We start from the raw sequence: 65,366 nt of genomic DNA on the forward strand, positions 1-65,366 counted from the left end.
GCAACATAGCACAGGGAGATCAGCTCGGTGCTTTGCAACAACCTAGAGGGGTGGGATAGGAAAGGTGGGAGGGAGATGCAAGAGGGAGGGGATATGGGGATATATGTATGCATATGGCTGATTCACTTTGTTGTACAACAGAAACTAACACCATTGTGAGGCAATTATACTCCAATAAAGATGTATAAAAATAAGAGATTCTAATTTAGAACCTAGAGGTGGTTCCATATTTCTGCTCTGTCCTTCCCATTCGTGTACATATCTGGCTTGCCTACTGGACAGTAATTTTGTAGTATAGGCATTGGGTCTTAGTAACCATTATATTCCCCACTGTGCTGTGCATTCCAAGTAATAACTGCTAACACTTTAAAAAGAATGCTACCAATGGGTCTCTGCTTATGCAAAAGACTGAAATGAGATTTACAATCTAGGACTTTTAAGGATATTTCATCACAGTTGCTGGGGATGGAAATGTTAGGATTCTGGAGGTGAGGACTAGACAAATCAAGATTAGAAGAGTGGCCTTGGTGTGGAATGAAAAGGGATGAATTAGAACCCCTTTCTGCCTTTTTGTAAGGAACTGGCAGTAGGAGTGGAGATTTCCTTTGCTCCGCTGCAATGCCAGTAACAGCTATGGTAAAGTCTCAATTGAAGAAAAGAATGGGAACTATAATGCTAGAGCCTCTTGTCAGTTTATTAGAAGCAGTGAAAGTGGCAGGTGGCTACATACCAAGGGACTGAGGCACTCTTCAGCAGCACAAGGTACAGAGAAGTTGCTAATATAATAAGAGCACTTCCCTGGTGGTTCAGTGGTTAAGAATCTATGCTTCCACTGCAGGGGGCATGGGTTCAATCCCTGGTCAGGGAACTAAGATCCCACATGCTGCCCGGCATGGCCAAAAAAAAAAAAAAAAATGAAGCAAGTTACTATTCTTTGTGAGACACCCAAGATGCATGTTATCTTATAGATTTAACAGTTATATCAGAAAGCAATAAACTTGAGTACAGGGGTCTACTTCTTCCAAAGTATTAAAGTAGAAAATGAGAAAATTATACAAATATACTGTATTTTCAGTGACTGAACTAAATTAGCCATTCTTAAACTGAAGTACACGCTCCAAGAGTCTGTGAACTACCTGAAATTTTAAGTAAAACACTTTGTGTACATGCTCTTTGCTGGAGAGAGTCCATAACTTTCATACTCTCAAAGGAGCCTCTCAGTCACCAAAAGCTTAAGCCAACTGAACTAGGTAGTATTTAAGTTTCCTTTTACATATTCTTTATTATTACTCAATTGAGGCCTAAAACAGCTTTTAACAAAACGTGTTGCTTTGTCTACAGAATACTCTGATTTGTTCTGTAGAAAATTCAGGCAACTTTATATCATTATTTTAATACTAAACATTATGCCATGTGTTTTTTGGTAATTTGATATTTTTCAGATTTTGCAGTTGCACAAGACAGATTTACTTTATTTCCTAATAAAATTCTGAAGCCATTGGCAGGTATCATTAGAATACTAGGTTAATTTGGAAATGCTTAGAACAACTACTAATGCTCTATAACTTAGAGTTTGTTTAGGTCAGCAGGTTAACCTAAGCCTCTTATGCTTCCTGTTATTTTAAAAAGAGCTAAAATTTTCAATTAATTAAGTTAAAATTACTATAGTATTAAAAATAACCACCAAGTATATATTTCACATTTTTACAGATTAACATGAAAAGTATTATACAGGTTTACCAGTTGAGAAACATTAAAATACTGGATTTGTAGCCAAATCCTTTGTTGCCTTTACCTTAAATTTATTTCTGTTTGAAAGAAATATGCAATTTCAAAGTCTTGAAATACATGTTAATGTAGAGTTACTTGTCAAATATCTAAACTTTATGCACTGGTGAAGCTTCTTTGCCTAAATATAATCTTTATTCAAGGGTTACATAGATTAATTTTTAATTCTTATTAAAATTTTAAAATAATTTTTACACTGGAAACTAAAAAGAAAAGAGAACGCTGACCATGGTCTTAGATTTTTCAAAGACAAAGCTTGGGAAAAAGTAAAAATGTTTAGCCTTAGGTCAAAAGTTTTATTCAGATACAGAGGCCCACGTCAATTGTGTACTGGCCAGTATTTACTGCAAGAATAACAACTGCATTTCAAGGTTATTTATTCTAACTACTGTAAGTAATAACATCAATTGGTGTACTTGTGAAACGAAGTACAGTTTTTCCTCTGATGTTTAAAACTAACAGATGTAATTAAGTGCCATTGTAAAATTTTTCTAATGTGTAAGATCAACAATTACTACATGGCCAGTATTCAATGTAATATTTTATTTCTATTGTATTAAACTAAAGTCAAGAAAATATCAAGTTAACTTTAAAGGCAAATCTTTACTCCTTAAAGAAAAAATACAAACTGTAGTACTTTTATAATAGAGGATGATATTTTACATAATATAAACAAAATCACTAATATACCTAAATGTTTAGTTTCCTTAAACTACGACAAACCACAGAATGGGTGGAAAATGGGTTTACTTATTGGCAGCACATAAACAACTTGGGAAAATGGGCAGCATGCATTATTTTACCTGTCTGTACACAGGCACTGACACTCGCAAGCTTTAATAGCCACCGCCTCCTCTTCCTTGTCCAAAGTAGCCGCTCCCATAGCCCCCTCTGCCAGCTCCTCGCTGGGAACCCCCAGACCCTCTGTAGCCTCCCCCTGGGCCACCTCCATAGCCACCTCGGGAAGCCCCTCTATAGCCTCCCCGGTAGGAGCTGGAGCCTGCCCCATAGCCACTGCCACCGTAGCCTCCACCACCCCCATAGCCTCCACCGCCATAACTTGAACCTCCCCTTCTATATCCACTTCCATTGTCGTATCGAGCCATCTTGGGAGGACGTGGACCATCTCCATACCTAGCAAGAGCACAAAACCACCACTTTAGCAAAGCATCCTTAGTACTTCTCAACTAGTCACAAAATATAAACATTCAGTCACATTCGAAAATTTAATGCATAAAGGGAATGAAGCCAAAGGCACAAATACTGAATACATCATAGATAGGTTAAATATTAAAATGAGTTAATATCAGAAAAGCACTTAACACAGTGTGGCACACCCTAAGTACTATGTTCCATTAGTTTAAAGTAGTTAACTCAGTTACAGGCAAAATGGGAAGCCAGAATCCATAAAGCACACAGCACTTCAATACATTAAGATAACAGTTTATAACCAAATGCAGTAAGCAAATCTTGATGGGGAGATTAAAGAATATTTTTGAGTGACTAAAACCAATTTTAATGGTTGTATATTAGATAGTGTTATTGTAACACATCTTGGGGTGTGAACTAGTATTGTTTATGCTATGTTCTCAAAAGATACATGAAGAATACTGATGTAAAATGCAACTTAATCACCAACAATTAAGCAAAAGAAGTGTGTAATATTTATATGAAAGCAAGTGTCACAAAATGCTGACGATCAGTGAAACCTAGGAGACCATATAGGAGTTCACTGTACTGCTGTTCTGCCCTGCAGGCATCAAGTATTTCCAAAGAAAAAGGTGTGGGCAAAGAAACTTTCTGAAGGTGAAAAAAACTGAAGCAGATAAAACATTTTAAGAATTAAGAGAAACTTCATACTCTTTACTTTTAAGATATCCATGTTCTTGTATTTCCCTAAGGTAAACCCTGATGCTTTTCATTTGAAGAATGAATTTAACACCTCATCATTTTTTCTTTGGAGATGGCAAAGCAGTACTGTGAGAAGAGGACTGTCTGGGGTCTTTCACTGTGCTATCATGTGACCTATCCTGGGCTCCATATGTACTTTAAAGATCTCTTTCTATCTCTAGCACGCACTGGTGTAATAGATCATTAACACAAAAGTAACACCCTTTTTTCTGAGTGTGCTAACCAGAACTAGACTTCATATTCAGCATTTGTCTAGAACTGTAACTCAAATAACAAGGCCTCTATTAACTAACTGTGGGAATTTTAGGCCAGTGTAAGATTACTGTACTCTGCTTAGTTCAAAGAGAAGTTACTGTGGTACTCACCGTGTACTGCCAATCATAAGGTTGATACCAGCAGCTGAGGGCCTAGAGATTTGGCGGATTGTGTTTAGCATACGTTCATTAACGGGGTCCAACTGGCTGATGATATCAGGCTGCTTGGTTACTTCAACAACCAGAGCCTCCATGGCTGCCCGGAGAGCAGTGATACAGGCAGCAGCTTCATGAGATATTTGCAGTCTGATCCTAAAATAGAGAAAAATGATTAAAAATGAGAGAGGTGGCACACATAGAAAAAGACTATTATCTTTCAATTTCACACATGGCAAGTGATGGGATAAATTTAACTTCTTTCCAAGTACCAATACTTTCAACTAATGTAATGGCCCCAGAATTAGGCAAACACAGGTAGGAATAATCTAAGGTAACTTCTTGAAACTCGCTGCTAGCTATTGGCAGGAGTTGTGAACCACAAAGTCTATCGAGCAAAATACTCTGAACAATACACATCACTCAGCCTCCAACAAAAGAATGAAATAAGACACTAAGATTGTTAGTTTTGCAAGTTTTCAAGAATATGACTGAGCCTACTAACCATTCGTTATATTCTATCAAGTGCTTACTACCCACTCACCACTAGTCTCTAAGTACTATAAAGTATACAGAAAAAAGAGGTACCCAAGCTCCAATCAGACTCTAATTCCTTAGTGTAGTATTCATGGCAGTGGATGCGGCTCCAATGCCTAATGCATCTGCTTCTGCTGGTATAGTCAATTTAAGACTTTACTACCAACTATGAACCATACTCCTAAGATATACAACTCGCCAAGAAAAGACAGTGTTATAAAGCATCTCATTTGTGCCATCAAATTTTGCCATGTTTCACAAATTAAGTGAGATTAGCAGCTGAATCCCATTACATTTTAATTTAAGAATTCAGTTGAGTTCACATATGAAAATCCATACCAGTCATCTACAAGCACAATCTGTCCATCAGATTGGACTTTCTTGGAGGCAAAGAGAAGCAGCTGCAAGGGGGTGACTAAGGTCATGCCTTTAGCAGAGATGGCCCGGGTTCGAATCTGAAGACAGAGAAAGAGGCAAGAGGAAACAGTTGACATTCCAACTGTCAATCAACTACCATATAATGATAATGAACTATGCTTTGAAAATTAAAACTCATGTTCCCACTGCACATTAATAAGTAAAGATAATTTGGATTTTAAATGTAAACTTTTCTAAACTAATCTTTTCTTACCTTTTCACCAAAAACAAAGAAGGGAGATGGGTACTTCATGTCTTGGCTGCTAAAAGGACAATTAACAGATGATTTGTGGATAAGCGCATTACGCCCTTCAGTGGTGAGAATCTTTCTCTTTTCCTTATGATAGCACACATTGGGGTACACGCCAAAGGCCAGGAGAGAGATAACAACATCCAGATTATTGTCTGGTCCAGTGTTAGTAAACACTTGTGTCAATAAACACTCTGTTAAAAGGAGATTAAAAAAAAAATCAGGTATCTGGCTAATCCTCACATTGCATATATTTACCAGAATTAGATGACAATTAGAAGAATTAACTCATCCTCCACCCTCCTTTTTCAAATAACCTGTCTAACTTCCTCTCTTCTCAGAACTCTTGCACTCAGATTAAGTGCAAGGAGAAATTCTGCTGAGTAGCCACAATAAGAAAATTAAAATGTCTGTATTCTCTTATAGACTCAATAAAATGTAAGCTTGGAGTAAGTATTTTTTAAAAATCCCCCAATAACCATCTACTCTCAGAATAAGAGCTAGACTGATATGACCAGTGTTCCATATGCTCTTTTTAAAAAGCTGTTCCTTCTACAGAAGATGGAATAACAACTTAAGAGGAACCCACGAGAAGGTGGTGGATGTCTTCACCCAAACTATGCTTTAGGCACATGGAAAGTACAATGGTAACAAAGTGGATACACTTTGTTCTAAAAACCTGAATCCTAGTCTTATAAACTTCCTGAGTCTGGACACGTAACTTAAGCTTCTGTGTCAGTTTCCTCATCTATAAAATGGGGTAGTAATATATGCATCTCAGGACTGTTGTGAAGAGTCTATCACACAAAAATGTTTTTCTCTTTTCCTTTGATTTTGATTAAAAAGCTACGAATTGGGAAATCCCTGGTGGCACAGTGGTTAAGAATCCGCCTGCCTAGGCTTCCCTGGTGGCGCAGTGGTTGAGAATCTGCCTGCCAATGCAGGGGAAACAGGTTCGAGCCCTGGTCTGGGAAGATCCCACATGCCGTGGAGCAACTAGGCCCGTGAGCCACAACTACTAGGCCTGCGTATCTGGAGCTTGTGCTCTGCAACACGAGAGGCCCATGCACTGTGATGAAGAGTGGCCCCTGCCACTCACCGCAACTAGAGAAAGCCCTCGCACAGAAACAAAGACCCAACAGAGCCATACATACATACATACGTAAATTAAATTAAAAAAAAAAAAAAAAAAGAATCCGCCTGCCAATGCAGGGGATACGGGTTTGATCCTGATCCGGGAAGATCGCACATGCCACGGAGCACCTAAGCCCGTGCGCCACAACTACTGAGCCTGTGCTCTAGAGCCCGCGAGCCACAACTACTGAAGCCCGCGTGCCTAGAGCCCGTGCTCCGCAACAAGAGAAGCCACTGCAATGAGAAGCCCACGCACCACAAGGAAGAGTAGCCCCCACTTGCCACAACTAGAGAAAGCCTGCGTGCAGCAACGAAGACGCAAAACAGCTAAAATAAAAATTTTTTTTTAAAAAATTAAAAATTTAGTCAGTTTACAACAGAAGAGAATTACTTTAGTGATCTAGATACTGCCCAACTACCTTCTGTCTCTCAACTAAACAGCTGTTTCTGGTTATGTGTTCCAATTTTCAACGTTTCAGGAAATAACTCTGTCTCTTAATCTAATTGGAGAAAAGTACAATAGTTCAAATTCACACAAGAAATGAACAGCTGGATTACTATTCCTATATCACATATCAAAGTCCTCTGTAATTGTCCACTAAAACCTTATTTAAAGCCAATTAAAATTTAACACGGTAGAGTTTACTTCACATCTAAAACTGAACAGATGGGCAAATTAATAAATCACCTCACAAACCACTACTTGAGGTATTTCAACAATCTGTTCATTCAAAAAGTGCTAAAAGATAGACCTGTGTTCTTCACAAGTGGATGGATTTAAAAATCCTCCCATCTAGGGCTTCCCTAGTGGCGCAATGGTTGAGAGTCCCCCTGCCGATGCAGGGGACACGAGTTTGTGCCCTGGTCCGGGAAGATCCCACATGCCGCGGAGCGGCTGGGCCCGTGAGCCATGGCCACTGAACCTGCGCATCCGGAGCCTGTGCTCCGCAACGGGAGAGGCCACAACAGTGAAAGGCCTGTGTACCGCAAAAAAAAAAAAAAAAAAATCCTCCCATCTAAAAGAGTGGATATGTGTATAACTGATTCACTCTGCTGTACAGCAGAAACAAACACAACATTGTAAATCAACTATACTCCAATAAAAATTAGTAAAAAACAAAACCAAAAAGTCCTCCCAAAGTAGCAAAATTCTCAAAAGGTCTATTAATCATCTCTACTAAATTACAACTTGAACATTATAACCTTTTGCATCCTGTAAAAGACTGAATTAATGTGAAAACTGATTATCACCGGAGTTCAAAGAACTAAGAAATAGTCAGGAACATAGAAAAAGCAAAGAGTTTAATGTTTGAAGCTAAAATATACTACACTGTCAATGTGCATGTATTACATTAAGATTACTTCAGATATGTCTTAAGAATGTGAGAATCTTACCTTCTGGAAATCCAGAATTAATCAGAATCTCTTTGAGCTGAACTTTGGCTTCCCAGGTCATTCTAAGTGTAGCCATATTGAGTCTTTTGTGCTCACAAAAACGTATCTCTGCTTCTTCTCCACCCATTCTAAAACAAATAGGTTGTTAAGAGTCATTCCCAAAGCCTAAAGAACTAGATACAGTTCACCCAAATCTTATAACTCTCCTCTTTCAAGCCCATACCTAGCATCATCCCAAGCTTGGAATACTGATAAAAGGGCCACATGATCAGAAAATCTGTTTCCAGCAAAATTTCGATGGATATAACCCAGTCGCTTTCCTTCACTGATGAAAGGCTCCGGAAAGCAGGTGGCAGCAGAGATGGTACAAACAGCATCTCCCACACTGAAACAGACAGGAAAATTCAGTCTAGATCACATTCTTGTTCCAGCAACTTGGGCAGTATTGTCAACTGTGGGTCAGTTTTTATTGGCTATGATATTGCTTAGCACTGAAACTGGCTGAACAAAAAGAATTTTACAGCTGCTCTCCAGAGGTAAAAAGGGAAAAAAAATAATGAGTTCTGATATAATGGAAGCATATTTTCCATAAACTGACCAAGTATTATATTTTTCCTTTAACATTCTCCCTCATCTTACAAAATCTCTTAATCTTCAAAACCTTCTAATAACATATACCTGTTTTCCTAATCTTTCTCTTTCAAGGAAAACTACTTAACCTACTTAATAACTGCACTTCTCTTTTGAGAAGTCTGTGCTCTTTCCCCCCAGAAGTTGGGCCCAGGTGTCCATCCACTGGAACTGTTTGTTCTTCTCGTTTCACACTTTTCTCCGTATCTAAAGTATGCCACTTCTCTAGTGAAGAACATTTAGTTTTTTCTTCTATTCGAGCCCATCCTCTTTTTATTGGGAGGGGGATAAAATTCTAAAACTATTTCACCATTTAACTATCAGCAATAAAACAAAGCACTTACTAGAAAATACACCCCATTATCATCATTTTGCCAAAACGAGGCTCAATGGGGAGTTTAGCCAGGATTCGTCCCAGAGGAGTCAACTCATCATTGGTATCTAATGCATCAAGCTCTGTGGGGAGATATTTCTTTGTGAGCAGAAACAGTAATGAACACCCCTTTAACCTAGGCAAAGATGAAACATTTGTTTATAGATTAAGGTTCAGATACTGCACTTAAGTTTTCCTCAACTGTCAAGCCAACTGCCAGCACCATGCTCATAGCCAACAATTCTCTTCGCTCAAAAACAGAACAAAACCAAATTCTAGGGCAGCTAACACGAAGAAGGTACTAGAATTAGGCCCTGCAGCCTGTAAAGTTGAGTACAGTCCATGAGAAGTCTGTAAATACAGTAATAACTGTAATAGCTGCATAAACAGCTACATGCTCTAACAAGTCTGATAGCATCTGTTGATAATTTCTAGAAAGAAATGAAATCTGGAGAAAAGAAGTCTGAAGTTCACAGAGCAGGTGAGCGCGACATTCAAAATTCAAATTCAGATCCCCCTGGACTCCAACGCCCTTATTTTTTTCCACTATACTACACTGCCTCTGTAAGTGTGATAAGAAAATATAAACAGATGTTCTATGAAATGTACATAAAACACTGTGGGTATCATGAATAATTCACGTTCTGTTCTGATCATTAACCACTGGTTTAGAGATAACGTGTGCCTTTTCTCCATTTTTTCCCCCAAATAAGACTCACATCATCCCTTTCTTACCTTATGTTGCTCGTTTTATATACTAACCACACTAAGTACATTAAGCGACACTGGAAGCTTTGTTATCACAGCCCTGTGGGCTATATCCTCTTCTGGACTCATTGGTTAAGTGTTACTTGCCAGGACAGGACAGATGGCATAATTAGCATGTGTTCGGCAGGTCTGTATTTGCAGGTACCTCTAAGTGTGTGCTCTGCTTCAATCACAGCGTCCAAAGGCGGAGGTTCAATTGCCTTGGCCAGGAATTGGCCAATTCCTCCCAGACGCAGAAGTTTTATGCTCAAAGCAATTTCATGCAATGGTGTTCGGAACATCTCCGGGGTCATGTGGGTTTCGAGTCTAAGAGAAAATAAGCATAAAATAACCATCTTCTTTTGTGTACACACACGTTTATTTAACAAAAACTTCACAGAGAGATAATCAGGAATACATAGAGCTGCCCTTCCCTCATCCTTTTACAATTACAAGAACGTTTTGTATTTACTACAAAGACTCTCTGGACAAGACCCTCTTAAGTGGTTGAGTAGTGGCTCACGACTTTACCCTTATAGCTTGAAGGCATTTTCAACTGAGTGAAGGAGGATGAAAAATTATCCCAAATCTCTAATGTTATTACCCCCACCCATGGCTTCTTCAGGTCTGGTTGCTGACAAACATAGGTTAAAAATGGTAGCGAGACGTTCTGTGGGGGATGCAGGCTAATTCTAGTATCTCCCTGCTACCTCTTCCCCCACTTCCTGGTCTGTATAAATTTAGTGCCACTGGAAAGGATCTTACAGATTATCTAACCCTTTAAATTTTCAGTAATAAAAACTATTAATATAAATTAATATTAACAATAATAATAATAGCTAACATTTACTGAGAGTTTACTACGTGCCAAGTATTGTTCTCAGTATTTTCCATTACTGACTCACTTAATTCTGCAAACAAATCCTACGGGATTAGTATTGTGTTACCTTCCTTTTTCAACTGAGGAAAGAGACATAGAAAGGTTAAGTAACTTAATCTCATTTTGTAGAATGGGGAAACAAAGGCCTAAAGAGTGTAAATGTTTAAGATTATGTGATACCTGTTAGGCACAAACAGTATTAAAATCCAGGTCTCTACCGTTTCCAATTCAGGCTTATTCTATATAAACTATTTATAATGAAGATTCATAGGAACCATTTAGAGGTGAATTCCAACATTGCTGGTAAGACCTAGATCAGCTTTAATCAGGTTTACATAGATGCATATAGCATATCTATTCCTCATCCTACAGAGAAAAGAACAAAAATCCCTTATAGATCTATTCATGCTGTTAACTAATTAGGAGCTGGTTTTACTCTAATATTAGAGTATAGTACTTGTTTATTCAGGTCAAGGGACAAGCCAACCTTTAAAAAGAACTAAGTGTCTTCCAAATGTTGCAGCCAGTCTCCTGCATTAACTTCTGATGCTCAAATAAACCAACATTTGTAATTACTAGGGAGCCATATGTTACCAGTATAAAAGCAAATCAAAGCTTTGACCTTTCTTCAGTGTGCTATATATATCTGGTCACCTAAATTAGTCTGTCCCACAATTCTTCATTGTGGTACACACACAAACACACCTCCTAACTCTACCTTTATTATCAACTGGTTAAAGCTAATGTACACCACACTGATTTCCGGAAACATACAACTAAATACATAACTTAAGCCTATAATTCAGAGAGAGAAGTATTTTTTATTTTTTAAATTGGGGGGTGAGGTGGGAGGCAAGGAATAACGACTTTATTTGGAAAGCTAGCAAACTGAGAAGATGGTGAGCTCGCACCCCAGAGAAGTATTTTTTAAACCAATTGGTCTCATCCACAAACATTCTCCAAAAGGATCTGTGGTATAAACAGAAACGGACAAGGTATTAACCGACTTGGATTTCAGTCCTGGAGAAGTCAGCTAAGCTTCTTAAGCTTTGGCTTCCTTACCTAAATAATGCCCTCTGTTTCTCAGGCACATAAGGAGGATCATATGACAGAGGTGATGTGCTAATGGGGGGGTAGGGGAGGGTGTCTATAAATACAAAAGTATTGTTATTTTAAAGTTATTTTTCAGAAAAGTTAACCATTCCATAAATATCAGTAATCCCAAAGTGATAAAGATGTGTGGTGTGGAAAACGTATGTTATGCTTTTAAAAAGTTATTAGTAAATAGTAAATCGGTATCAAACATGCCACCACTGATAATTTCTGATTTCATCCTTACCACAATCTCACTACCTAAGCTAAGTTTCCTCCAATTAACTGGAAGCACTTATGTTCTGAATTAAGTTTATGTCAGGGCAGAGAGGTGTGGGGAGGAGTGTGTGTGTAAAAGGCTAACAAAAAAAATTCCCAAAAAACCAACTTCATTCTTTACTCAAGAATTGGTCTTACCTCTCAAAACGAGCTCGGCTACAGAGGTGAAAGCAGAATCCAGGCCGTACACGGCCAGCTCGTCCTTTCCGCTGCTCGAGGTTTGTTTTGGATGCCCAAACTGTAGCATAATTGGTCATATTGTTGTGAGCAGTGAACAGCTTCACTTTTTGCCTAAATAGGAAAGAGCAGTTAATTCTAAAACTCACGTGTACTATCAATACATAACTATTACATTTCCACTAAGTGGCAGACGCTTTCCAGTCATGCCTACTTGCGATGTCTGTCTGTGAACAATATCGATAAAAATTTGACTCTGCACTCTTTTAGGCTGCCAACCTGCTAGGAGGCAATATAATATACATGTGCCACTTACCAGCTGGATGATCTTGGCCAAGTTACTAATCTTTCTGTGCCTCATTTTCCTCATCTGAAAACGAGTATAATACTATCACCTACCTTGCAGTGTTTTTTATTTATAAACATTATGTGAATTAATGAACATATAGCACTTAAACAGGACCTGGCACGTGCAGGTAAGTGAGTGATAATTATTCAAAGCCAACTCTATTCCGAAGTTCAGTTTAACTTTTAGGCAATCTATGATCTAAAGGCTATGTGCTAAACTGGAACATGTGGCACTTCTGATGACCTCACCAAGTGGTGTTGGCATGGTCCTCTTGAACCCCTAAGCAACCTCAGAATCTGTCAATCTTACACATAGGCAGCTGGCACTAAATGACTGGGATTGGCACAAAGGAGGGGCATGCTATTCACCACTCTCTAAAGTGGGCATTGGCAAATCTTCAACTGCCAGGAAAGGCTTAGGGACTTCACAGAGAAGACATGAGGCACAAACTGGCTAGACAGAACAAAGTTTCGACGTTTCTGTCCTCTCTGTGTATCAATTAGCGTGTAATTACTTTACCTATACACAATGCCTCCCTGTGTATTTCCCAGGGTATCTCATACCAAATATGAAGTCTTAATTCTTAAGTAGTGTCCTACAAATAGGACACTGGTCATGAGCTAAATATTGGACATCTTTATACACCGAAGAGCATGCCATTGTATGGCAGTGGTCAATGGAAACACCCAATGGGAAATGAGCAAAACACCAGCAGACAAGAATAAGTGGGAAGCAGTCAGAAGTTAGTGTTAAGCTTCGTCACTTTCTACCATAACTGATATGATGATCAACACCAAGAATCATTAATTACACTATAACTCAGTATATACAGATGCAGCACACTAATTCTGACAGTAAGAGAACACAAGAGTTTTAAAAATAAGGTGTTTTTGATTCTGTTAACTGATTCTAGACATTACATGGAGTATTCTAAAGGCAATGGGTTCCTTGGGAACTTACTTGCAGGAGTCAATGACATAAACAACATCATTTATGGTAATGCTTGTCTCAGCAATATTTGTGGACAAAATAACCTGTGAAGAAATGGTATTAAGAAAAATTACACTTCAGAAAATATTCTCCTATTATGTACTTAAAAGGAATGGTCTGCTTATGTAACAAATGACAACAGAATTACAGAAATCTTCAAATAAATCACTCATTCATTGACTGGATAACTGAAAAACCTACTTAAGCTCATGAAGAAAGAACCCCTTTTTTCTTCCTCAATTTAGATGGATTACAATTTTTTTGGATAGCTCTTTGAAGGTCTGTAATAGTTGTCTAATATCTACGTTGCTTCCAACCCCGTAACTGTAATGTCTACTACTTACCTTGGTTACTCCACCTGGTACTGGATCAAATACTTTGCGCTGTTCCTCTCGAGGAATCTGAGAATGCAGAGGTAGAATCTGATACCTATGGCTTCCTATAAAAATATGGAAAAGTTAAGGTCTAAAAATAGGAGCCGAGTTTAAAACTTTTCTACATTATGCATGTTTTTAATCAAAAATTGATACGACACTAAATTTTGTTTTCACATATTGGCTAGGGTGCAAGCAAAATCATTCATTTTTCACTCAAATAGTTGAGAATTCAAAGAAGACTCATACCAAAATGTGGATTCATTTCCAAATGCTTCTGCATAGTATAAATCAAATTCCAGCCAGGCAGAAAAACCAACACAGCTCCAGGAACATTGAGGGTCTCGATGTACTTAAGTAGAGCCTCGATGAGTTCAAAAGGAGTTTCTTTCTCATTCAGTTGAGCCATGCTCATCTTTGTTTCTGGACCATATTCATCACCACAGATCAGGTTGCAATTTGCCTGCAAAAAACAGGGAGACATATTTTGGACTGTCTCCATTAGTACAGCTCATGAGTTAAGTCTCCTACATTTGTTCTTAATGTTCACATGACACCTAATATCCTTATTGATTCTAGCTGATTAGTCGTATCTGGCATATAGAAGAAATTTAATTTTCACAAACCACTGCATGGTGACATACTGAATTTTTCTACTGACCAATACTTCCCATAGGACATGATTAAAATTCAAGCACAAACACTTAAATTTGACTCTAAAATTTCTAATGGCTCCTTCTACCAAGCTTATTTCTCTCTTATGACTATAAACTCTTGGTTTTTCAAAAATATTTTCCTTACTGATTAATAAACTGCTCCTATGATCCTCTCTTTGTATCAATTAGCATATAATTATATATACACAATATCTTCCTGTGTAATTCCCAGGCTCACTCATACCGGCAGACAGGGTATTTGATGATCACCTCATCTACATCTGAAATAATGTGGTCTGTATTTTCCAAAAAGCCTGCCTGAGAACCAATGATAAACCAAACCTTCAGTAATGAGAAATGAAGTTGTTAACAACTGATTTTTCCCCCCAAGAAACTTTCTAATTCATCGGATTTGAGGATATAATTCATAATATAATTCATTTATATCCTCAAATCTGATTAAAAATACCCAATCCTAGGTTATGTTTATCATATTCTGCATTGCTGGCTGCCTTGTAGCATTCATTCTGTTCATGTTTCCAGATTCAAGATGCATTTTTAAATATCATTGGTCCAACTCTGAAGCACTACGAAATAAGTGTCACTTTTCTTTCCTGTTTCTTAGGAAATCCCTCATCATCCCCCACTTTAATACTCTCTCCATCTGCTAATGTCATTACCATACAGTCTCTGTAACTTAGGACTGTACCTGCTGTTGCTTAAACTTTATTGTACATATGGGTCACCCAGAGGTCTTGTTAAAGTGTGGATTCTGACTTAGGAGATCTGGGGTGGGGCACAAGATTCCACCTCTCTACCAGTTTCCCAGGTGCTGTGGCTCATGGAAAACACTCTGAGCAGCAAAGCCTTACAAAATGGGAGTTATTAAATATCTTACTCCTTCCTCTTTTTTTTTAACCTTTATGCCAAAAGATGATTTAACTCATGGTATGAAAAGCGCTTTTCACTGAACATGGAATTCTTTGGAGTGAAATGTATCAATTAATTCAAAGACAGACATTACAGTCAATTTTTAGTTTTTTTTGTAATGCTAACTCATTGCACGTTTTTACTAAAATCATTCCCTGCAATAACAATTTTGCCCACAATAAAAATTCTTCATGAAATTCACTTACATCATCATCCTCACCACTATCATCATCCTTATCCTTCTTCTTCTTGTCCTTTGGTGGAGGAATGAAGTGGGTCATCTGAATACAGTCTTCCAAAAAATATTCTGCCAGGACAATCCAGTCAGGTAAGTACTATCAACTTGCAGAATGGAGCAGTCTTTAAAACTCATTTTCTAATTCATAATTCAAAACTACCTTCATACCCTTCAATCTGATTCTTCACAACTGCCAAGAAACTTCAGTGCCAATAACCTCTTTTTCCAATCAAACTCAGTGTTTCTATCTCTTGGACCTTGGAGGAGGGTGAGGTATCTCTTATACATGTTCCCACAAAGCCAGTCAGGATATCCGCTATATACAATATTCAATCAAACATTCATGGAATGCATATTGTGCTCTATGTTGTACACTCCCACAGTGTGGGTGTTATATATGGAAATTACTATCAGTACAATAATATACCATAGTCCATCCTTCCTCTATCAGGATGTACAGATAAAAATAGGTTCCTTTTAGTTATTATTCTTAAAAAAGGACTTCAATGTGACGGTTGGAACATCTACTGATCAATTATGCTCCTGACGTTCTTTGAAGTGTTCAGAAGTGTTTCAGAAGTATCTCATAATCTAAACACTTCCCCTCTATACCCTTAGAGCCCCAAAGTACCATTCTCATCTCATTATATCAAAGGTACATACTATCAACATGACTCATCACTGATGATATTAAACTTGATCAACCTGAGGTAGTGTTTGCCAAGTTAACTCCATCGTTAAGTGACTCATTTCCCCCTTTCCATACTCTACTCTTTGGAAGCAAGTCATTAAGCACAGCACACACTAAAGGAGTTAAGCATCACTTTTCTGAGGTAAGAGAGAGTATCTACATATTTTTTTTCTAGTTCTTCCATATCACAGCTTTATTACCCACTTATTTATTCAACCACCATATAAATTTATGGGTACCTATTTTATGCTTCAGATTATAATCCAATACGTTTTCTACTTTTTTGTTCCAACTATTCCATTTTTGGCCACTGAGAGTTTTCATGTTGACTCCTACGTCCCTTTATCCCCTTCACTGTTTTTTTAAAGCACTTCCTTACTTTCTGTCACTATAAGATGTTTCAGGCTCATCTTGTATATTCCCTGCCTCAGCTTGAGAATCAGTCATTTCTTCAAGGGCGTCTGGTTCCCTTAACTGGAGAATGGTATTGGAAACATGATCTGGGTGTTGGGCATGATCCTTGCTACTGGGATGTCATTACTTCTAGGCCCGCTCAGCAGACAGAGCTAGGAAATATATCTATGTATGCTAATCCATGGATCCATACACATGTATATTTAGTTTTGTATCTATCCATTTCTATCTAAACACGAGTTCTTACTAATGTCTCCAACTGTAATCCAGTACCACAGGGTTCATTCAAGCCTTCCCTCATACTTACCTGTAACCTCCCACTCCAGCAGTAAACCTGGTTCCCACCATCTGTCATCCATTTAATTATTTTTTCAATGCCAGTATGCATGCAAAGCAGTTGCAAGATTATTAACCTTACCCTCGTGAGATATGAGTGCACTGACTTTTATCTCAGAGCTACCCTCACCTTCTGAATTTCAAGTTAGCATCCTGACATAGCCATTCATCATTTCATATGTACACTGAAAATTTTTTAGCTTATTTTCATGCCTTCAATTAGACTGTGCTGTAATTAATTTTTAAAACCAAGCTACTAAATGACTATTCTAGAAAATGGTGATGACAAAATCTTCTAAATAAACTCTTAACGATCAGAAATATTTGACCTTGAAACACTCATCTTAATCTCATTTCAAAATCTGCCTGCTCTGGTTCTAGGAAAGATTGATCCTCTAGTTAATCTGACCCTGGCTGCTTAAACTTTTAACAGTTATTTCCCATGAACATCTATAGGCATATTAATTTACACTTGGCTATAAAATCTTACAAGTTAACTTTAGCTGTAAGGACAGGAAATTTACTGGATATGCAAACTCCTCAAGTTGTAAATGAAACTCACTACTGCTTGACTAAAACCCCAAGAACGTTATGATGCATTTTTGATACCCTCATTCGGATTTTATTTTAAATATCCTTTAAACTATTACTCCAATCTCTAGGATTAAGAAAATCCACACACTACAAAAAATGTTCACCCTCCCATCCCACCCCCACGATATTTACCTTGAACTGGGTAAGTCCTCCCATAAACTTCAATGATTGGGCAACTGAAGAAATATTCACAGAACATGCTCGTATCAATAGTAGCAGACATGAGAACAATGCGAACTTCAGGATATGCCTGAACGACATCACGCAACACTACCAAAAGGAAGTCAGTCTATTAAAACACAAACGGAAAAATAAATGCATTGAAAAGTCCTCGCTCACAAGGTACAGCTAAAAGATTTCTTGTGTTAATAAGCCACAAGGTATCAGTGAAATTCAGTTTCTTGGGCGGCTTGTAGAAGTAAGATGAAGGATTACAGTGGGATACGGTAACAGTATTTTTAAGAACAGTTGTAACCTACTCGTTGTGGGAATTAGAAATGAGCGCTACTAGGGTAGGGGAAGGGAAGGGAAGAGAAAAAAAAAACATTAAGGAGAGGAAATTTTCAGTGAAATTTGTATTTTCAGTTGCACAAACTACTAGAGAAAAGGGGAAAGCCATGATGAGCCAAGTATCAGTTTTCCAATCACCTGTAAAGTGAATCTTACAAATGCTGAAAAGGCTATATTTAGTCCATTCAAACAAAATAATGGTCGAGACATTTATTATTTAATAATGTAAAGTTTCCATCAACCCACCAAATAATAACATGAAAGCTAGAACTCTGATAAAACTTTTCTCCAGCTATGGGGTCTTCAAGTCCATCACTCTGCCTCCCCAAATAGAGAAATCCACCATCCTGAATCTTTTATTAGTCCTTTTCATATACCTTTCCTCTGTTCTATATGCATATCTAACTAGACATACATATATATATATATATATATATATATATATATATATATGCATGCATACATATATTTTAAGGTTTACCTATTCTTAACTTTATGAGAAGGTATATTTTATGTTATCTTTGGGGATTTCCTGTTTCACATCCTATAGCACTCTTAAGACTCACCCACGTGTGAATCACCAGTTATTCTTTCTGATGACTATTTAAATATCCCGATGTGTGTATGTACCCATTAATTCACCAGTAGATTTCTGGTAGTAACTACTGCAGGTATCTGGGTTGTTTCTGGGATTTTACTCTTACAAACATTTGCTACTCTGAACATCCTAGTTCATGTCTCCTACGGTACATACGCAAGTTCCTGTGGGTAAGTGTAGGTATGGAACTGCACTCATAGGATGTATAAATGTTGAACTTTTGCAGATAATGCTCAACTATTTTCCTAAGGTATTCTACCAGTTCATAAACCACTATGAGCAATGGATAAGAGATCCTGCTGATATTTATATTCTCTAATACTTGGCATCATCACTTAAAATTTTATTAATCAAATGGATATAAAGTAGATGTACCTTATTATGGTCTTGGTGTGCACTTTCCTATTCACCAATGAGACTGAACACCCCATCATATGTACTAGCCAAATATCATTCCTCTTTTGTAAAATGCCTATTTCCTTGTTTTTCTACTGAGTCATCTGTACTTTGCTTACTGATTTGTAGGTGTTTATATTTTCTATATTAATCCTTTGTTGGCTATATTGGAATCTTCTAGCTTGTGGTTTTCCTTAAAGTATCTTTTGAATGAATACACGATCTTAATCTTAATACAGATGAATACCTCAGTCTTTTGTTTCATGGTTAATGCATTTCATGTTCTAAGAAATTCTTCCAGAAGGTCTAGAACTATGTTGCCCCAAAAAGTTGTGGCTATTGAGCATATAAAATGTGCCTGGTCTAAACTGAGATGTGTTCTAAGTGTAAAATACACAGACAGATTTTGAAGACTTAATATGAAAAAAACCCGCAAAAAAAAGTCAATATATTTTTTATATTGACTACATGATGAAAATATTTTAGATATACTGAGTTAATTTTACCTGTTTCTTTTCACCTTTTAAAATATGATGCTAGAAAATTAAAAACTGCATGTGTAGGCCACCTTATATTTCTACTGGATAGTGCTGTCTAGATGTCTACTTATATATTCTACTCAAGAGTTTTAAAACTGCTTTGGCATTTAAGTCCTTATCTATCTGGAGCTGATTTCTGCATCTGGTTGTAAGGTAAGGATCCAAGTTCAAGTATTTCCTTATGGATGACCTACTGTTTCCAGCTCCATTTACTGAACAGTCCATTCCCTTTCCACTGATGTGACATGCCATCTATCACTTACTCTATTATACCGAAGCTGCATGCAACACACTATCTGTTTCTACACTCTGTATTATTGTTGGTCAAACCGTCATCTCATCTACTATACTGTCTAATTATTATAGGTTCAAATTAAGTCCTGAGATCTGTAAAGCAAGACCCTTCATTCTGCTCTTCTACAGGAGTCCTTGTTATTTTGGGCCATAAATCTTCCCTATAGGTATTTATAATCAGCCTATTAACAAAACCTATTGGGAATGGATTAGAATTGCATTCAGATGTGGACCAACTTCAGGCAAACTGACATCTATATTATATTAGCCGTGAACATAGTCTGGTCTTTTCTAGTGTTTTGTAATGAAGTTTTGTTTTTCCTGTATAGGTTCTACATGTCTTTTTGTTGGACTTAGTCTTAGGTGTTTGACATTCTGACTAGTGCAATGGTATCTTTAGTTGTTTTCTAGCTGTTTGTAATGTACACAATGCAACAGACTTTTGTATATTAACTTTTTTTCCCAGCCATACTGCTAAATGTTTCTCTTTTTTTTTGGCCGTGTGGCATATGGGATCCTTATTCCCCGACCAGGGATTGAACCCGTGCCCCCTGCAGTGGAAGTGCAGAGTCCCAACCACTGGACCGCCAGGGAAGTCCCCTATTCTTTCTAATAATTGGTCTTTTAAGTTCTCTTGGGTTTTCCCCGTAAAGTGACATTTAGATAAGGTTCATCTGAAAGAGAACATATGTTTCTGCAAAGGTGTTTTTCCATTTTTACTGTGAATAATACATTAATATAGACCTGACAATCTTTCAAGAAAAGTTGACCAAAGCCACTTATTTTGGGGGAAAATAGTAATGATGATCCATGATGTTTCTAGTGTGACCTGGAATAATTTAAACTCTAAGAACATTGGTATGTTACCATGCTAGTAAAGAAAATACTGAAACATTTATTTTGATTAAGTTAATTGGGGGGGGGACATTAGTTTTCAAAAGATTCTGAATGACAAAAGCAGCAAAAATTTTATCCTGCGGAATAGATTTGATTTAAAAAGGTCATCTGAAAGACCATGCAAACTTTCTTACTTGCTTTAGCTCAACCATAAAGATCAAAATTTTGCTAAAACCAAGTATGATGAACAACAACGGCTATGGAATTATTTTCTAAAGAGGAGGAGCTCCAATGAATGTTTTAAGTAACAGTAGCTTGGAAACAGTTTGAATGACATACTGTCCACCCACTAATACCTTTGTGTGGATATGTAAGACAGTGCCATAAAAACAAGTCACTGATTTATGGTATCAATCTTTGAATTATACAATTGTATAATAAGTTAATTCTATACAAGTTTTGCCAAGGACCAAAAGAGGATAGGGTGTGAAAAAAATTCTAGTTTTTTCTTAATTCTGGCATGATTATCATTAATGTTGGAAAAGACTAAAGCTGCAAACATCCGAAAACACACCATTAACCATATTAAATTTAAAATTGTGGAAATTCTCTGGCTGTCCAGTGGTTAGGACTCGGCGCTTTCACTGACATGGGCCCGGGTTTGATCCCTGGTCAGGGAACTAAGATCCCGTAAGCCAGGCGGCGGGGGGAAAACAATGTAAAGTTTATCACAGATAAATTTTCAATTCAAAGAAAAACTATTAAAATTCCATCAGCTATTCAGTGATAAATCATTAGTTCAGTTGCTGAATTATGCTAACTTAATGATCACTGCAATAATACTTACTTTACAATAAGAGGTCTTTACTTTTAGAACTCTGTGCTTTAATAAAGGAAAAAAAAGGGTTTAATGGCTTTGCTAAAAAGGGTGTCCAATATCTTAGTGACTGAAGTTCATAACTTTGATAGAAGTTGTAAGCTATGGGAAAATGGAAATAAAAGAAAGACATTCTACTTCATTTCTCTTTATTCAGAATTTTAGCACTGGTACCTTACCATCACTCTCAAGTTACTTACATTTATGTCTCTTTCATGTATTTCATCTACAATTACATGACTGATTCCTCGAATGCCTGCTTCTAATTTTCTTAGGAGTACACCTTGAAAAGAAAATCAGAGTAAACACTGGAGATGAGTTTCTATGTTAAAGTAGGGAGGTAAGGAAAAGTGCAAAGAAACCAATTTCTAGACAATCACTATGCTTCAACTACTATAACCCCAGCGTTTTAGGAAAGATATAATCATTGGTATATTTAAATTATTAAAGAAGTGATCATGTAGTCTGTAAGACATTTGTCTAATGAAAACATATTTAACAGTTCCAGCAAGCGGATTTCGTTTGCTCTGCACTACAATAGCCAGTAGGTACATAACACCCTCCATGAAGAAAAAAACTGCCAAAAGTTCTATTTAAATAAGAATTCTGAAACTGGGTTCTTGATTTATTATTTCCAGTCATTCTGTGCTATTATCAAGTTTTCTTCACAAACACAACGTAAACCCCAAGTGAAAGGCCAAAATAAAACAGATTACTGACCCACAGTACAAAACATTATACTGGCATGAGGGCGGGGAAGTATAGACTCAAATCGAACACTATAGCCACAACTTTTTCCAGGCTCTTCTCCTCTCTCATATGCAACTCGCTCTGCCACAGAAACTGCACTGATTCTCCTGGGCTGAGACAAGACAAAAAAAAAAGTGATTTAAAAGATACAAAAATTAGTTACACTTGTTTATTAGGGTTATTAAATCAATGTAGTAAATCTGACCCACTGCCAGCTCAGTAATCAACAGAAACAATAATAGTAGTGAGAACATTTAGGAAGCTCCAAAGTTTATTAAAAAAACAAAAAAAATTACCACTTAATTCTATTGTAGACAGTTAAAAATGCTGTTTTTCATTTTGTATATAAAGTGATTCCAAGGTTTTTATAGAAAATAAAATTTCTTCACCATTGGCCCTAACTCTTAAATGGCATCAAGTGATTTTCCAGTAGGGAAGCAGATAGATCACACATGGAGAGCTTGTTCTTATAACTTCCTACCACAGTGCAGGCACATGTTTATAAAGAACTATTTAACTGAGATGTATGGGTTATTAGGAAGGTGAACAACCTCCTTTGCCATATCTACGATTCATTCACTTATTAACTCATAAAGTAAGCAGTCATAGCTTATCTGTATTGGTATCAGGTGCCACAAAAGGTGCTAGAGATAAAAAAAAAACAAAAAACAAAAAAACACCTCAATGAAATCACTCCTGGTTTTGATGAGCTTATGTAGCTGGGAAAACTGAGTGTATATTACCTTCTCCACCAATATACATGCTGTTAGCAATAAATATGCTGAACCCTAAGGACAATTATGGGTTAAAATTTTAAGTGTTGGACCTTAACTTTTATGAAAACTTCCAAAGTGTCCCCTGTCTTCTAAGTACACAAAACAGCATTTACTTGGTGGATACCATGGCTATTATGATATCCTGAATGTATAGCTATGGAGGTACATGCAGATTTAGACTATATGCTTCCAGGTTGCCTTGTATTTGACTTTGTCAAAAAGTTCCTGATGATAGATTGTATTTTAGTTCCTAGACTGAGAACGTTTTTTCCGAGTTCCACATTTAGTTAAGTACCTATGTGATTATACCCCAGGTTATATGACATGACCATTTAGGAAATCAGAAGCTAATACAATCTTAATTTAAAACAAAAACCAACCAAACCAAAAAAAACTCCCAAACCAAAAAACCAGTAGCTTCACTAGAGCTATCAACATCCTTTGAATTAATATAAAACACGATATATTAATTTCTATATCCCAACACAAGAGTCCCTTACGGTATGGTATGTGGCTAGTAACACATACAGGTGAAGTGTACCATCACCTAGTTCATATTTATCCTGTCCAGCAAGGTAAGGGATTAAAAGATGCCATCTTGAACATACTGTACATTTTCCTGAGCTTATATTCTTTCTGGTTTATGTGCCTTGTTTCGCTGAACAATGCTAGCTTTTAATGACCATTGCTGACCAGTTCTCTGCACCTCACTAACTCTGAATAAAAGTATTACATGAAGGACTGAGTTATGCATTTGTCCATAAAGAGAAGCATTCTGCTATACACTTATGTCAGGGAATGTGAAGATGATATTCCACTAAAGGTATAAAATACGAAGTTTTTTGGGCATTTTCAAGAAGTTCTTTGCATTCTACAAAGAACAGGTAAATGCTCAACACTATTATGGCTTTTCTCTCCTTTTGTCTTTCCTACAGTTTTCAACATTTCTACTAAATAGCTGGCTTCTAGAAAAACTTCAACTCAATTAGGATATTTGACTCTTCTGAGGTGTATTTCTGTGCTACTGGATACTCAAGGATTGCTTTTACCAGCTTGAGGCTACTTTCAGGTCAATCACCTTTGTAGTTTCCAGCCTTTTAGAGTGAATATGGGTACAGCCCTCACCTCCCAAGCCATCCACGACATAGGCTGTTACAAATTAACACAAGAAGTGCTAAAACCACCATCTTCAGAAGCCCTACTGGCCAAATTTCCTTGAGTAAAAGCAGAAAACATCAATATCAAGATGACTATTCAAACAGCAAAGAAACAAATGACCCTACAATCTCCTTTCTATGTTTTATATGCTTCTCTAACTTATCGCCTTCCAATTTCAATAGCCCTGACTTCAAAATAAACACTTAAAATACATATTAAAAAGAAAAGTGCTTCTTTTATTCATAGCTGATCCAATTGGAAATCAGTATGATTCTTCCTGAGGGGAGTTTGGCAAAATGCGTAAAACTTAAAATATGCATACCCTTTGACCCAACAATTCCATGTCTAGGAATTTATCCCAGTGAAATAATCCAATGAGAGTATAAAATGTATGTACAAGTGTATTCATCCCAGCATACATAAATACCAAAATATTAGAAACAATCTTAAAGTATCTCCATCATTTAAGAATAAAATAAACGTATATGCATAAAATGGAAAATTATGAAGTCATTAGAAAATTATTCCGTTGCTTTAATAGCAGGTGAGCTGTTACATAAAGGGGACAGGTTAGGATGGTGTACATACAGTATATGTACATGAAGTCTGAAAGGATAAAGGCCAAAAGTAAAAATGATTACTTCTGGATGGTGGGATTCTGTGTGGGCTTTGGTTTCTTTTAAAATTTACTTTATTTTCTAATTTCTTCCCCAATGGGTATATAATACTTTTAGAGTCAGAAAAAAGCAACTAAAAATAAAATCTTATTCTCAGTATAATTCTTAGCTCATTATAAATATCCACAGAATAGGCATTTTGTGTGGGAGAACAATGCTTAATGTAAAAGACTATTAATGTTTAAACACTTCTCAGACTGCATGCTACCTGATAACCTATAAATGGGTTGCTCTATTTATCCCCTGAATAATTTCTCTCTTTTCCCTTGGATATTCAATAACTGTTTTACATACTGCCCTACAATGAATAAATACAAAGCAAGGTTCACCTTCTTTCTACACCTGCAGAACTACCTTTCCACATATGGTTTAACTTATCCTCTCTTAAATATTCTATAGTATATAGAAATATTCTATATTCTATAAATAAATATAAAGATTCAAGACTATAGAGACCCCCAGAACAATCATAATTAACATCTGTGTAACAACAGTAAAAACCATGACTGCATGTACTATTTTATTTGTGCTTCAGAATATAAGTGAGATTTTTTTCCATAGATAAAAACACAAGTTCACAGGTAAAGGTATTTTGCCTAAATTCATATACATGACTTTAGATGTAATACAAATTTTCTTTACTCCCAACTAAGCCTTTTCCCAATTATTCTGCCTCTTGTTATAATTTTATGTTGTATTTAGATTAAATAACAGAATAACCCATTTAAGTGAGACTAGTTAAAAAGTAGTGGTGATGAAAGCAAGGGATAATGTTAAGTCATTCCAACAGAATACTTCAAATTATCCTCCACATATGAGCTTTTCTTTACATTTTCACTGCATATTTATCTGCTCTCATTTGCTCTGTACAATCTTATTACTCTTGCCTGGAGACCAGCCATAGTAGTAGTTAGTTCTAAGGGATTACCTCTTCTTCACAATTCTATGTTCACTTTAATTAATTAAAACAGCTAATATTACCGGTAAAACTTTCCATACCACAAGCAGCTAAAGACCTGTCTCAAAGTGTTCTTTTGCAGTATTCAAAATCTGCATCCTTTATACCCCTCTTGACATTTATCCAGAACTGTAATTTCTCTTTTTAGCGATCTATAACTGAAAGAGTACTGCTTTCAGAACTTTGCACCCCTATTTCTCATCTGGGTATTTAAATACATGGTAATAGAACTAGGCTGCAATAAAATACAAGATTTCTAAGGCATCAGATATCACAAAACATACCAGACTCCACTTTCTCTATTTTCTAAGTTCTGAGTTTATTTTACATGACAGACAGCTGTATCCAGAAATGATGGTACCTTGGGGTACGTGCAGGATTGCCAAAATATTCACAGATGTTAATTTAACATACTTGATTTGCATCCTATCAATTTTAATTCACCTCTCTCAACATCTTTAAGGTCAGAAAATAACTATTTCCTATTTTCAGTTGTTGCACACTCACACCCTAAGTTTTAAGTGGCTTGAGTATGAACAGCCTGAAGGCACAAAAAGGATACAGTGAGTTTGGTATAGAATTTACACTAAAGCTGGTGGTAAGGTTACAAGTTAAGGTTTGAGCTACTCATTCTATTTTATTCTAGTTCACAATAACTCTCAACTTGTGCTCTATGACTTGAAATAACACATTTAACCAAGCACATAAAAAACTTAGGTAATGACTTCATGTGGTTTCCTATATATGACTGCAAGTGGAGGAAAAAGGAAAAATGAGGGCTTCCCTGGTGGTGCAGTGGTTAAGAATCTGCCTGCCAATGCAGGAGACATGGGTTCGAGCTCTGGTCCCACATGCTGCGGAGCAACTAAGCCTGTGTGCCACAACTACTGAGCCTGTACTCTAGAGCCCGCAAGCCACAATGACTGACTCCGTGTACCACAACTAGTGAAGCCCGCGCACCTAGAGCCCACGCTCCACAATAAGAAAAGACACCACAATAAGAAGACCGCACACTGCAATGAAGAGTAGCCCCCGCTCGCCGCAACTAGAGAAAGCCCACACACAGCAACAAAGACCCAACACAGCCATAAATGAATGAATGAATGAATCGAAAGATGACACAACAGTGATATACAAAAATTATTAACACTGTCTCAGACTGCCTTAACAGAAGTACTATATAATACCACAATTATTAAGAACTGTATTCTAGGGCTTCCCTGGTGGTGCAGTGGTTGAGAGTCCGCCTGCCGATGCAGGGGACACGGGTTCGAGCCCTGGTCTGGGAAGATCCCACATGCCGCAGAGCAACTGGGCCCATGAGCCACAACTACTGAGCCTGCACGTCTGGAGCCTGTGCTCCGCAACAAGAGAGGCCACGACAGTGAGAGGCCCGTGCACCGCGATGAAGAGTGGCCCCCACTTGCCGCGACTAGAGAAAGCCCTTGCACAGAAACGAAGACCCAACACAGCCATAAATAAATAAATAAATAAATAAATAAATTAATTAATTAAAAAAAAGAAAGAACTGTATTCTACAATGACCAATCAGTATGTTCAGGCCTACCTTCTCAGGTAGGATGCTGATGCTTCGAATGTGCTTAACAACCGCAGACTCTGTCTTCATGGCTGAACTATAGTTGTTTATAAAACAAAGGAGATATACTAGGACACTATACAAACTTTTGAAGACTTATAGGTACGAGAAATCAGAGACTGATTCGGGGACAAGCACTAGGACAAAAACATGGAAGCCACAGAATGTCGATTTCATATGACAGGTCAGTCATTTGTCCAAAATCAGAAGACACAGGCTACATCTCCACACAACTGGAAAATTTCAAGCAGAAGTTAGGTGACCATCTATAATAAACATTCCACCCTGAGTAGAAAGATGGAATAATTCTCTGAAGTATCTTTCAATTTCATGAATCTATCACTTTATGATGCAATACAAATAAAGAACTAGTGGATAAGTGAAAGCTGTTTTATACACAAAAGAAGTAGAATAACATTTGATCCACACTTCCACACTGTAGCTTCACTGCTCTTACGTTTGTTACAGCCTACATATAGAAATCTGTTCATTTTACAGATGAAACCGCCAAAAATGTCCAAATTATTTGGGAAGGGACACAAGTTAGTAAGCAAATTATACAAAGTTGAAGGCCACAGTACAAAAACTATTTTTGTCTGGAACAAATAGAAGCCATTTTTGTCTGGAACAATTTGGATTTGATAAGTCAGACAGCAGGTGAAAAAAAAATCACTTCTCACTTGGGTGGGAGTTAGTTTTTTTCATACTCATGACATGCAAACAACTTCAGAATGAGACCATAGGTGTTCAGCTCATTTGGTGAATTCAGCCATTTCTGCCTATATGGCTGAACTGTTTTGAATTTAAAAATGGAGAGTGGTAGTAAGGAAGGAGGGCAGAGCAGAGCTCAAAGTTCTTCTGTAAAATGGCACCCTCCTGAACAATATACCTCCTGAAAAATCAGATAAGCATTAAGAGCAAGTATATTTTATTGATGTACTTGAGGTTGGAACTTCTGCTGTGAGGCAAAGAAATCATAACCAGTTTTGGGAGTGAGAAGGGCAATCAAAGAACATTCTGAGAAGAAGAAAGCTAAGGGTCCTATCCCAGAAAAATGGAGACCTACCATATTTTTTTCAAGCTTAAAATATCATCCATTTTAAATGCATTCCTTCAGTCATTTTTTAAAGGCCCTCCCCAAACCCAACTCTCCTATAAAATATAGAGGCCAATTTTAAGACATACTTCATTTCAGACATGTTAAAAAAAATATGGTTTGCACATGTCCACATAAATGCATGTGTATAAACATCTTTTGCTATTTCAAGATTCATGACTCTCCCCTGAGTATCAGTTAAGCTTCCCAGGTTAAGAATTCCTAAGTCAAGGTCTGAGCCAGCCTGAGAGGTAGTATCTGGCTACTTGCAATGCTCTCCTTTCAAGTGCCAGAAGTACAGGGTTAGAGCTGACAGGAACTGCTTTAACCTAAGAAGACTGCTCTTCCCTAAGCACTGCGACAAACTTGCAGGCACTGCTTACTGCTAGAAGGTAACAACAGAATGTAGCAGTCAAAAGGGGGAATACTGAAGGCCAACTGTATGGTTATGAATCCTAGTTTCAACAACTTCCTGTGTTAACCTTGGACAATTTTAAATCTCCTTGTGCTTTGTTACTAAAAGAGAAATATTAAATAATATAGTATTTATATCTTAGCATCATAAACTTTAATTGAGTTAAAAAATATATCAACTGTTTAAAACAGAAGCTGGATAGAACTACCATACGACCCAGCAATCCCATTACTTGGCATATACCCTGAGAAAACCATAATTCAAAAAGTCATGTACCACAATGTTCACTGCAGCTCTATTTACAATAACCAGGGCATGGAAGCAACCTAAGTGTCCATCAACAGATGAATGGATAAAGAAGATGTGGCACATATATACAATGGAATATTACTCAGCCATAAAAAGAAACGAAATTGAGTTATTTGTAGTGAGGTGGATGGACCTAGAGTCTGTCATACAGAGTGAAATAAGTCAGAAAGAGAAAAACAAATACCGTATGCTAACACATATATATGGAATCTAAGAAAAAAAAAAAAAAGGTCATGAAGATCCTAGGGGTAAGACAGGAATAAAGACACAGACCTACTAGAGCATGGACTTGAGGATATGGGTAGGGGGAAGGGTAAGCTGTGACACAGTGAGAGAGTGGCATGGACATATATACACTACCAAACGTAAAATAGCTAGCTAGTGGGAAGCAGCCGCATAGCATAGGGAGATCAGCACAGGGAGATCAGCTCAGTGCTTTGTGACCACCTAGAGGGGTGGGATAGGGAGGGTGGAAGGAAGGGAGACGCAAGAGGGAAGAGATATGGGAACATATATATATGTATATGTATAACTGATTCACTTTGTTATAAAGCAGAAACTAACACACCACTGTAAAGCAATTATACTCCAATAAAGATGTTAAAACAAATAAATAAACAAACAAACAAAACAGAAGCTGGTGTATAGTATGCATTCAGCTAAAGTCAACCATTTATTTATCTTTCTATCTTTTTCTACCTTGTCTACTCTTGCTCTGACTGGTTTTTATTGAACATTAAGGTGATAAGATAAAGAGAACCAAGGTTTGGATGTATAAACTTAAGGAGAAAGTACTCTGTTTTGTTCAATTCTAGGCCCAAAGACTCCCTCTAGCCCAGACAAAAAGAATGCTCCACATGGTTCAGTTTAGCTTATCTGTGAGTTATACTGGATTAACACAGACTTAAATTCCTTTCATGCCTTTCTTTTTCTTAATTTAAAAGGGCCTAACACTCTACCACTTTCAGAATTTTATGTCACTACAAAGGGGAGCTGATCAAAGCATTAGGAATGGTCAGGCTTCTAGGTGTTTCCACCTCTCAAACCCTATCCACACCAGGCACACACCTCGTAAGCTGGCTTGCTACTTACCTGAGTTACTACAATATTACACTCTGCTGCTCGGTCATTCTGGATAAAGTCATCCAGAATAAACTGGGGAACTTGTGTGGTTTTACCACATCCAGTAGCGCCTCGGATAATAACAACTGGATTTTGACTAATTTCTTCCAGGATTTCATTTTCAAATTTCTTCACAGGCAGTAACTCTCTCTCCTGTAAGATCTGTATTAGAAAAGTTACACCTCAAATTTCTACCAACATACGTATTAGAAACAACTATCTTAATTCTAAAAAAAATTTGCCATCTCTATAAAAAGTTATTCCTTTCCACTGGCTGCGTATTCAAAATATACTTTTTCATAAAAGAATGTATATATTTATACCTCTAGTTGAACGGTCTCTTTCCATTAAATTTCTGAAGAATCTATCTTTTGGCCTTATCCACACCCTTATTTTCCTCCTTTTCTCCCTAGACATTACATATACATTTCCTTTAACATTTTAAGTTGTTTCATTCAGAAAATACCAAAAAACTACCAAAAAAAAAAAAAAGTTATTATCCCACATCTTCCACTTTAAGAATCACAGGCCCTTAACTCACAACAACTACCCTTAGAGGTAACTAGGATTAGCAGTTAGGTTAGTATCTTTGATCTACCCTACTAGAAACGGCAAAAACATATTATTCGCTGTCCTTCTGCCCATACCTAGAAAGTTCTGAGACTGTGAGCACCTTATGTCTAAATACTTCACAGACTTACTGCTTGCAAATCATGATCCTGTTCAAGCTGATACATTAATTCACTCTTGAGGTCCATGCTTATTTGTTCTGGAGTAGCCTGTAAAATGAGAAGGCAACAATCACACAAAAGCATAATTCAGCTTCAAAATGAATCATTTTTTAATCTAGATATCCTAATGAAATATATTCAAAAGTAAAACACGAGAGTCTGATCTCAAAAACAATGTTGCACTCACGTAAGCCAGGGGCCCCTCATCAATGTTGCTACTAGTCCAAGGATTCCAGTTGGATTGTGGAGGTGACCAAGGAACCACGCCCACTTGGTTCTGCCGCTGAGATGGCTCAAAATGAGCCAATTTGCCAAGGTTGAGTACAACAGGCACAGAAGGATCATCAGGCTATTAAAAATAACAGAAAACGAAACAAAACCAAAAAACAATACTAGTTGCTTGTCTGACTAGAGAAGTACAATACAAAGGTAAACTAAATAGCTGTATGCTTACTAGGGGCACGATCTCAAGATTTAGCTCTTGAATGATGTTCTGCAGCTGATGCTCCAAATCTTGAGAAAGGTTAACTTTGTAAGGCTCCACCTATAGAAAAGGGATGGCCATGAAAATCATGTAACATACACACAAACACTACTCAAATCTACTACAGTAGGGTTAAGAGTATGCAGTCGACATTAGGTCTATAATAGTCCTAAAGCCAACAAGTCAGTTCCCTTGTGAAAGAATTACTTAATGATGATTAGTAGGGCCATTTCCATTTCTTGAGGCGAGAGTCCTGGAACTATCAAACTTCTTTAGCCAAATATTAAACAGAAGCTAAATTGAATCTTACACTATCTCTTTGGGCAACTAAGTCTAAAGACTCACTGTCTCTCCTTCTTTCTTCTTTGTAAGTCCAGAGTAAGCTTCAATCACTCCAAGGTGGTAGAGTTGTCTGACAAGTGACAGTGCACAGGACTGTGCTGCCAATTTTTTATTTGATCCATGTTCGCGTGCAAAAATCCCTATAATTTAAGGTCAGGATTACCAATGACAGAAGGATAAATCGTCTAAGTAAAGAAAACATCTCAACATAAGCAACTAGGAGGTAAGGTACAAAAGCTGCCCTAAAATACAGAGTACGTTATGAGTTGTAAGTTCCTTTTCATTCTAACTGCTAACTTTAACAGCTTATCAACTAAATAGCCAACCATCTTGATTATAGGCACACGCTAAGACACATACAAATCATTATAAAAGCAAATAACCTATTTCAACAAAGTTGTTATTAACATCATTTGGCATTAAAACAGGGGAAGAAAAGAGAGTTTAATCAAAAAGCAAATCAAAGGAAAGAAAATGGGCCCAAAGTGCCTAGACCAGGAGACACCAATCTTCTTCTATGAAGGGTCAGATAATAAATATTTTAGGCTTTGCAGGCCACATCGTCTCTGTCACAATTACTCAGCTCTGTCTCTCAAGGGTGAAAGCATTCACTGACAATACTTAAACCCGGGTTTGACAAACCTATGGGCCCAGGAACTAAAAATGTTGTAAAATTTTTAGAGTCATAAATAGAAGACAGAAATAATGTGTGATATATGTGACCCACTAAGCTTAAAATATTTATCTGGACTTTTACAGAAGTTTGCTCTTCCCTGACATAAACAAATGACTGTAGCTGTGTTCCAATAAGTTTAAAATAAACTCCCATTCACACAGAGTAACTGATCTTTAAGGTCTAGGATAAAAAAATTCAACATCATCTCCTCGTGATTCATTCAAAGGCTTGATTCTATTAGAAGTCTTTGATATACTAAATTTAAGTCACCATAGTTAGTTGCAGAATTCTCAAGCTGGAAAGAATCTTTAGCCATTTCTCCCAATTTTTAGCCAAGTAAATTGAGTCCCAGCAATGTAGGTGTGATTTATTCAAAGTCACAATACTCGCTAGTAACAAAACCAGGTACACAGGGCTATTCCGTACTTTCAAGCATGACACACCGCTTGCTTTAAACTTACTAAGAATAAAGGCAATATATCTTTGCCTTTCTACTTCCTTTATGAATAACCCCAACCTATTCCTTAAGTGCTTCCTCAGGATAACCTTCTCACCTTTTCTTCTTGACTCTGTGACTCTTAAATGCTCACATTCACTTTTAGGCCTCCAATCCTGTCATCTGATTAACTCCTTTCTAAATGTCACCTAGCTAGCCTTACCCAAAGAAATTATATCTTTTATGTAGAAAGATAAAAAAACATTTAAAAATTCTTTGACAGTGGCAGATTCTTCAGTAGCCTACCACCTTACCCTTTGAAATGTAAACTAACACAATCTTTCTTTTCACATGCAAAAATGGGAAACTGGGCCTTCTAATATTCTAAAATACCCTAAATGCTACCTTGTATCATGGACTCTGTCAAATTAATAAAGCTTACATATATGTGGCTCAAGACTTTAAAGCGAATACTACTCCACTATACAAGGCTCAGAGTATCAGGGAAGCACTTACTTCTGCCCAGCTGCTTGATATAAATGGTCATTTCTGCAATAAAGCTCCTGTAAGAACATATATAAAAAAGGTTAGAAATTTCGCTCTTAGAAATTATTAAATCCAGGACTCCCAAATCAGGCAGGCTTTCCAACTGCTTAGGCAAATCAAAGCAAAAAACCACTGTAAACACTTATGCCTGTTCAATCCTAGAACAAATGAAGTACATAAACTTCAAATAATGCACAACATGGCACGAGACAGCTGTAATCAAAGTTGATGAACCAACTGTTCACGAAAAGAAAATGTTAGGGTTCTTGGTTCTATATTTACTTACTTTTAACTCTTATTTCACAGGTTGCAGTCTGAATAGCTAGAATACATTCAGTGAAAAGGAATTTTCCACTCAGCTTGAGGCCGAGAAATAAAATAGGCCTAAAACTCCTTAAATTATAGTTGTGATTGTTTTAAGATTCCTTTGCATGGGCCACCCACTAATGATTTCAATCTGCTAAGATAAGCTAAATATACCCAAGTATGCACACATACACATGGGTGTACAAACACTGTGCACATGTCAGTGGTCCCTGAGGCGGGGGTCTGATATCTGCCTGCAGTTGGAAGCAGCCCTTGATAACAAAAAATTTAGCTTACTTATATCACACTTTATTTAAATCAGGTCCTGGAGGACGAAATATTTTCGAAAATTATAGCTAAAATTGCTAGCAGATTCTAGGGAATAAATTTAGGTTTTAACAAGGGCAAAAATGCCCTTTGAAAACTATACTTTCTGACCCTTCCACTACTCATGTACATTCTAACCTTGAGTTTGTGCTGTGAATAAAAGGTTAGGTGAGACTTTAGAAAAAAAATAAATGTTAGATTCCTTCCTATACCTCATGTGAACTGACCTTCAGGCACAGCGGCTTCAGGGGTCAAAGGCCACTGGCTTTCAAGGGAACAACATCCACCCTTTCATTAATGACACCGATGCCAGTATGTTTCTCAGCCAGGCTTAAAGTCAGCACTCAATCTCATTCTCCTCCACCTAGGGGGAACAGCAACACCAGAAATCAGTTTACAATAGTTTCCCATGTGATTGCTTAGTTCAGCCTAAGCAGCAGCACATGTGTGTATGAACACAGACCTCTGGTGTTGCTGTCTGTTATGCCTTTAAATAAAGGACATATAAGGAGCAATGCTGTCCTAGCTCCCCCAACTGTCTCTGCCTTCCTCATCATAGCCTGAATTCTTCAACTTTGTATCAGAAGCCAATAAGACACTTAAAAAAAAAAGTTTATAATAAGCTTGAGGCATAAATTGTTTAACTGTTCTTAAAGTCACCAAGTGCTACTAAGCCCAATCAGTGCAGAAAAACAAAATATTTTTAAAAAATCATCAACAAATGAATCTTTTCTTTATGACCTTTGAGGGTTTTAAAAAAGTCTGACGTTAAAATTAAGTATTTGAGAATTCAGGATTGAACAAAACAATGGGAAGCAGGGGGAACCATGCTCTGAACATCATTTTGACCAGTGTCCAAGTTTTTTGTTAGTTATAATTATTTTAGGGCTGCTAGATGCAACCAAAGAACCCCTTGATTTTCAAGGGAAAAACTTTTGATGTATTTTGAATAATTTATTTCATAGAAGGACAGCAAATTAAATCATCCAGATTTCCAGTATAACATTCCCTCCCTTCCAATAAAATATCGTGCCCCCAGAAGAGTCTAATCCATATGAGCCTTCCTGGGAGTAATAATTACTACACCCTGGAATGCTCTCAGGAAGAACAGCAAGCAGGCTGAGAAACATACTGTCACTGTTAGAACAACCTCCTCCCTTTATGTTGTTTTATAAATTTAACAGAATAAAAGTGTGCTCATTTAACTCACAAAGATTGAGGCTCTCCTTCAGCCTTACAATAAGCCCTTAAAACTAGGACTGAAGAGCTGGCAACTTTCCAAGCTGATGGGAACTTTGGATCTAGACGCAATGCCATCTACCTCTGAACACTCTAAACTTAAGTGTCTAACTTGACACGCTGAAGAAATGAACATTATAACTGCCTCTTATACCACAGTGAACAATAAACTCACTACCTCTGGCTGATTTTTAAGTCAATTATGGACAAACCACTACTTGTGGCTACGAGTTTTGCCTCTCAGATTCGTAAGAGAACCTAAAAGTCTAGCAACACAGACAGCAGATTTTTGCAGAACTTCTTACACAGCTAAAACCACACTAAGGGAAAACCATGGTGAACTGCACAGTACAAATCAATAACAATTTTTCTTGGGTAAAGTAACATATCTGTTCACAATCTGCTGCTAATCCACAAACTGAACCAGATAGCACGTACAAAAATTGAACAATGGCTATACAAAACCCTAACTTACTACAGAAGGCAAAGAGTGAAACAAGCAAACCTGTTGTGATCAGGACCCACTTGGGTGTACTTATATTCTCCTTGGATCTTTTCTTTTTGGAAATATTGGTTCAGACGAGCCTTGGCATTTTCCAAGGTCCAGTTTCCATGTAGCCCAGCATTTAAATCCACTTCTTCGGATTCAAGGGTCTGTTGAATCAACGATAATTAAATTTGGCTGCACTAAGTTTAGTTATGTACACTTAAGGCACGAAAATTTATAACTTTTTTGTACCATGCTTTATAATGCAAAAGCTGTTTTTTTTAATAGTTTCTAATCCTAGTCAAAATTGAGCCAGAATTTAGTTTTTACTCCATGTGATGGCCCTATTGTATGAACAAGCTATCAGTTAATGTACTGTATTTAAACTGTTCCAAAGAAACCTTTGACAAAATTTTTTATGCTGGTTTTAACACTTTACATATATTAAGTGGAAAAGTAAGTGTTCTGTCTTATCAAAACGCTTTTACTATGAGTGCTCATGAAAGGAGGTTTACTGAGGCAACTACATTTCCTACAAAGCAGATGAAGAGATCTTTTATTAACACCATGAAAAACTGTTTTATTTCACAGGCAACTCTAATGACCAGATTTAACAGGCAGCTTAGGTTTATGGTGTTTTGGGTGGACAATCAGTCTCAAATAACTATTTAAAACAATCACCAACTTATTAAGTTGCAAATATCTTAAACCTTGCCATGAACCAAGTCCTAAATCACATTCCAGGAGGTGTAACACAGGGTTACAGCCTTACCGCTTGTACTTCTTGCTCTTCTTTTCTTGAGTAATAATCCTTCAAGTTGGCTCCTCGATCCCAGGTGGGCCCAGGAGCACCATAGCCAGAGGCCCCAATTCCAGAATTATTTTCTATTACGGGAAGAAAATGATTGTTCCCTTGATAAATCAAACTGTACGAAGATCCTAAATATTTTTAAAAAATACTCCTAATTTAGATCTTAGCACTCCATTATTAGAAATCCAACGTTTCAGTTATTTGGAAATGGGCCTGAAACCTCTATGACTTACCTGAAAAGTGTTACGTGACTGAATACAGGTCTAAATTGCTAATTCCAAAGATGGTATACAGGGGGGTGCTACAAGTAATGATCATAAGTGACTGGATAACCCAGCATACGTTATCAATGTAGCTTTAAGTTGCTGCATATGTATTGGGTTGGCCAAAAGGTTCGTTCAGGTTTTTCCTGTAAGATGGCTCTAGTAGCATTTAATTTGTCTTTAACTTCATTTAAAACAATTTTGTTAGACTGTATGTGACAGCTGTCGTATCAGCGAGCATTTAATAAAAGACTTATCAAAATTGGTGAATTTTTGTGTAGCCATTTTAATACTGAAGATGGAAGGAAGAAAAGCAACATGTTCGGCATATTATGCTTTATTATTATAAGAAAGGTGAAAACGCTACCGAAATGCAAAAAAAGATTTGTGCAGTGTATGGAGAAGGTGCTGTGACTGATTGAACGTGTCAGAAGTGGTTTGTGAAATTTCGTGCTGGAGACTTCTCCACGGTCAGGTAGACCAGTTGAAGTTGACAGCGATCAAATCGAGACATTAACTGAGAACATTCAATGTTATACCACATGGGAAATAGCTGACATGCTCAAAATATCCAAATCAACTGCTGAAAATCATTTGCACCAGCTTGGTTATGTTAATCACTTTGATGTTTGGGTTCCACGTAAGTTAAGCAGAAAAAGCCTTCTTGACCGTACTTTCCGCATGTGATTCTCTACTTAAACATGATGAAAATGTTCCGTTTTTATTTATTTATTTTTAATTATTACTTTAAAATTTATTTTATTTATTTACTTTTGGCTGCACTGGGTCTTCGTTGCTGCACGCAGGCTTTCTCTAGTTGTGGTGAGCAGGGGCTACTCTTAGTTGTAGTGTGCGGGCTCTAGGCGCACGGGCTTCACTAGTTGTGACTCGTGGGCTCTAGAGTGCAGGCTTAGTAGTTGTGGTGCACAGGCTTAGTTGCTCCATGGCATGTTGGATCTTCCTGGACCAGGGCTCGAACCCATGTCCCCTGCACTGGCAGGCGGATTCTTAACCACTGTACCACCAGGGAAGTCCCAAACGTTCTGTTTTCAAAACAAATTGTGACAGGTGATGAAAAGTGGGTACTGTACAATAATGTGGAACGGAAGAGATCACAGGGCAAGCAAAATGAACCACTACCAACTACAACAAAGGCCTGTCTTTATCCAAAGAAGGTGATGTTGTGTATATGGTGGGATTGGAAGGGAGTCCTCTATTATGAGCTCCTTCCAGAAAACCAAACCATGAACTCCGACAAGTACTGCTCCCAATTAGACCAAATGAAAGCAGCACTCGACGAAAAGCGTCTGGAATTAGTCAACAGAAAACACATAACCTTCCACCAGGATAATGCAAGACCACATGTTTCTTGGATGACCAGGCAAAAACTGCTACAGCTTGGCTGGGAAGTTCTGATTCATCCACTGTATTCACTAGACATTGCACCTTCAGATTCCCATTTATTTAGCTCTTTACAAAATTCTCTTAATGGAAAAAATTTCAATTCCCTGGAAGACTGTAAAAGGCACCTAGAACAGTTTTTTGCTCAAAAAGCTAAAAAGTTTTGGGAAGATGGAATTATGAAGTTGCTTAAAAAATGGCAGAAGGTAGTGGAACAAAAGGGTGGATACGTTGTTCAATAAAGTTCTTGGTGAAAATGAAAAATGTGTCTTTTGTTTTTACTTAAAAACCAAAGGCACTTTTTGGCCAGCCCAATAATAGCTGATTAAATGATAAAATGGTTTCTTTGCTAAGTATGATCCTGAAAGAAAGCTAACTACTAGTGCTAGAGACGGAAATAAGGAGAAGCTTAAAAGGTGTTGATAAGTGATGAATCTTGATGAGAAAGCAGAATAACTAAAAACAGTAGTTAATATTGACTGAAACTCTACCAAGTTTATTATACGGTTTTTAAAAGTTTACTCTTCATAATAATCTTATAAGTAAATACTACTGCTATTCTTGTTTCATAAACACTGGATCTGAGACTCAGGTAATTTGACAAATATTCCACTTAATCTACCCTACAGTGGACACACTAATAAAGTTTTGGTATATATAGAATTCAGCAATGACTGGGATCCATAAAGCAAACAAACAAGCCTACAATATATTTGGTAGAAAAGAAAGGGCAGTAAATAAGACCCCTTTAACCAAATGTTCTAGCCTGTGCAAAATCTATCCAGAGATCAAAAACTAGTAAAAGCTAATGACAGCAAGGAATTGAGCTGTACCAATTTATAAAAGAGATTAAATAATCTGGTGGTATTCGCAAGCTTATGTAGTTCTTGGGTTCTCTGAAAATTATGAGTTTACTATAGTTATTTCTATCTATCCAAGTGAGAAAGAAAGATGATGACCATGCAAGATGGCGTATCTTATTCTCTCAGTCATGTGCACACATTCAAGTCCCTTACCTGCCTTGAGAGCCAGATGTGGAGGAAGAGGTCCTCCCATGGTTGTTGGTAAACCTCCACCAGTATCTGCTGTGCTGTCAGGTGCATCAGTAATTGGGGGCGGAGGGGGTGCTACCTGCAAGAGGAAAAGTCAAGGCAGTGTCAGTAATTTTGCCTTCAGAGACTATTAAATTCTTTTATTCTTAGAGGAGGTCCACGTGTCACCCCTCCTTTCCTCATAATATTAACATCTTTGTTTTTTCAGTATTATAAAACTATTATGCTCTCATTTCAGGCAGAAAAGGATAGGGTAGTAAAAATGGTCATAATTTTCCATCTGGAGATTACATAATTATGTAGATGAATACAGTTTTTCCACAAAAAGTGGGATCTTTTTTCCACAAAAAGTTTATGCTGTATAGTTAACTTACCTTTTCCACTTAATATCTTTTTAAAAATAAAATATTTATTTATTTATTTATTTGGCTGTGGCAGGTCTCAGTTGTGGCACATGGGCTTCTCTCTAGTTGGGGTGCTCGGGCTCTAGAGTACGCAGGCTCAGTAGTTGTGGAATGCATGGGCTTAGCTGCCCCGCAGCACGGGGGATCTTAGTTCCCCAACTAGGGATCGAACCCGCATCCCCTGCACTGGAAGGCAGATTCTGAACCACTGGACCACCAGGGAAGTCCCTCCACTTAATCTTTATAAATATGTTCAACTTCCAAGAAGCACCTGTTAAGAGACATCTACGTGGTAGACATTATTATGGGTACTGAGGATAAAATAATGAACCAACCAGATGTTCTGTAGTTTCAGAGCTATATTCAAACAGCTACATTCTAATTCTGTATTCTTGCAGAGCTAAATAAACAACAAATAAATGCACAGTATGTCAAGTATAATACAATACTACCAGAAAAGAAAAATAGGGACTGTGGGAGATCACAGTCTCCATGTTAACAGACATTCAGACTGTAGCCAATCTTAAATCATAAAACAGCACTGCCATAAACTCTTTGTACTTTGGCTTATTTCTTTTGGGAAAAATTCACGAAAGGGAACTTCCTGGGTTAAAAGGCATCAAGATTTAAAAAAGCACCATAGCACTCTACAGAAAGGCTGACTTCCAAGCTTGCACTCTATATGAGAACCTACTTCCCCACAGCCTCACCAATCCTCGGAATTACAGCATACGTCTTACATCTTTACCAGCATTAGTTTTGTTTTGTTGTTATGGCGACCGGTTATTTTCATTTACATTTTCTTTGCCCATTACTCAATCTGGATAATTCATCATTCCCACTAATTTCTAAGAATTTAATATTTCAGTGCTATTCACTGTGTCATACAAGTTGCAAAATAATTTGTCCTTTTCCTTTTAACTTCGTTAAACGCTGCTTAACGTTATTTTGTTTTTGTTTCCGCAGTCAAATCTAGTTTCTGCTGTGACACCTCAGTAAAATGGCCTTTCCTATCCTGAGACCTGTTCTACGTTATTTGCATATACACATAGGCACATGTATGCATATACCATCCCTCCCCATCTTGAAACTAGTATCATGCAAATTTAGTTACTGCAAACTAAAAATAATTAAGAATCTTTATTAATATATAGCAGGAATAGCTAATACTTTTAACTTCTTCAAATTCTTCAGCAATAATTTTTCCTGATTACCCTTTTCATCTAATTTCCTAAATATTATGTTAAATTTATAGAACTTACTCAGGGAGAATGGACTTCCTGACAATGAGCTGGCTGCTGTCTTACAATAACACCCCCACCGGCTGACATCTTCCAGTAACACGTGCGCCCAAATATGCGGCTCTACATTTCATCACTCTTCTAATCTGCTGAGACAAATATCTCATGCTTCTTCAAGTTTTATTTAAACATTTTTTCAAGGATGCTTGGAGAGCAAATAAACTTGCAAGATGAAGACAATATCTTCCTCCAGGGTAGGAGGCAAGAGGAAGACAATATCTTCCTCCAGGGTAGGAGGCAGGTTTGTTTCCTAACAAGGATGATAAAGATAGCCGGCAGGTTTGCCAGCAGCCCCCCAACACTGGGGGCTTTCCTAAGCTCAGGTGCCTCAGCTGTGATACAGACCCACTGTGTCCTCAGCATCCACCTGGACCTACTCCACACCATCCCCCAAGGGGTTCAGGGACAAGGGGGAACTGAGGCAAACACGAAGAGTATGGTGCCTACTATCCCATGAGTAACAACATCCTTTGTCTCTGACTCAAAAGTCTTGTGTCTTCTGCCAGTATCTATGAAACTGTGGCAATCTGAATTGTTAGCTTGCAAGTATGGTAAAATCTCAGACTCTTAAGAGTTCTTGATGCTATCCTTCAGTGAAAGTCCATTGCACTGTTCTTACAGGTCCTACAAACTACATATGCACAAGTTCTTTATAATTTTTACTATTATAGTAAGATATTTGTCCAATTAAATTCTTGATAATATTTACACCTCATTTCTTTCTACATATTCCTTTTATTCCTTTATATTTACTGCATTACACTGAGTAATGGTGGTGACAGTGGACACCTTGGTCTTGTTTTAACTTTACAGAAGTTCCCCTAGCACAGGGCATCTCCAACTATCCGCGATGAAGAACTGGCTTTGAGTTTTTTCCCCTAATCCACTGGGAACAATATTTTTGTAAAATATACCAAAAATAAATTCCTAGAAATATGAAATACTAAAACATAAAATACAAGCCCAAGTTTTCTAATTATTAGATTCAACAAATACAAGTTTACTGTCAAAACATCTATAAGTATTTCTAAATTCTTACTCATTTCTGTATTTACCTCCTCACAAACTGTAACACACACTTTGAGCAGCACTTTTTTAGTACAGTGTTCACTATTATTTTTAGATGATACCTTTTAGCATGTCTGGGAAGTATTTTTCTACTCCATTTCCTAAGTACCTTATTGGTAGTAAGCACTTAATCCTGTCAAATGTGTTTTTTAAAACCTCTATTAAGTTGATCACCGAGTAGATATTTCTTCTAGACTCATCAATGCGCTACAGTAAAAAAGTCGGATTACAGGGTTCTGACTCAGATCTGCTAGAGGTGTCGTAAGATATGGTATGTGCACCAAATTACTCTTCTCAAATACGAAACATGCTGCGTTCTCAAACCCCTCTAACCACGTGAGTTTCTGATAAAGGACTGTGAATCTAGTTACTTTTTTCTTAATTAGACTTGGGATGGACTATTTATCTTTTACAAAGAACATCAAAAATTTTTACTTACCACTTTTATTGATACTTTTTTCTTTTCTAATTCAGCAATTTCTGATTTTGCCTTTATTAATTTCTTCCTGTTTTATCTGGTGTATCTTCCTGAATTGAAACTTAGTAGCCCATTCATTTAGAAAACTATTCCTTGTATAAAAATAAAAGCATTCGATGATGTTCCTTTGAATAGAATATTCCTCTGGCACTCCAGAGTTTTGATAGACAATGTTATCTAAACAGTCTGTAATTGTAATTTTAAATTTTCACTTAGAACTAAGAATTCAAATTTCCAAGTGTCTGGAATTTTTTGGTCCCTTTGCCATTGTCTCCCATTACCATCTTGGTTTTACCAATACATACATTAGTATTTCTAATGCTAGACAGACTGACACACTGTGAATTGATGTTTGTCTTTGTTGTCTTTGCTGCTTCCTTCCTTAAAGTTTGCTCTGATATTAATATTGCTACTCCTACTTTATTTTGCACTTCATTTGCCTGGTACAGCTTTATTTATGTCTTTATTTTCAACCTTTTTGACTGAAAGATTTCTTTATACAGATAACATAGGGCTTGAGGCAAAGTACAGCCTACTCCTGGGACACCGTTAATAGCCAGGTCCCAGCAAAATACCAGTGAGCAGCACTGGTGCCACAATGTTTACTTGTCTTTCCTCTTTCCACCACCTTGCCCACTCCAGGGCCACAATTCCATTCTACCTCACTCTCTATCTACATCAACTTAAGAAAAAATTTCTTCAAGATTGAGGTTTTTTTAGTGGGACAACTTCCTACTTTCCAGTGATGGGGAGTATTATGGATTAAATGCCTGTGTCTCCCCAAAATTCATATATTGAAATCCTAAGCTCCAATGTGATAGTACCAGGAGTCAGGGCCTATAGGAGGTGATAAGGCCATGAGAGTGGAGCCCTCCTGAAAGGGTACAGTGCCCTTATTAAAAAAAAAAACAAAAAAAAAACAAAGCAGAGCTCTTTCACCAGACACTGAATCAGACAGAACCTTTATCTTAACACTTCGAAGCTTATGTAAGTGTGATAAGTAAGCCACTCAGTCTATGGTACTTTGTTATAGCAGCACTAAGACAGGAGGGATTTCCTTTTTTACATTTACTGATCTATTAAGATTAAGATGCAGAAAAGGGTATTAAAAGGCGTGTCATCATGCATAAACTTGGCTCTGCCCTAAGGAAGGTTTAATGACATGAGAAAATGTTTATTATATTAAGATAAGCGAAAAAACGAGGTTATAAAATAGTATACGCAATTTGTATTCTATCATGTTAAAATACACATTTAAATATCTAAATAAAAATACAGATTTTAGCGACACTGGCAATACTATAATTTATGTTGTCTTTTTTTATAATCTTTATGTTTTCTAAAATTTCTGCAATGAACATGTATTAAACACTGTAAAAAATGTTATTTTTTTAATTCTAAAACTAATAGTAAAACATGAACTACCAACAGATAAGCAAATAGACAATTCAAAGAAGTTAGAAATAATTAACATTTAGAACAAATGGTCTACTTATTAATAACGAAAGAAACACAAATTAAAACACTATCATTTTTTTCTCTTAAATTAAATAATTTTTAAAAAGACTACCAAAACTACTAAATCTGTTGATATAGGTGATACAGTGAAATGTACAATGGTTCAAGCATTCTGATAATCTTGCAATATTACATTAAGAATTCAACACAGTATTCAACATAGACTCACCTACAGATTGATGTGACCGACCCCCCGCCCAACACAGGTGACAAAATAGGTTATTTCAGAGGGCATACTGTTCCTATGAATAAATCAAACAAAATCCCCATCAAACCCCAAAAGATTTTCATCTAATAGAAGGAAGCAAGGCCAGAAAAACTGTTCACTGTACATAATTTAAAAATTCAAGTTTAGGAAAAGAGACAAGTTGTACAGGGAAGTTTCATAAATTCTCACTGCAGTCACTTTTTTGGGGAATGCCTGTTTGTTTAAAGTTGATCTATTGAGGTGAATGGTTTTGTTCAAGATGAAGAAATATACAGCTCCATGTCAAGTGATATCAAAAGATTAATTATGGTTTAGTCTAAGTAAAAGTTAAGGATTGATGCATTCATTACAAAAAAGATTCAAGTACCAACACCTGATAGAATGCAAAGCTTACAGTAGTATGAACAAAGGATGGGATAACTATGGTATGGAATACTTAAGGGTACAGGACTATACCCTACTAAGTGAGGGAATGATAGAACACAAAATTAAGGAGCAGTCGGAGAGACAGGAAGAAAATCACGAAGACTGGGTAACAGAGAAGACAAAGGAAGAGTGTGTTGAGACGGAGGATGTGAAAAATAAAGCTGAACACCGATTAGGTAAAAAAAGGGAGGGGTGGGGGAGTATTCAGTTTACATTAAGAACATCTTTTTTAGTATGGCAGAAAATGCCACACGCAAAAACAAAGATATAAAGGACAAACTGGAAAAAAAAATATTTGTAACATATCACAGATAAAGGATTACTATTGCTAATATGCAAATAACTTAAAATACAACAGAAAAATGAGTAAACTATATGAACAACTTCATTGAAAAAGAAATGCAAATGGCCCTTAAATGCCAAAAGATCTTCAACTTCACTCAAAATAAAAGGCAAATTAAAGGTATACTGAGATATCTACCACAGACTGACAAAAATAGAGCAGTGGTGAGCTGGTAGACTGAGGTTTTTCTACCCTGACACTACTGACATTTTGGACAGTTAATTCTTTGTTGTGGGGGACTGTCCCTGGCCTCTACCCACTAGATGCCAGTAGCAGCCCACCCCTGCCCCCTTGGTCAAAAATGTTATCTATATATTGCCAATGACACCCCACCCTGGTGGGGGGAAGCTGCCCCTGTTGAGAACCACTGGAAATGACTGAAATGGTGAAAACTGCAAAATAATACAATTCCTATCCTATGGGGAGAGAAAACTGTAATAGCTTGCAAAATCACATGGGTATATATCCTTTGACCCAGCAATTCCATTTCAAGGAATCTCTCCCACAGACAGATGAGAAAAAATACAAAAATTCATATGCATACATATGCATAATACATAGGCTATTCATGTCAGCATTATAAGTAACAGTAAAAAGATAGTACAAAATTCCATCAATAGAGGCTAGTTGAATAAACTGTGGTACTATGGAAGTGAAAAACAGGTAGGTAAAGAAAAAGAAAAGTGTACACAATAAGATAGTGTTAATTTAAGAAAGAGTTATTAATATATATACATTTTTTTTTTGCTTATAGTTAGAAAAAGGTTGACCAAAAACAAAAACAAAAAACTGGAAGACAGGAAAAAGGATGGAGGAGGCAGGAACAGAAACCAGACTTTCCTAAATATACTTCTTTTGTTAATTTAACATCAAAACTATGTAACTATTTAATTCAGTTCTCCAATTTTAAAAACGTGATCCCTAAAAATCAAAAGCAAAATGAAACAGATGAACCTGAGTATAGAGATGACAGTATGATCACAAACAGGATTTCAAACTTTAAAGTGCAGTAATTTGTATGTCTATAGTAGGATACACCCTAAATATGAAAAGAACTGCAAAAAATGTTAAACTTTTCAGTAATCGTATTATTGGTGGTAGCAGTGGAATTTACAGTGGAGACTGTTGTACATGTATATTGAATAAAGCAACAGAGTAATTATGTTGGGGAACTGCAAGGAACCATGGTTTTTGGACTGGGGGAAAATGGACATACAGATGTACACTGAAGTTAAGCAAAAGCTCTGCAATTCTGAATTTAAACTGGAAGCATCAGGTTGAACTCAAAAATACCTTGTCTTGGAAAAATTTTTCCCAAGCCGTGTACACTAAAAAAGCTAAAACAATGACCAATTTAGTAGTAACTTCTGGCACTCAGTTTGTGGCCTCTAAAAATCAACCCCCAGTGAAAAGAACCAGGGATCTTAAGAAATGGCTGATTCCAGATCTGAGATAGGAAAATTCAAGTTGAGCCAAACATATAGTATGTCACAAAGCATGAAAGTGATCAAAGACTAAGGTTAAATGAACTCAGAAATCAATGTGAAGAGGGTCCTACTGGTCCAAAATGGGACAACTTAAAATAAATATCAAGGGCTTCCCTGGTGGCACAGTGGTTGAGAGTCCGCCTGCCGAAGCAGGGGACACGGGTTCGTGCCCTGGTCCGGGAAGACCCCACATGCCTCGGAGCGGCTAGGCCCGTGAGCCATGGCCGCTGAGCCTGCGCGTCCGGAGCCTGTGCTCCGCAACGGGAGAGGCCACAACAGTGAGAGGTCCACGTACCGCAAAAACAAAACAAAACAAAACAAAACAAAAAAATAAACATCAACATGGGCTTCCCTGGTGGCACAGTGGTTGAGAATCTGACTGCTAATGCAGGGGACATGGGTTCGAGCCCTGGTCTGGGAGGATCCCACATGCCGCGGAGCAACTAGGCCCGTGAGCCACAACTACTGAGCCTGCGCGTCTGGAGACTGTGCTCCGCAACAAGAGAGGCTGCGATAGTGAGAGGCCCGCGCACCGCGATGAAGAGTGGCCCCTGCTTGCCACAACTAGCGAAAGCCCTCGCACAGAAACGAAGACCCAACACAGCAAAAATAAATAAATTAATTAATAAACATCTTCTTAAATAAATAAGTAAACATCAACAATAAAAATAATGGATTAAAATATGTTATATATTTGCATCAATGAGTTCATAATAATTTTGGGAAAAAACCTAGCTGGTAACCTTTGGAAGATGCTAGGGACAAACTTATTTCTTTTAATTGTTAAAGGGAAAGAATCAAAACATTTATCTTGCTTTTTCTGTATAAATTATACCTCAGAGTGACTAAATTATTGATAAGGAGAGGTTCTGTTTTTGGTTTTTTTTTTTTTGCGGTATGCGGGCCTCTCACTGTTGTGGCCTCTCCCGTTGCGGAGCACAGGCTCCGGATGCGCAGGCCCAGCGGCCATGGCTCACGGGCCCAGCCGCTCCGCGGCATATGGGATCCTCCCAGACCGGGGCACGAACCCGTATCCCCTGCATCGGCAGGCGGACTCTCAACCACTGCGCCACCAGGGAGGCCCTGTTTTTGGTTTTTTTAAGGCGGTTTCTTGTTATCCTCTACCCCAATCAAACCTGAATCTGATCAAGTCTCTAATCTAACCACCAAATATGGGAAATAGAGGAACAGAGAAACATGTTTTATGATACCAGAAGGATATAGCTGCAAAATCTAAACTGTGGGAAACTAAAGAATAAGTAACATGCTTTCTTCAACAACAAATTCCAAAGAAAAATTAGAGACAAAGGAAGAGGGAGAGAGAATCTAATGATTAAAAGACTAGATATCAATCAACTGTAGTATATGGACATCATTTGGAGCATGATTTAAATAACCTATTAAAAATAGATTTATGAAACAATAGGAAAATCTGAATACTGAGGGTATTTGGGAATATTAAGAAACTATTCTTCAAATTTTTTTTTTTTAGGTTTGATAATGGAATTGCTATTTTTTTTTTTTTTTTTTTTTGCGTCACGCGGGCTTCTCACTGTTGTGGCCTCTCCCCTTGCGGAGCACAGGCTCCAGACGCGCAGGCCCAGCGGCCATGGTTCACAGGCCCAGCCGCTCCGCGGCATGTGGGATCTTCCCGGACCGGGGCACGAACCCGTGTCCCCTGCATCGGCAGGCGGACTCTCAACCACTGCGCCACCAGGGAAGCCCGGAATTGCTGTTTTTAAAAGGATTATCTTTTAGGGATACAAACTGAAACAGTAACAGATGAATCACAGGATGTCTGGGATTTGCTACAAAATAATCCAGAAGGAAGAATATAGATAGAGATTATAGAGATGAATCATGACTGGCCATGCTGAAAAGGGTTGCAACTGGATTATGGGAACATAGGGGTTCATATCATTCCTATACTTGCTTTGATACACATTTGACATTTTCCACAATAAAAAATTTAAGTAGGGCTTCCCTGGTGGCGCAGTGGTTCAGAGTCCGCCTGCCGATGCAGGGGACACAGGTTCATGCCCCGGTCCGGGAAGATCCCACATGCCGTGGAGCAGCTAGGCCCGTGAGCCATGGCCGCTGAGCCTGCGCTCCGCAACGGGAGAGGCCACAACAGTGAGAGGCCCGCGTACCGCAAAAAAAAAAAAAAAAAATTTAAGTAGCCTTTGCGTTTAGAAACAGATCATTTTTGGCAAGTGCATTCTGTTGAGTGAAAAGGCAAGTGAAGTGACACAAACAGGGTTTGGCAGGGATGGGGAGGTGAAATAAAGATGGTATCTAAAAGTAAAGACTGGCTTGTGATATAATATTTTTCCAAATTCATCCATTCATCATTCATTCATTCATCTAACCAAAAAATATTAAATGCCTGCTATATGGGCCAGGAACTATTCTAGATGCTAGAGACACAGCAATGAACTAAAAACAGACAAAAAAAATCCTCTGCTCACATGAATTTAATTCTAATATGAGGATCTAGGGGGAAAGATTAGGTTAGAAGTGGCTTTTTCAATCTCAGTATAACTGACATTTTGGGCTGGATAATTCTTTGTTGTAGGATGCTCTCCTGTGCATTGTAGGATATTTGGCAGCACCCCTGGCCTCTACCTACTAGATGTCAGTGTCACCACCACTCCCTTCCAGTTGTAACAACAAAAATGTCTCCACAAATTGCCAAACATCCCTGTGGGACAAGATGACTTCCAGTTGAGAAGCAGCGGGCTAGAAGTTAGTAAGTGCTATGAAGAAAAATGCAACAGTGAAAGGAAATAAGAAGTACCAGGGTAACAGCAGATTTGCAATTTTAAACAGGATGGCTGGGGAAGAACACTACAGGCGGAAAGAAAAGTCAAGTACAAAAGTCTTGAGGTGGAAAAGATGCCAGCATATTTGAGGAACTGCAAGGCGGCCAGTGTAGCTGGAAGAAGTGAGGGAGAAAGCAGAAAATGCATATTCGGAGCATTTAAAGGGAAAAATCTGAATGTGTTAAAATGCTAACAAGAAAAAACTGAAAGTAGGATATTGTTCATGGTATGACTAAGTAAGCTCCTACTAGACTGACTCCTGTAGATAACATGAGCTCTAGGAAAATAAAAACAAGAACTAAAACACCCTTAAAACCCCCTCGACTATACACAGGCACTAAAAAGTAAACAAAAGCTGGCAGATTCTGGAAGGAACTTGAAATGAGAAAGCAAGAAATAGCAAGGGTATAATTCCTGTTTATTATGCCTTTTAGCTCTAGGGAAGACCATGCGAGGCAGCTAAAACTCAACAGAAAACCCAGTCTTCCTGGTCTGACATATCAGAGGATAAGAATTTGGGGAAACCAAAGCTGCTAAAAAGTGGGAAAGGAATCCTGGAAAGGAAAGGAGCAATCTCAAATTCTGTGTATAAACTCTCCCGAAATCTCTGGCTAACCCCTGAACTACATATATACAGGAAAGACTCCAAGCCTCCTAGCGTAGGATCAGAAAACTGAAGTGAGATTTGAGCCATCACTCAAAAGATAGTGTTTGCAGTTTGAGTCCAACTAGACTAATTGCTTAACAACACAATAACAAAATAAATACTCTTTGGAGGAATAACATTATTTAGAGTCTCCACAGCATAATATTCACAATGCCCAGGATATAATCCAAAATTACTTGACATACAAAGAGGAGAAATCTCAAGAGAAAGCACAATCAACAGAGCCCAAGCTGAGATGGCCTGATGTTAGAATTAGCAGTCAAGGATTTTAAAGCAGCTATTATAACTATGGTCAATGACATAAAGGAAATTCACAGTCATATTATGAACATATGCTTATAATGAATGAAAAGGTAAGAAATGCTACCAGAAAAATGAAATCTGTTAAAAAAAAAAGGTGATAATTCTAGAAATGAAAAAAATATCTGGAAAAAAAAAATCACTGTTGGACTTAACAGCAAAATGGAACTGAGAAAGCAATCAGTGAACCTGAATACACTGATTTCTTCAACACATACTGAACATACACACACACACACACACACATATATGAAATCATCTAATCTGAAGAGTAGAGAGAAAGGAGAAAAAGAAAAGAGCCTCCAGAAACTTTGGGATAATAGCGGAAGTTTAACATACACGTTAACATAAGAGTCCCAGAAAAAGAAGACAAAAAAAATTTTTTTAAATAATAGCCCAAAGCTTCCCAAATTGGGTGAAAGACATAAATTTACAGATTCAAGAATTTCAGCAAACCCCAAACAGGATAAGTACAAAGAAAACCATGCCTAGTTATATCACAGTGAAACTGCTAGAAACTAAGATAAAAAAATGAAAGCAACCAAAGAAAACATTACATATAGGGGGAAATGATTTGATTACTGCTGACTTCTCATCAGACAACAACAGAACGTTATCTTTAAAGTGCTGAAAGAAAAGAAAACTGGCACCTCAGGAATTGTATATCCAGTGAAAATATTCAAGAAAGAAGGTAAAATAAAAATATTTTTACATAAAAGAATTAAAGAAAATTTGTCACAGGCAGAACGTTACAAGAGGAAGGAAGAGGCTAAAAGAAACAGAATAGGTCATAACAGATGGAGCAAAGGCCAATGGCTTCAAACATTTGAAAGATATTTGCAACATTCTTTTCATAGCCAGAAAGAGTCTTCAAGGTCATCTTGTCCAACCCCTTCATTTTACAGATGGCTCAACCAATCTAATTAAAAATCCTATAATTATCTAGTGGTACAGTAGACTAGAAAGTAAGACTCAATTTCTGGGTAAAAGCAATGGAAGGAAAAAAACCATGTATTTTTACCTTTATAAGCAAGTCAGAGTACAAAAACTCAGTGAAAAGTGTTAAAATTGATAATTACTCCTAAAGGTTTTATAAAAACTGGATCTTTCATGTACTACCTAAGGCATCTACTTAAATCATAATGTGAATCTTTTTATAATATCAACAATACCTGAATTTTTGTGAAAATTCAAGTTTTCATTTTTTAATTAAATGACAAACTTTATTTCTTAAAAACAGTACTAGATGGGCTTCCCTGGTGGCACAGTGGTTGACAGTCCGCCTGCCGATGCAGGGGATGCAGGTTCATGCCCCGGTCCAGGAAGATCCCACATGCCGCGGAGCGGCTAGGCCCGTGAGCCATGGCCACTGAGCCTGCGTGTCCGGAGCCTGTGCTACACAACGGGAGAGGCTGGCCACAACAGTGAGAGGCCCGCGTACCGCAAAACAAACAAACAAACAAAAAAAAAACAGTACTAGAAAGGGGTTTTTGCTGCATACTCCCAATATAATTAAAATGATCATGGTATCAAAAACACAAGAATGATATTCCATTGCACCAAATACTATTTTGTCTCTACTATCTAAGGGAATGTCAATGGGAGGAAACGTATCTTAAAATGTTACTGACTTTGGGACTTCCCTGGTGGTCCAGTGGTTAAGACTCCAAGATCCCAATGCAGGGGGCCCGGGTTCGATCTCTGGTCAGGGAACTAGATCCTGCATGCCCAACTAAGGATCCTGCATGTTGCAACTAAAGATCCCACGTGCTGCAACTAAGACCCGCACAGCCAATTAATAAATATTAAAAAAAAGTCACTGATTTTTATATTGTTTAAAATTTTATCTTTGTAAGTACACAGAATACAACAGGCTCTGAAAAATCAGTTTTGAATGAATGAAATATATAAAACCTTAAGACATATAAATTAAAGGGATCTCCCAAGCCCACTAGTCAGGTACATAATGAGAATAAAATCCAAATCTTCAGGAAATCATCCTAGTTCTCTGAGAAAACAAAATGCCAAGGTTCACTCTGGAACACATTAATATACTATTTGAAAACAACATTGAAAAATTATCACCCTGGGCCTCCATACATACTGCATTAGCATAACCTTATAACATATGTCTCAAGTGTTCGGCCATACTTACCCCAATAGCTGGGACTTCTTCACTCTTTACTTCATTTATTCGAACCAAATAGTTAACAAAGTCTCTGGCAGCATTGCTCTGTGCGTCCTTTTTATTGGTGGAATTACCCATGCCAGTGTAATTATATCCTTCCACTCGAACCTTTAACAGTCAAGAAAAAAATACCTTGAGAGACTGACCTGCGTAATTCTGATATTTAAAAAATTCATAATTCACTAGTCCATTAAGAGACTACAGTTAACTGTTGGAAATATACCCTATAAACACACTGAAAATAACACACTTAAGAGAATTCACCAGTTGTCTTATTAAAAAAAGCTTAATTCGTGTTGTCTAGTAATAAAGTAATCCAAAAACAAGAATGCTAACTTATGTGGCTCAGATATTCTCTTCTCACATAACAGAATGTTCCAGTTTATGGCCATTACCACCCTGAATGCGCCCAATCTCGTCTCATGTAACAGAATGTTCCACATTAAAATCTGACTTTATAAGACCCAAGAACAAACTCTCTACTTGTATTTATTTTAAAGTACTCTGACTTGAAGCAATCAAGAATTGATCTACTTTCCATGGAAGCAACCTAAATGCCCACTGACAGACGAATGGATAAAGAAGATGTGGTACATATATACAATGGAATGTTACTCAGCCATAAAAAGGAATGAAATTGGGTCATTTGTAGAGACGTGGATGGACCTAGAGACTGATACAGAGTGAAGTAAGTCAGAAAGAGAAAAACAAATATCACATATTAACACATACATTCAGAACCTAGAAAAATGGTACAGATGAACTGGTGTGCCGGGCAGAAACAGAGACTCAGATGTAGAGAACAAACGTATGGACACCAAGGGGGGAAAGTGGGGAGGGGCGTGGTGGTGGTGGGATGAATTGGGAGATTGGGATTGACATGTATACACTGACGTGTATAAAATGGATAACTAATAAGAACTTGCTGTATAAAAAAAATAAATAAAATAAAATTCAAAAAAAAAAAAGAATTGATATACTTTCTACTGGAACTAGTAAAACTACAAACAGTTGGTCCAACTTTTCTAATCTGCACTACGGTACTGTGGAAGTTGTGGAAGATTCACGTTCTAATTAGAATAATTTACCTATCAGATTGTTTTAAAAGTAATGCTCAGGGAATTCTCTGGAGGTCCAGTGGTTAGGACTCTATCACTGCCAGGGGGCCCAGGTTTAATCCCTGGTCGGGGAACTAAGATCCCACAAACTGCACGGTGCAGCCACAAAAACCCCCCAAAAACAGTAATGCTCACTTGAAAATGATTCATAATGAAGTAGACATAACAGGCAAGTCACAGTAAAGAAGATTTCCCAACGTACAACACATTAACATTTTCAAACAGAAAACATTGTTTTTTTAATAATAAAATAAGCCTCAAAAGTCACATAAATGTAAACTGTATTTTTTTAGTACCTCACACATGAATTTCTGCCTGTTTTTGTTCCCCACTGCTCTAATTTCATAGGTTGGGGTCATCTTCCTTTTGCCACACCAGGCATACAGAAAATTTTTAACATCACCCATGATTCAAGTGTCTTCTTTAGACCTAAGAAACAAGTTAGTTAAAAACAGCATTATTTATAAGAACAAACACTGGAAATTACCAACCTGGAATTTACTGAAAATCTAGGTTAAGTACAGGGTATTCTATCATGCTGCTATTAACACTGCCTATGAAGAAATTTTAATGACATAATTGGAAAGTCTATGACATGTTATAAGAAAAAGCAGAATACTAAAGTATGATCTGAACTACACAAAAAGTATGCATAGGTAAATCAAGACTGGAAAAGACATATCCCCCCAAGCGTTATCTTCAGGTAACTACAAGTGGTTTTTATCTTTTCTTGAAAGACATTTTATGTAACATCCTACTTTTTACAAGAGGCACTTTATGTGTTTTAACTAATTTAATCCTTACAACAATGGTAGATAACATTATACACAGGAGATCCTACTATATCATCTTTTGACAGAGGAAGAAACTAGGGCATAGAAAGTTTTAGTAACTTTTCTAAGTTATCCACTGTGGAGGTCTAAATTCAAACCCAAACTACTATATTAAGAAATGGTCATCAATCATTTTGTATATAAATCCAATAGTTTATCCTCATTTTGATTATGTCTCGTAACAGACTGCTCTCAAAGTTGTAGGCAATATATTATGTTAGTAAATCCAAATACAGCACTTAAACTGGAAACTTAATGTTTCAATGAACTTAAGTTCCAATGAACTTAAACATTCCGTGCCAAATCTCTCCTTTAGGCCTTGTTATTCATTAAAATTTGAGATTATGTCTTCTTGAAGTGCAACATACCATACTTGTTGGCATTCTCCCTCTACTCCAGATTATAAGATAGCAAAAGATATGGAGCCTGAGTCTAAAATCTGAGTCTGAGTTACAAGCAAGGTATCTGAGAGTAAATTAAGAACCAGAGAAAACATGCTACGAATTTAGTTTGCTGTGATGTGAGAAGAAACCCCACTGATAGCATTGTCTGTCTTCTGTTAATGTTTAGTGCATTTTATTAGCACCTAAGCCTTGTGTCATCCAACCTGACCCTAGTATAAAAAATTTATTCTGTAGTCATAGGTTAACCCGGGGGACATTCTATTAATGAAAAGCTGTGGAACGCTGATGATGTCTATCTACAAATTCCAACCATGAATAATTAAAAAACAAGCCCTCAGCGTGAATGAGTAGCATGAAATATGAAGGACTACACTATCAAATTCCTTCCTCCCTCGGTAGTCTCAACTAACTCCATAATATTAAATATCAACTATATGCTAATGATGCCCAAATATATATTGAAAGTTCAGTCTTTTCTCTTTAAGCTCCAAAATGAAGCTCATCCAACTGCAGCACTAACGGACCCATCTGAATGCTAACTTGGGATCTCAAACAGAATTTTAAATTTCCTCCCAAACCTGTTCCTCTTCCCGCCAATCCCAGTGTTCCCATCTCCCTAAATGGCACCGCCATCCACCAAGTTACTCACATCACCATTTGGGAACTTCCCAGTCCCTCAAGATCCTCCATAGCTATCCCTTGTAGAGCCCTTATTATGTGCCAGTCGGTATCCTTAAAGGAGCACCTATGTGAACTATTTTACTTAACCCTAACAACACTGTATAGATAAACATTACTATTATTCCCTTTTTACAGGTGAGTAAACTGAGCCAAAGAATAACCTGCCCCGGGAGACAGAGCTCCTAAGTGGGGGACCCAGAATTCCAAGCCAGGTAGTCCTGATCTACTACTGATTTACTGCGCACTTCTGCCTCCAAAACATGTCTCCAATCCATTCGCTTCTCTCCCTTCTCCCTGCTGCCACTACTGCCCACCTGGAGTACGGCAAGAACGTCCTAAATGATTCCCATTCCCACTCTGGCTACCCCTAAATCCATTCTTCCCTTAAATTCTCACCACTCCAGTCACACGGCCTTCTTTCAGTTTCTTTCCAATCCCTGCCAGTAAACACTAACTAATCCCTTCTGCCTCTGCAGTTCTGCTTTTCCTCCGCATCTTCATAGCTGACGCATTCTCCGCCCGATGGCCGAGATATCGGCTCAGAGGTCGACCTCTTCCGAAAAGCCTGCCCTTGCCACCCTATCTAAAGTAGCTCCCTCCCTTTACACTAATTTCCTCATGATCTTTTTACCGAAACCTGCAGACATTTGTTTCCCTACTGCCACCGCCGCGCCACGACCCCAACCTCTGGGAGGGAAGGGCAAGGACTGTGCCTAACCTGTTTACTCTGTCCACAGCACCCGCAGGACAGCACCCAGTATTTGTAGCATGGGCCCTAGGCATGGGTGGCGCCTCGACGGGCTCACCCTCAGACGATTCACCCCCTTTCACTCTGTGGCGACGGCGACAGCGCCACCGCCGCAAGGCGGAGGAGGAAGTTGGGTCTGGCCGCTCCGGAGACGGGACCGTGACCAGCTGCGCGGAGAACCGGGGCCACCTCGCGGCCTCTAACAGCGAAAGCGCGGCAACGCGCAATCCGGGAACCCAGCGGGGCGGCTCCCCCTCCCCCTCCCCGCCCCCGCCGCCCGCGCCTGGCAACAAAGCCCGGCGGCAGAGCCGCGGGGCCCACGCGGGGCCCAACGGGTGACAAGGACGTCTTTCCCTTACCGGCGTCCGCTTCCTGGTACCCGAGAGCACAGCCCTCTTAGGACCGTCCGTGGCTTCGGCCTTAGCGACGGACACACAGCGAACGCAAAGCCACTCGCACCGACTCTGAGGCAGCAGCGACAGCAAAATGGCTCCGATCGCGGCGCCAAGGAGGGCGGGGTCAGTGCGCTAAGCATGCGCAGAAAGCGAGCTTGGGACAAAGGGCGCCCAGAGGGAGGGGCGGGGCTGCAGCTACCTAGCGGCGGTTAGAGTCTCGTCGCCTGGGAGATCCGCTGCGCCTGGCCCCGGGCGCCCCAGCCCTGCTTCCTACTGTAGTGCAATACCTACTTTTGAAAGTTTTTTGCGAGTTGGGGACCTGTAGCATTTTAATGCAGCAAAATGTTTTGCAGCTTCTGTCATAGGGACCTGTGGTAGACGAGGTGCCCTTCGAAGACAGAACTGGAAATCTCAGGTGCTAACTTTATAGGGTTGCTGAGGCAATTAAACAGGATGGCATGTGAAGGGAGCTTACCATGTGTATGTGGCACACAATTGGTGTTCAGTAGATGGTGGTGTAGTGAGTCAGATACTTTAACGTGAACGTCTCCTGAAAGACATAAGCTCAGTGAAGGCAGGAACCCTGCCTGGCTAGCTCGCTGCAGTGCTTAGTACATCCAGTACTCAGTAAAAACTAGTTTAATGAATAGACAAAAACTGCAAGGTTGATTTTGCTCACATTGGATAGCCTCTTGTCTTCAGAGTCTTTGGAATAATTTGGATTCTTAACTATTGTAGTAGTCACTGCTATGTTTTTGAACTCTAGTGCTTCCCACGGAGGCAACAATACAAAATATTTTACCTGGGGTTGTTCCACAGAATCCAGACTAATCAATTATCTGGCTCCATCATACCTATCATCCTTATATTTCACCACGTTTTTTCCCAACTCTTCTAGCTTACTGTGATTAATCCCTTTAAAACTCTGTTGCTCCTATGAACAGAATAACACAGCATTCTTGAGCATTACTCATTCTTTTATTTTCTCCATGTGTTTGCTCTCTTCAAATAGGAACAAAATCATTCGGGGAAACACGTTAATCTTTTGTTTCTTTGTCCCCTTCCAGGGTGCTTAAAGCAGCAGGTTTTTTTTTTATGATAAGTGAAACCCAACTAGCATAAGTGAATTGCAAGTGTTATGTAGCAGATAATGAACACAGCATTTTTATTACCAACTTTTTGAATTCATTGTCTGGTAGACTGGTTATATGTTTCATTATTTTTTCTGGGGTTTTCTCTTGCTCTTTCAATTGAGAGTAGTTCCTCCATCTTTTCATTTTACTTAACTTTCTCTGTCTTTATGAATTTAGGTGAAAACAGTTAACTGTTGTAGTCTTGAATAGGTGTTTTTATGTGGGAGCATCCCTATGTAGACTGTTTGTCCAGTGTCTCTGGTGTGAGGACTGGATTTCATGTGGACACCAGCCACATCTTTTCTCAGGGTGTGCTGGCCACTATCACCTTGATAGGGGGTGTGACTGCTGCTGGAGGAGCTAGAGCCTGTGCACGGTGTGAGGTGGGACTTCCTCTCTGTTCAGTGGCTGTCACTACACTGTCAGGGGTGGGGTCTGCTCCGAGTTGCTGGAGCGGAAGCCCTGAGGGTCGGACTCAGGCTGGCTTTGTTCTCTTTAAGTGTATGTTTTTACTCCTCCCTGCACTGAAGCCTTTGCCTCAACGGAGGGGAGTGGTGAAGTAAATGGGGCTCATGTGCTTACAGATATTCAACGTGCTGCCTTTGTAGGCATCTACAGCTCTGCTCAGAAGCAGCCCAAAGTCATGTCTTTTCCCCAGTTGTGGCCATCCCACATCTAATGCAAAGTTACGGTATGGAGTGGTTGGGGCCAGCACATTCGCCAGGCTGGGACTGAGGGTCATAGTGGTTTAAGTGGCTGGGCTTCCATGAGAAGTCTGGACTGCTTCTGTGGTGCTGTTTGAGTGAGTGCCAACAATGGCCACTGCTGCCCCTCCTGGACCACACCCCAGGCCCCTGAGTTACCTATGCATCCCTAGATCAAGTCTTTTCCCAGGTCCTGGCTGCCCTAGGTCCACTGCCAAGCTGTGGTGTGGAATAAGTGGGGCCAGGGTGTTCTCTTAGCTCAGACTGGGGAACATAGCAATGAGGCAGCCGCTAGGGCAGACCTCTCTCCACCGTGTCTGATGGCAAACCAGCACCTGTGCACTCCTCACGAGTGGAGTCTAGGCTCCTCCAGCCTTTTTATCTGTCCCTGTGGTCCTCCAAGGAGCCAAAGGGGCTTATCCTTCTGCGTAGGACCCCAGGACTCGAATGCCCAGTGTGTGGCTCGACCTGATCACTCCTCAAGGGCTAGTGTCCACCTGTGCGATCTCCCTTTTCCTTAGTCCCCTCCCAAAGTCACAGGTCCCCACCCGATGCCTTTCTTCCCATCCTACTGTAACAGGGAAGAGCCAACTGACTCCATGTTGGATCTGCTTCTTTACTTTAACCTTTGCTTTTTGTTGCTTTTGTTCACTAAAGGATACTGTCTATACATAATGGCCTGCCTCAGGGAACCCTGCCCCCCTCTGCCTGAATGTTAAACCAAAGTGCCTTTGTTCAGGGAAACAGCCGGACCCTGTCCGCCTGTGAATGGCTGCTAGAAAGAAGAAATTAATGCATCCCCTCCCCGAGGCTGGCCATTCCAGGAGATATTTGCAAAACCTATGGCCTTTTTACTTTACTTCCTCACCTCCTCCCCCTCTCTGCTCTATAAAAGAAACTGGCATCCAGACCCCGATAAGACGGTTTTTTGGAGACACTAGTCTGCCATCTTCTCGGTCTGCCGTCCGTCCCAATAAAGTCGTATTCCTTGCCTCAGCACCTCATCTCCCGATTTATTGCCATGTCATGCGACAAGCAGAGCGAGCTTGGACTCGGTAACACTACCTGATTACATGGGAATCTTTCTTGCAGCCTTAGTTGCACAGGAGTTCTTCTGCCAGTTTCCGGTTAGTTTTCTGTGAGACTTGTTCCACATGTAGATGTGTTTTTGATGTATTTGTAGGGGAAGGTAAGCTCCACATCCTCTTACTCTGCCATCTTGATCCTCATTCCATGGTGGGAATATCTAACCATAGAAATAGGCAAATGCTACAAGTCTGGGCCCTTTCCCCGGCATCCTCTGCCAGAGTCAGTTGTTAACCATATACCAGCTCACCACTGGCCTTGGTCTGGGCAGGTCCTTCAGCTGCTCTGGGTTTAGTCTTCCCTTCCCTTGAGCCACGGGTGGGGTGGATGCTGGTCTTCCAGCTCCAGCCTCCTGCCCTGCAGCTTGGGAAGTCGATGGTGAGTTGTGCTGCTTCTGAGCTGCCCTAGAGTCTGTGTCCTGAGCAACAAGGTGGTTGGGAATGGAACCTACATAGTACCCAACTGCTGAGGTTCCAGGGCTTTCCACACTTCAAAGAGGACTTCAGCGGTGGCTGGGAGACCCTGGTCCTTTGGGGCTGGTGACATTTGCCAGCTGCCCATTTTCCTCTGAGCTTTGCATTCTCCTCTAAGGGTAAGACTCCTGAAGCAAATCTCCTCTGAGCATCACCCCCCCTCACATTTGAGGACTTTGGAGTTCCTCCGAGCACAGCTCTGCTCTCGTCTCCGATCAGTCCATCTCAGACTCCTAGGCAACTTCCTCTATAAGCACACCAAATGCCAGTCATGCCCAGGTTCTGTTCTTAGCACTCTATATATGCTCTGCCTGGACAATCTTATTCTTCCCATGGTTTCAACCACCATCTATGTGTTGATACCCTCTAAACCTCTATCTCCTATCCAAACTTTTTGAACTTCAGATCAATATATATAAACGCTTGGTGGGCCTCTCTACATGATGTCCCACAGGCTTTGACTCCTGGGTGTCAATTCTGATTCTTTTATTATTGTGGTAGGCAACCTTCAACATGGCCAACAGTGACCCTCTCCTCCTGGAATTCATTCCCTGTGTAGTCCCACCCTACATTGTCCTAGGGTTGTCCTTTTTGACTAATAGCATACAGAAGGGGATGGTAGGCTACTTCTGAGATTGCTTTAAAAGACTGTGGCTTCTATTTTGAGCTCTGGCTCACTTGTGTGCCATCTCTCTTGCGCGCACAGATCTCTCTCAGATCTCCCTTTCTGGGTGAAGAAAGCTGCCATAATGTTGTGAGAAACTGAAGCCTCTGGCCAAGAGCCAGCAAGGAACAGAGGCCTGCCCACAACTACAGGTAAGTGAATCTAGAAGCAGATTCTCCAGCTCCAACTGAACCTTGAGATGAGTAAAGCTCTAGCCGATAGCTTGACTGCAACCTTGTGACAAACTCTGTGCCACAACCACCCAGTTAAGCTGCTCCTCGTTCCCAACCCTCAGAAATTGTGTGAATTCATAAATGTTTCCAGGTTTAAGCTGCTAAGTTTAGGGGTGATTTGTTACATGAAATAAAGAACAAATGCAAGTACAATTGTCCCTCAGTATCCACAGGGGATTGGTCCCAGGACCCTTGCAGACACCAAAATACATAGATGCTCAAGTCCCTTAAATAAGATGGCATAGTGTTTGCGTATAACCTATAGGATATCCTTCTGTATACTTTAAATCATCTCTAGATTTCTTATAATACCTACAATGTAAATGTTATGTAAATAGTTACCAGTATGTTGCATATTCAAGTTTTGCTTTTTGGAACCTTTTGGAATTTTTTTTTTTTTTTTTTTTTAATATTTTCCTTCTGTAGTTGGTTGAATCCTTGGATGTGGAACCCGCGCATACAGAGGGCCAACTGTATCTTCCATATCTAGGTTCTGTTGATTCTTTCTAAGTATTCCTCGTTCCATTCCCTCCCCTCCATCCCTGCTGCCACTTCCTTAGTGGCTCCACCACTGGTTACCTATCACAATAGGCCACCTAACGGTTTACCTGTTCCCAGTCTGTCTTCCAATCTACTCATCACACTGCTTCAAGAGTGACATTTTTAAAACAAAAAGTCATGTCACATACCTTCCTATCCCATACACACATAAATACTTCAAATCTTTCAATGATGATGACTTGTTTCACCTATGCCTCTTTGACCTGCTTGTTCCTCTGAAATCACTTAGCAAAAGTCATTCTCTCATTTTGTTTGTTCCAAATAGTGATACATGGATCATTCAAGAACCCACAGATATTTTCCATTCCCCATCCTCTGCTGTTAGAAGCACAGTCAGAAATTCCCAACCTACGAAAAAATCTGAGGGTGGCACTATGATCTGGACTCCAGTAATAATAAACGCAAATTTCAATTCTTGGGTTTCATATCATTTTTGACTTTATTTTGGCACCTATTGAGTTAAAAGCTTTAGCAGCAATGTAATGCTTCTCTCTGTTGTATAAAGAACATACACCGAATGCCTTGGATAGCTATAAAAACTAACAATAACTAACACTTCACTGTGCCTAAGATGTGCCAGACACTATTCTAAGACCTTCTTCATATGTGTAATCCTTATAATAACCCCAGAAGATAGATATTATGATTCTCATGCTATCAATGAGATAAATGAATGGCTGAGAAGTTAAATAACATGTTGTAGGGACTTCCCTGGTGGCGCAGTGGTTAAGAATCCGCCTGCCAATGCAGGGAACACGGGTTCGAGCCCTGGTCCGGGAAGATCCCATGTGCTGCGGAGCAACTAAGCCTGTGAGCCACGACTACTGAGCCCGTGTGCCACAACTACTGAGCCTGTGCGCCTAGAGCCCGTGCTCCACAACAAGAGCAGCCACCGCAATGAGAAGCCCATGCACCGCAACGGAGAGTAGCCTCCACTCGACACAACTAGAGAGAGCCCGCGAGCAGCAACAAAGACCCAACTCAGCCAAAAGTAAATGAAATAAAATAATAAAATAAATAAATTTATATTAAAAAAATAATGCTGTAGTCACACAGATAGTAAGTGGTGGAGCTGGGACTTGAACCCATACAGCCTGAGGTCAGACATAGAAGCATAAGGCCAACCCTGCCTCCCACAAAACCATGTTATACTGTTTGCTATTTCATACTATATTGAACCCAACTCTACTACTCCTTGGACTGGAATCTTATGGATAACACTGGTTAAGAGGTGCCGTTGACTCAGTAACAAAACCAGTCCCTGAAATCACTTTGACCTTCCAACCATCTCCAATGAACTAATCTCAGATTTCCACTTTGGAAAAGATGTTAAAAATCAGCTTTTAGTACTGTGATAAATAAGATATTTCACGTCATTACTTTAGTTTTAACATTAAACACTAAATTCAAAGATAACAGTAAATTCATAATATTCCAAAATTTTACTTTTGTTTAAAGGCATTATTAGCAACCCACTGCTGTATAACATTCATTCGTTTCTTTCTTTTTTTTTTTTTTTTGTGGTATGCGGGCCGCCTCTCACTGTTGTGGCCTCTCCCGCTGCGGAGCGCAGGCTCCGGACGCGCAGGCTCAGCGGCCATGGCTCACAGGCCCAGCCGCTCCATGGCATGCGGGATCTTGCCGGACCAGGGCACGAACCCATGTCCCCTGCATCGGCAGGCAGACTCTCAACCACTGCGCCACCAGGGAAACCCCTCTTTTTTTTTTTTTTAAACCTGAAAAGTTTTCTAATGGTTTTCCTTCCTCTAGAAGGCCAATACAAACAAATTAGTGTGATGTGACTTGCATTTAGGTGCACTCTGCACAGGCTTCCCAGTGATGTTGCTAAACACCTTTCCCTATTTTCCATTTATACCTTCTTCAAGATGTGTTAAAGTGTTGTTTAATAAGGGACCCTAAACAGAGGGTATCCACTCCTGAGCTTCTGGCACATCCATATATTCAGATTCAAACTCATCCAGGTAACCAGATGGCTAAGGGAACCACTAAAGAAATGAAATATGTTCTGGGCCAACTTGTTGGCCTGAATTCTCCTAACTCCATTTTGAAAGCTGCTAAAACTTTATATGAGCACTATAGTGGTGGTGAAAGTCATGATTCCTGTTCATCATCCAAGACTTTGGAAAAAAATGGGGAAAAAATGATTTGCAGCTACTCATAAACTGTCAGGTATCACCTGTAAAATATATTGGACTGTTATACTCTTGATTCTCTGTGGAAATCTACTCCTGAAGACAACTTCACTGTGAAATGTCATTGGCAGAAAAATTCAGTAGATTATCCTCAAAAGAAAACTGTAAAAAACCACTAATGACTGTATGTATTAAATTGTAGAATGGTTTTCTCTTTTGTGCTTCCCTGATTGGTTGCACTGGGTCTTAGTTGCAGCAGGCCAGCTCCTTATTTGTGGCTCACAGGCTCCTTAGTTGCGGCACGCATGTGGGATCTAGTTCCCAGACCAGCGATTGAACCCAGGCCCCCCACACTAGGAGCACGGAGTCCCAAACGCTGAGCCACCAGAGAAGTCCCTTGTTTCTACGGAGTTGGATGTTAAAATACATAGAGCTAAACTCAGCCCTTGGTCATTTTGTTTAACTATCTTTGTGTTCACAGGATCTCATTAATCATGTTAAAAGCTCTCCAAGCACTAATTTCAGAAGAGCAAAAAAAGAAAAGCAGAGTGCATTGCTTAGTGGATATCCAATATTTATCTTCACTGAAAAATTAATTTGGCTTTAGTATCATTAAGTAGGGATATGACATCCTCAGAACCAAAGACTAACAAAAACCTCACTTTTCTTCTTTCAGGAAATAAACGGCTATAGAGAAAAGTTTCAGTGAGGTAGAATATAAGCTCACATAAGCCCTGTGGTTCAATTTCTAATTCAGATACCTTACTCCTAAAGGTGAGAGAAATATGAGAAAACAGTGTGTGTTATTCCTGGGTAAAAAAGGAGTGAGGAGATATAAAGAGAAGGGTAGCAAAGATAATTAAATCCACTGATCATTTCAAATTCTCATTTTGCAAACATTTTCTTTTTAATTTTTAAAAATTAAAATATAGAGTAAACTGATATGAATTTCAAATACTTTTCCTCTGCCAATGAGTAGACTAATTTAATTAGATAAGAAACAAAATAAATTCTTAGGTAGTTATTAGACTGGATAGTCCAGTTTAAAATCACTAAGGATTGACCATCAGTACACTTTGTTACTGGAAGGCATGTACCAGGGTTTGTTAGAGAGGAGACTGAGCAGCCAATTATATAGTCCAGAGAAAGAAAAAAGTAAAGAAGGTGTGTAGAGAAAGTTAAAGTTAAATCTTTAGGTCCTCCCTAAATCTCTTATCACTGAAAAGTGACTGTGTGAAAATGTGACTGGGAAATAACAGTAAGTAGCCCCTGGGCTCACGGCAGAAGGGATGCTGGCTTTCACTTCCAATAATTCAGGGCACTGTTGAGGGACACTTTCTTCTCAGTGAGGAAAGGGGAAGTTTGTGG

The 65,366-nt window shown here is 38.6% G+C and overlaps 1 protein-coding gene across 2 annotated transcripts; it reads right to left on the reverse strand.

The window, feature by feature from the left end:
- Positions 1-2,311: 2,311 nt before the first annotated feature.
- DHX9 (DExH-box helicase 9) lies at positions 2,312-57,101 on the reverse strand. Of its 2 annotated transcripts, XM_082612926.1 has the most exons (28): positions 56,956-57,101; positions 54,227-54,359; positions 52,780-52,920; positions 39,567-39,681; positions 36,848-36,960; positions 36,094-36,242; positions 33,687-33,733; positions 32,062-32,198; positions 31,687-31,776; positions 31,420-31,581; positions 31,203-31,280; positions 30,472-30,663; positions 22,364-22,505; positions 21,844-21,926; positions 17,725-17,881; positions 15,526-15,626; positions 13,983-14,196; positions 13,704-13,798; positions 13,330-13,403; positions 11,982-12,134; positions 9,759-9,919; positions 8,817-8,928; positions 8,066-8,227; positions 7,843-7,970; positions 5,278-5,507; positions 4,986-5,101; positions 4,065-4,265; positions 2,312-2,922 (listed from the first exon to the last, which is right to left on the reverse strand). In XM_082612926.1, the coding sequence occupies exons 2-28, from the start codon at positions 54,335-54,337 to the stop codon at positions 2,625-2,627; spliced, it is 3,762 nt and encodes a 1,253-aa protein (XP_082469052.1). In that variant the 5' UTR covers positions 54,338-54,359; positions 56,956-57,101; the 3' UTR covers positions 2,312-2,624. The 2 variants fall into 2 exon arrangements, with proteins under 2 accessions (XP_082469052.1, XP_082469053.1); XM_082612927.1 differs by lacking the exons at positions 36,094-36,242; positions 36,848-36,960; positions 39,567-39,681; ... (1 more) ...; positions 54,227-54,359; positions 56,956-57,101 and adding an exon at positions 34,577-34,702.
- Positions 57,102-65,366: the final 8,265 nt, after the last annotated feature.

This window comes from Mesoplodon mirus (genome assembly GCF_964341445.2).
Source record: "Mesoplodon mirus genome assembly, chromosome: 3".
Lineage (NCBI taxonomy): Eukaryota > Metazoa > Chordata > Mammalia > Artiodactyla > Ziphiidae > Mesoplodon > Mesoplodon mirus.

Coding starts and splice junctions, on each gene's coding strand:
- DHX9 (XM_082612926.1), bottom strand. CDS start 54,337: ATGGGTGATGTTAAAAATTTTCTGTATGCCTGGTGTGGCAAAAGGAAG. Junction 8,228..8,816: donor ATAATGGGGTGTATTTTCTA/GTAAGTGCTTTG, acceptor TGTCTGTTTCAG/TGTGGGAGATGCTGTTTGTA. Junction 2,923..4,064: donor CTTATGATTGGCAGTACACG/GTGAGTACCACA, acceptor TGCTCTTGCTAG/GTATGGAGATGGTCCACGTC.